The sequence below is a fragment of the Phaseolus vulgaris genome, chromosome 1, assembly GCF_000499845.2.
Source record: "Phaseolus vulgaris cultivar G19833 chromosome 1, P. vulgaris v2.0, whole genome shotgun sequence".
Classification (NCBI taxonomy): Eukaryota; Viridiplantae; Streptophyta; class Magnoliopsida; order Fabales; family Fabaceae; genus Phaseolus; species Phaseolus vulgaris.
Window position 1 is genome coordinate 41,100,485 of NC_023759.2, and position 70,863 is coordinate 41,171,347.

Consider the following 70,863-nt stretch of genomic DNA (forward strand, 5'->3'; position numbering starts at 1 on the left):
GTGCCTCCGATCGCTAACAAACGATGAGGACTTTAGCTTTAACTGGTGCCTCCAATCGCCGAAAGACGATGAGGACTTAAAACTTTTTTAGAAAGCGTACAATATATCTTTACTTGCCTTAAATCACGTATAAGTGACAAGGTCTTTCTTCAAAACTTTTTGGAAAAAAGCAAGCATGCAATCTGAAAACGCCTTATACTTCGAAAACTCTTCTTTTATTGGGTGGCCTCATTAAAAACCCTCCTTAGGGAAAAAAGAGTGCCCCCTTCAAACTGTTTCATCAGAGACATTGTAATATAACTTTTGTGTTTGTCTTTACTTACAAAGCACTTAACTATAGTACAACTTCAGGTGCGTGGCGTTCCAGGTGCGAGGAATCGCCCCTCCTTCCAGCGTCTCTAAGCGGTAGGCGCCGTTCCCGAGCGTCTCGGTTATTCTGAACGGTTCAGTCCACTTGGGCGACAGTTTATTCTCCATCTCGTACTGGTGGGCCTTCCTCATCACCAGGTCGCCTTCTCTAAACTGCCTTGGCATCACCTTCGAGTTATATCTTCGTTCAATCCTCCTCTTCACCGCCTCAGCCTTCAATCTCGCTTCCTCTCTGACCTCATCCAGTAGATCCAGGTTCAGCCTTCTCTCTTCATTCGAGTCTTCCTCTACGAAGTTCTGGAATCTCGGCGAGCTCTCCTGAATTTCTACTGGAATCATTGCGTCACACCCATAGACCAAGTTGAACGGGGTCTCATGGGTTCCTGACTGCTCGGTGGTATGGTATGCCCAGACTATACGGGGCACCTCCTCAGCCCAGCTTCCCTTGGCTTTTTCTAGCCTTCTCTTCAAACCTCTCAGCAAAACCCGATTAGCTGACTCCACCTGGCCATTTGTCTGAGGGTGCTCGACGGATGCAAACACTTGTTGAATTCCCACCCCTTCGCAAAGCTTCTTCAACAGGTGGCTTGCAAACTGAGTCTCATTGTCCGACACCAGGCGTTTAGGCACTCCAAACCGGCACACGATGTTTTTCCACACGAAACCTTCGATCTTGTGTGCGGTGATCTGGGCCACTGGTTCTGCTTCGATCCACTTGGTGAAATATTCGATCGCCACCACCAAGTACTTCATCTGCCGGATCGCCAACGGGAAAGGTCCCAGGATGTCGATTCCCCAGGTATGAAACGGCCAAGGGCTATAGATCGACTTCAACTCCTCGGGAGGCGCCTTATGCCAATCGGCGTGCTGTTGGCATTGTTTGCAACATTGGGCATACTTCTTGCAATCTTCTCTCATCGATGGCCAGTAGTAACCTGCACGGAGAGTCCTCGCGGCCAGAGCTCGACCCCCGACGTGGCTTCCGCATATACCTTCGTGGAGCTCTGCCATGATTCTCGTGCACTTCTCGCCATGTACACATTCCAGGAGTGAGTGAGTGAACCCAAACCTGTACAGATCGCCATCGATCAACGTGTATGATCCTGCCGGCAACTCGAACGTGGACGAATCGCTTCGTAGCACTCTCTGCCCTGTCTACGCGACTGCGTCTTCTACAGAATCACCCTCCGAACCTTCTCTCAGATGTCTTCAAATGTGACCTGCAAAACACACAGACGGCGCCTCTAGCGGTCGTTTGCACTCCGACGATCAAGTTAGTCCAACAGAACCACCAGAAACTGGAAACTAGTAATGTGTGTGTGAAAGACTCTTGCTCTCTGTTTTTCTCGTCCCCCCCACTCTCACCCTGATTCTCTCTTTTATCTCTCTCTCTCTGCTTCTGGGCATAACAAAATTCTGTTATGCTTTTCTGACATGAGTCAGAACCCTGTTATGCTTTTCAGAGAAAGTGTACCTTCAGAATCAGCAGTGGGGAAGCGTGAGAGTCTGTGCATGTCTGCGCTTGGCTGCGCCTGTCTGTACCGTTAGTGGTACGGAGTGCTCTTTTGTCTGGACCGCACCCCTCTCAGATGATGACACGTGGAGGCCTGCAACTCACATCTAACCACACACGTATCACTTACTGGAAGGGCTCTAGCGCCTCTCTTTGTGTGCCTAAGTTACGCCCTTGCGGAGTAACTTAAGATGTTTCTCTTATCTGGGTAAATCGCATACTCTTAGGAGAACGTCGGGTGTGGCTGGTCTAGGCACACTCACCAAACGTTACTCTCTGCGTAGGCGACTTACCCTTCGCGATGCCACGCACGTAATGGGTTGAGGGAATTACCAATCACCGACTGGCTTACTAGTTCCCTCAGGCCACTCTCGTGCATGATTCCTTGAGGTGTGCTCATGCGAGGTCCATGCGTAACGCTCTCGCTAGGAACCTCAGTCCCAGTTTAACTGCGTGTAACACGAGACCCCGATGACAATACACCCGATGACTGATCAGTGTTTATTCGCTTATCGCGCTCTGCCTCTAGGCGCGAGTCTGGGAACTGGTCTGCTGGTGGTCACTTGGCTGCTGACCACCGATCACCATTCTGGGTGATCTATCCCCCGACCTCTCTGCCGCCTGATCTGTCGGTGGTAACTTGGTTACTGACCACCGATCACCTCTCTTGGCGATCGTCCCCCCGACCTCTCTGCCACCTGGTCCACGTGTCACCCTTCGAGTGGTCCACGTGGTTCTCTGATGCTGACGTCATCGACTACCGATGACCGATCGGATCAGTGTACTTGCTAGAATTTTTCTTTACCTTCCTAGCTTCTGTCAGATCCAGTGGGAGAAGGCCATCTGCCAGGCATCGCTTGTACTGTGTTATCCAAGTATCTGGCTCCTGGATGGCACATACCTGCGTCATGCTCACCTTCTCTCCTCGACATGCTCTAATTCTCGGCGATCTGAGAGTTTCTTGCGTCAGGGACTTATGGCTTCTCGCTGCTTTCTCCGTCGACTTGCTTATCTGAAGGACCAGGTGATCTGCCACAAATGCTCTCGGCGTCTTCAGAGTTTCTTGAATCACTGTCCTCTGTCTACCCCCCTTGCCTGAACTGGCGAGCTTAGCTAGCAAGTTAGCTCGGGCATTCTGCTCTCTGGGCACATGCACTACTTCAAAGGAGGCAAAGGAACTCTTCAATTCCTGCACATACGCCAAGTAAGCCGCCATTTGTGGATCTTTAGCCTGGAACTCGCCTGTTACTTGCCCCGTGACTAGCAGCGAGTCACTCTTAGCCATCAGCACCCTGGCTCCCATCTCCTTGGCCAGCAAAATCCCGGCGATCAGCGCTTCGTATTCTGCTTCATTGTTACTGGCTTTGAAGGCAAATCTCAAAGATTGTTCGATCAGCACGCCGTTGGGTCCTTCCAAAATGACTCCAGCACCGCTACCCTGCTGGTTCGACGATCCATCCACCGAGAGTACCCAACGGAAATCGTCCCCTTCAACTCGCGTTGCCTCAGATGAGAGCTCGACCACGAAATCTGCAAAGATTTGCCCTTTGATCGGGCCTCGGGGCTCATATTTAATATCAAACTCTGACAATTCTACTGCCCACTTCACCATCCTTCCCGCAACGTCAGGCTTCTTCAGGACCTTCTGGATGGGCAGGTCAGTCATCACCAGTATTGCGAAGCTATGGAAGTAGTGGCGCAACCTCCTCGCCGCAAATACCACAGCCAGCGCAGCCTTTTCTAGGGCCTGGTATCTCGTCTCGGGGCCCTGCAACACCTTACTCACAAAATAAATAGGCTTCTGAGCCTGATCTTGATTCTGGGCGAGCACCGCACTCACCGCCCTCTCAGTTACAGCAAAATACAACCTGAGAGGGGTTCCCACCAGCGGTTTGCACAGAACCGGCGGGCTCGCCAGATACTCCTTCAGTTTTACGAAAGCTTCCTCGCACTCTTTCGTCCAAACAAATTTTATATTGCGCCGCAGACACTGAAAATAGGGATGGCCCTTTTCTCCGCTAGCTGACACGAAGCGAGACTGGGCTGCCATCCGACCTGTTAGCTGCTGGACTTCTTTCACCGTAGCTGAGCTCCTCATCGCCAAGATGGCGGCACACTTATCAGGGTTGGCCTCTATGCCTCTTTCAGTCAAGAGGAAACCCAAAAACTTTCCCGCCTCCACGCCGAAAATGCATTTCTCCGGATTGAGCTTTAATCTGAACTTGGCGATCGTCGTGAACAATTCTTCCAAGTCCGCAACGTGCTTGCTCTTTTCCGGCGAGGTCACGACCATGTCATCGACGTACGCTTGCACGTTCCTTCCCAGCATTGGTGCAAGTACTCGATCCATCAGCCTCTGGCACGTGGCCCCCGCGTTCTTCAGCCCAAACGACATCACCTTATAACAATAGCACGATCTCTCCGTCATGAAGGCTGTCTTCTCTTCATCCATGGGATGCATCTTGATCTGATTATATCCCGAGAAGGCATCCAGGAAGCTCAGTAACTTACACCCTGCAGCACTATCGACCAGGGCATCTATGCTTAGTAAAGGATACGAATCCTTTGGGCAAGCTTTGTTCAGGTCGGTGAAATCGACGCACATGCGCCATTTCCCGTTACTCTTCTTCACCAGTACGACATTTGCCAGCCATTCAGGGTACTGGACTTCCCTGATGTGGCCTGCAGCGAGGAGTTTCTGTGTTTCGTCCCTGATCGCCTGCCTCCTCTCCTCGTTGAACTTTCTTCTTCTTTGTCGCACTGGTCTCACCAAGTTGTCCATCGCCAGATGATGGCACAAGAAGTCGGGATCAATCCCGGGCATGTCCGAAGCGGACCATGCAAACGCGTCCAGATGTCGCTCAATCACCTTGGCGATCTGGTCCTGGAGCTCGACCTCCAGAGATCTTCCCAGCTTGAAGATCTTTCCCCCGATCTTTTTCTCGAGCCACTGCTCGACAGGTTTTGGCCTGGATTCTCTGGCGATCACCGCCCTGGCGATTCCCTGCTCTCTCGCTTCCTCAGGGCGATTCTGCGCCTCTTCCTCCTCCAGACCAGTGTTCCCCTCCCTCAGCTCAGCGTCCACCATCTCCACGTCCCTTCCGGCGGTCTCTTCTGTTGTCGTCGATCTGGGCTTCACACCGGGAGGTGGGGTGGTTGTTACATAACTCACTGATCTCTTGTTTTTCAGGCTATTCTCATAGCACTTTTTTGCTTCTTTCTGATCAGACTTGATCGTGATCACCACCCCTTCCATAGACGGCAACTTCACCTTCATGTGCCGAGTCGACGGTATAGCGCCTATCCTGTTAAGCGTGGGCCTTCCCAACAGGATGTTGTATGCTGAAGGAGCGTTTACAATGAGGTACTTGATTTTCTCCGTCCTCGAACCAGCCTCATCTGTAAACGTGGTTCTCAACTCAATGTACCCCCTGACCTCCACCTGGTCACCAGCGAACCCATACAGGCACCCCCCATAGGGCCTTAGCTGGTCAAGGGGCAACTCCAGCTACGTGAAAGTCGGCCAGAACATCACGTCTGCCGAGCTTCCCTGGTCCACCAGAACTCTGTGGACCTTCCTTCCCGCCGTAATCAACGAAATGACTATGGGATCATTGTCATGGGGCACAACGTCCCGAAGATCCTGCTTGGTGAACGTAATGTCTACCTCCGGCGAGTGATCTTCAAACATATCCACTGACATCACCGACCGCGCGTACCTCTTCCTCTGCGATGTGGTGCATCCACCACCTGAGAAGCCTCCTGCAATGGTGTGGATTTCCCCGTGGATAGGCATCTCGTGTTGCTGGGCTTCTGATAAGTGTCTAATTTCAGTAATATTTCATATTAAAATATAGGCACTTATGAGAATTTATTGCTAATTTACATATAAAATAATCCCTAATTTATGAATTTATACCTTTTTACATTTTTTATGATCTTTATTTGAATAAGAGTATTTTATTCCCAAATTTGGTGTTAATTGCAGATTTCTAAGGAAGATTGGAGATTTGGATTAAAGATGAATGATTTGAGCTAAAAAGATAAAGATAGAAGGTCCCAGAATGGAAAATATGCAAAGAAAGATTGGGCCTTTTTTTATGTTTTATCATTTAGCCCATTAGCGCGACACAATAAATAACCTAACCCTAGAAAACTAGGATAAATAGAGGGCTAGAGGCTCAACCTTAGTGTGCCATATTGAGAGGAAAACACCATAGAGTGAATTGTAACCCAATTGGAAGAATGGAAGGTGATAGAAGTATGCGTGGCTAATTCTACCCTTTGGGATTGGGAGTAATCTGCTCAAACTCTTATGTATTGAGGTGATATTTTATATATTAATATTCAGTTCTTGATTGATTATTGGTATTGTTGTTTTACTTTTAATTCTCCGTGACAAATTGAGAATCTTAAATCTGACCGGGAGGTATTTTTAGGGTTCGGACCTAAACAACAATACTTAACATATTTGAGTGCTAGGAATAGACTTGAAATGTTAATTGCTATTAAACGTCTGAGCTTCGTTCTAAGTTGTTCTTATAAGTATGCGAGGGATCAATAGTTAGGGAACATTCTTAAGGATTTTATATGCGAGGAATCGATATAAATGATTTTTATACGGGCATCAATTTCAATTAAAGATCATAAAAAATGTAAAAAGGTATAAATTCATAAATTAGGGATTATTTTATATGTAAATTAGCAATAAATCCTCATAAGTGCCTATATTTTAATATGAAATATTACTGAAATTAGACACTTATCAGCTTCTCCACCCACTGGCTGGGAACTCGACGCTCCCCCCGTCCTCCTGTCCAGCAGGTAGTCATTTAGGAACCCGCTCTTAACCAGATCATCGAGCTGATACCCTAAGGACAAACACGAGTCCAAAGTGTGGCCAAAGCCCTGGTGAAACTCGCACCAGGCGTCTGGCTTTGGTCCCAGCACCTTGTCGCCCACCTTCTCAGGCCCTTTCAACCTAGCAGATATATTGGGAATGTCGATCAGATCCGCCAATCCCATAACAAACTTGTGCTTAGGCGGGCGATTGTATTCCCGGCGTGCTGGTTGCTGGCGTCCGTGGCCCCTCCCCTTGTTCCTCCTATCATAAGGATGGCGAGTCCTCTGGTCCTTCCTGGCCGCCGCCGCTGTCTCCAGCACCCTTTGCGGCTGGATCCTGGTCTGGGCGCGTGGCCTAGCGGGAGCCACGCTCCCTCTCTTCTCGGCGACCTCACTCTCGTCGGCGATGTGAGCCACCGCAAGTCGCCTAACCTCAGCAAACGTGGCGGGGTGTGCCCTGATCAACGCCTCGCAGAATGGTCCCGGCAGCACGCCCTTCTTGAATGCATAGACCAGCATTTCTTCATCTTTGGCCGGCGATCTGACCATCTGCGCCCCAAAGTGATTCAGGTAGTCTCTGAGGGACTCTCCCTGATATTGCCTTATATCGAACAAATCATAAGACACCCTGGGCGGTGCCTTATTCACGATGTACTGCTCGACGAAAATCTTCGAGAACTGTTGAAAACTGGTTACGTGACCGTTAGGCAGGCTCACAAACCATTCCAGCGCCGTTCCCTGGAGCGTGCTAACGAACATGTTACAGTACACGGCGTCCGATCCCCCTGACAGCATCATCTGCGTATGGAACGTGGTGAGATGAGCTTCAGGATCCTCCACGCCGGCGAAAACAGCCTTAACAGGAACCACACTCGCGGGAATAGGCGTGTCAGTAATCGCCTGAACAAAAGGCATGGGAAAAACACGAGGTGGCGACGACGGCGCAACCTCTTCAGCAGAAGAACACCCCTGCTGCTCCTGAAGGGCTTGACGCAACTCCTCAGTCACCTTGCTGAGCTCCTCATTCCTGGCGCGAGAGGCGACCAGGTCCTCGTGCATTCGCGCCTGTTCTATGCGCGAGGCTTCCACAGTTGCCTGCAACGAACGCATCATATCTGCCATCTGCGCCATGGTCATGGCGGCGACGCCTTCAGCAGCGACGGGCGCAACTGGACTTGAACGATTGCTTCTCATTTTTCTCATGAAACTCAGCGAATCACAGAATGCAGCGAACGACACTTACTTCAACTACGATCGACTCAGCGATCAATCGGAAAAACTGTGCGAAACTCCGCAAGAAAACTCAAAAACACCGCAAACCTTCCAACAAACTTACAATTCCACCAGAAACCACCGCTTTTCTCGCGGATAACCAGACGATCGAAAGAACTCAACTCCACCGAACAAATCACGCGTAAACAGAAGGAAAACCTCACTTCACCGATCGAAAACCCAAACGAACGGTATAAAACGCGAATTCACCGAACAAATCTCAAACAAACAGCGAACGATGGTTGCACCAGCACACAACCACGCAGAAACTTCGAAAACCTCCAAGAACTCACGCTGTGGATGGGAGCAAGTTTTACACGGCCCCACGGTGGGCGCCTGATGATCCTGCCTGTTGACCAGAACGCTGGAAACTGCCTCGTCAAAGGATCGACGTGTGCACCGCTTCAAGCTTCCGTTCCTCTTCGAGATCCACCTCAAGAACCTGCAAAAGAACAGAGCGGCGCCGCTGCGGCCGATCGCACTCCAACGCCCAAGTCAGTGACAGCACCACCAAATACTACGAGCAAGAACACTCAAGAAATCTCAAGGAACCGTGCAATGTTCTCTCTCACAGTAAGCTCTAGAACTCGCAAGCGTAAAGAGTGTAATCTGAACGTGCGTCCCCCAGAAAGTTCGTTGAGGACTCTTATATACCTGGTCACTTTCTCTCTCCTGGCAGTTACAGACTTGGACACGTGGCTTGCATCCAACTGTACACGTGCCATCATCTGGAGGCTCCTTGACTTGGGCGCTGCTTCTGACTCTCCTTTTGGCTAAGTTACTTATGCATGGTTCTGCCCAGTGCATAGCTATCTTAAGAGTGCGATCTTTACTGGAACGGGCGAGTTAGGGTGCTCTCGTACACCTTCCCTGTGGTCTCGCCGGCCGCCTTCATAATCTGCACCACCTTCATCTCTGGCGATGTGCTTGCTCTGGCGATCTCCAATCACTAGGTCGCCTGAGTCTACATCTGGCGACTTCATCTTCAACTAGGCGATCGCCTGGTTAATATCTCCAACTTAATAACTGGCGATTACACGAACCACCCGACTTCCTTCCCTTCTGCCACTCTGGCACCTTATCCACACGCCTACTCTGTAGCTTGTTGCTACGTCATCACTTCCGACTTCCAGAGCGGTACATAATATAATTTGTTTTTTTTTTATTTATAATTTTTTTGAATTAAAGTTGTAAACTAAAATTTATAATCAAGCATTTTTTTTAATATTTCACTCAATTTTATTTAATTTAATCACCCATTTGCGATATAATTGATGTCAAATTAAGCAAATTTACTTTTCACTAATATAATAACTGTAAATATTATTAAGATTTTTAATTATTTATTAATACACTTTACCTTCTAGTTCCTATCTTTAAAAATTATTTATTTTAATTCTTGTACATAGTTTTATATTTACTGTCAGAAAATAATTAAATAATAATTAATTTAAAGATAAAAAATAATTAATTATTATATTAATTAAGTTAAATGTTTATGTGGTTATGCTGGTTTAGTAGTTTTTATTTTTTGGGATTTGTAATGTCTGACCCATTGTATAATTGTGCGCGAGGTTAGGTTTGGAATTGAAAGGTGTTGTGTAACCGTATTTGTTCTTTGTTTATGGCTTATTTAAGGGGTTTTGAGCATCTTGTATATGAGTTATAACACTCCTGAAATGTTCTATTTTATTTTATTTATTCATTGTTGAGAAAAAAAAAATTAGTATTCAAAGTATTACGAAGTGGACTTTAAGCCTAACTCAACCCCATAAAATCGACTCATAGGATTGAGGTTTGCACCCACTTATATACAATGAAAGGCTCTAATCTCTAGTCGATGTGGGATCTCCAACACACCCCCTCACGCCGAGACTGCCAACTCGTGTGTGGGACTATATATTATGGGTGGTCCGATAGCGGGTGGCACGATAGGCCCAACACAAACAATCGCTAGGATAGGCTCGAAATGGCTCTGATACCATATTACGAAGTGGACTTTAAGCCTAACTCAACCCCATAAAACCGGCTCATAGGATTGAGGTTTGCACCCACTTATATACAATGAAAGGCTCTAATCTCTAGTCGATGTGGGATCTCCAACACAAAGTAATTTCTATTATTAATAAAAATTTATAAACTAGATTCTAAATTGACTTGTTTTTTGCTTTCTTCATCTTCCTCTCCTAGTGATCAGATTTTTGTTCTTGATCGGGTGTGTATCTGTAAAATGTTTCCCAACTTTCTAAGTGAGTATTTATATTCGAGTGCAATTAATATTGTAATAATGAAGTTCATTTCGTCTTGGTTTTTATTTATCGAAAAGAAAAAATAGATAAATGTGAATCACTTCAGGAATAGTTCAACTCTTATACACCTTGGACTAAAAGCCTCCAAAATTCCAAACAAAAACAACAGCCCCTCAGAAACCGCAAAAAAAAAACATCTACCCAACCAAAACACAAATCACTTATTTTTAATTGAAAACATGCAAACCAAATGATCAAGACACCAATCTGAAAAGGAAAAACAAGCAGAAGAAACTTTTGAAGTAATCCAAGACCAGACTTTCAACTGAGCCAAGAAGAAAATTTCAAAATGATCAATCACTCATCCCTTAAAAATATGCTTATTTCGATGACGCCAAATCTCACTCACCAAAGCAATCCAGATATTTCCAAAAGTTAAATTAACGGCAGTGGGAACACCGAACAAGTTAAAATGCAAGAAATGTGAGGTAGGTCAAGATGATCTGCCGCTTTCAACCCTACCCAATCTAACAATGGCTCCGCACAAGCCAAGTTATTCTGCATTCAAAGAACAAATGACTTGTAGTATCCTCTTTCTCTCCACAAAAATAGCAAAGCAATTTATCCACCACAACCTCACGTCTTGACAAAGATTGACCTTAGTAACAATCTTATTTTCTCTAATGGACTATCTATTACTGTTGGACCTATACTAAGATGGTATGTATCGCAATTAACATTCATATTAACTAATTTCCATAAAATTTTATGACTGTTAATACACATTTTAATTAATTAATATGTTGAAGTTCATGTTAGAGATCGACATGTTGATAGTACGTTTTGAAAATTAATTTGAATATAAATTACTTGATATAATTAATGTGTTCTCATTGTTGATCGTAGTAGTGATATAACTCGGGGAAAAAATGCAAAATATATATTGTTAATATATTTAATTTTCTATTTTAAATTATTGGGCTTTGTTTGTTTGACCCAACTTTCCTTTTCTGTTTCAGCTAGGCCTTAATCTTTTTCTTATATATACACCATGTATTTTACTCTCTAATATACAAGTGAATAAAAGTTTCTTTTATATTTATTTTTCTCTACAATTAGGGTTCATCAAAACCTCTCTTTCTTCATTACGATTACGTGCGATTACGTACGCTACATTAAAGCATCACATCGGACAAGGAATATTCATCTTCATTTACTGTAATATTGTATCAGAGCTCTTCGAATGAAGAGTTCTGCTGCGCTTCTCTCTGATTTTTATTTCCCTCTTTGCTGTTCTTGGTTATTTTTTTTCTGTTCTCTTTCAAAATCTTAATTGGTTTTAAAAATCTTTTAGGCAATGTTTAATGAAAACTCTAGTCTTCATAGTCTTAATAGTAGTCACACTATTACATGCAATTTTTGTGGTAAATATGGTCATACTGAGGCTGTTTGTTTTCGCAAAGTGGGTTTTCCTTCTGGTAATGTTAAAACCTCAAAGTTTTCTTTTACTAGAAAAGTTTGTACTCTTTGTAATCGTCTTGGCCACACTGTTGACACCTGTTATAAAAAGCATGGGTTCCCTCCTGGCTACAAATTCACCAATTGGACATCCCAAGCCAATAATATGATTACTACTGACACTTTTTCTGAGCTTTTTCCTAAAGAACAGGATGTAAAGGGGATTCAACTTACATCACAACAGTGTCAATTCCTTACCAACATTTTGCGTCAGCAAAACCTTGAGGATCATGCCCCTCCCACTCAAATTAATCAAATCGGCACCATCTCTACGGATGAAATCCCCAATACTGAGCATTCTTCAACAGGTAAGTTTCTCTCTTCACTATCTTCTATAAAAGAATCTTGGATTATTGATTCTGGTGCCACTGATCATGTTTGTCACAATTTGAACGTTTTTACTACTTATACTAAAATTAAACCTGTCTTAATTAGTCTTCCAAATGGCCAAACTGTTTATGCCACATATTCTGGTTTAGTACGTTTTTATGATCAGTTTTATTTGTCTGATGTGTTATACGTGCCTCATTTTCAATTAAACTTAATATCTGTTTCTAAACTCACACACCAACTTAAATGCACTTTAACTTTCACTTCAACCCACTGCATTATACAAGACAATCTCACTCAAGAGAGGATTGGTACAGTTAAAGCCACCGCTGGCTTGTACCTTGTCACTACCTTGCCTGCTTCTAGTCATTCTAAACTGCATTGTTTTGCTCCTTTTATTAATTGTAATATCACAGACAAAACACTATGGCATTATAGACTAGGACACCCTTCACATGAAAGATTATATGTCTTAAGCAAACAATACTCTTTTATTACTGTTGATACTCATCATGTATGTGACACTTGTAGTCGTGCAAAACAGAGAAAACTTCCTTTCACTTTAAGTAATATTGTTACCTTTGCTATTTTTGATCTTGTACACTTTGATATTTGGGGACCATGTTCCATAATTTCTATGCAAGGTTTTCGTTATTTCTTGACTATTGTTGATGATTACTCGCGTTATACTTGGGTTATTCTGCTGCATAACAAATCTGAAGTGCGTCAACACATCATTAACTTCACTGTTTTCGTTCAAAATCATTTCAAAACTAATATCAAAACGATTCGTACTGACAATGCTGTTGAGTTTGCTATGTCAAATTTTTATGCTTCAAAGGGAATTATACATCAAAAATCTTGTGTTGAAACACCACAACAAAATGGCATTGTAGAACGTAAACATCAACACATACTAAATGTAACCCGGGCTTTACTTTTTCAAGCAAATCTTCCTCCTATTTTTTGGGAATTTGCTGTAAATCATGTTGTTTTCTTAATAAATGCTATCCCTGCTCCATTACTTGATAACATCACTCCTCATGAAAAGTTGTTTGGAAAACCATATGACATTTCCTTTCTAAAAGTGTTTGGTTGTCTCTGTTATGCTAGTACCATTACTGCACATAGGAAAAAATTAGATGATAGATCTATCAAAGGTATTTTTCTTGGCTTCCCGCAAAATACAAAAGGTTATATTATCTTAAATTTAAAGTTTCATAGCATAGAGATATCAAGACATGTAATCTTTCATGAAAACCACTTTCTATATAAATTGGACAGTGGCTTGCCTAAGGACCCTAACACTTTATCTCTCCCTATTTCTAATGCATATAATTCTGCTTTTGATTTTTTTTTCTGATACTGCACCTCCTGTCGAGCCATGTGCCTCTACTCCTGCACCCAATACTGTTCCTCCACCAGCCTCATTATCCTATGATCTTCCAACAAATAGTGTCTCTGCTCCTGCATCCAACATTGCACCTCCATCAGAATTATCACCGCCTGCATCTCCAGGAAGCATCTCGCCCCAATTTCCAAGAAGATCAGCTCGTCCTCACCGACAACCTGCCTATCTTGCAGATTTCCACACTGCAACCAACACTGTAAGTAGTAGATATCCTATTCATAATTACTTGTCTTACAATTCCTTATCTTCCAATTTTAGAAATGTTATTTCCTCTATCAATTCTCATCCTGAACCTCGGACATATAACGAAGCCTCCAAACATGATGAGCTTCAAGCTCTTGCTGCTAACAATACTTGGCAACTTACCCCTCTCCCTCCAGGAAAGAAAACTATTGGTTGTAAATGGGTATATAAAATCAAATACCATTCTGATGGCACTGTTGAGCGCCACAAAGCTAGAGTTGTTGCCAAAGGGTTTACCCAACTTGAAGGACTTGATTTCTTAGACACTTTTGCACCTGTTGCTAAACTCACTACCCTCCGCCTTCTGCTTGCTATTGCCACTACCAAAAATTGGATTTTAAAACAACTTGATGTCAATAATGCATTTCTTCATGGTGATCTCCATGAAGAGATATACATGACCCCCCCCCCCCCCACCTGGCCTCTCTCTTCCTTCTCCCCAGCATCTCTCTTCCTTCTCCCCAGCATGTTTGCAAGCTTCAACGGTCTTTGTATGGCCTTCGTCAAGCTGGTCGCCAATGGTACGCCAAACTTTCTACTTTTCTTTTATCAAATAATTACTCTATTTTTGTTGTTGATCACTCTCTTTTTCTTAAATATAATAATGATAAACTCACTGTTATTCTTGTTTATGTTGATGACACGGAGGAAATCAATACAATTACTGCATTCCTTCACCATCACTTCAAGATAAAAAATTTAGGTAATCTCACTTACTTTTTGGGACTGGAAATTGCTCGCAACAGTACTGGTCTTCATTTAAGTCAACGCAAGTATACTCTTGATCTCCTTCAAGAAACTGGCATGCTTGACTCTGCACCTGTGGCCACTCCTATGACTCACACCTCCCGTCTCTCTCCCGACCAAGGCTCACCTCTCGATGCTGATGCCACTTCTCAATACAGAAGACTCCTTGGACGTCTAATTTACTTAACCAACACGCGACCAGACATCGCCTTCGCTGTCCACAATTTAAGCCAATTCATATCTGCACCCACAACTCATCATCAGCAAGTTGTCTCACGTCTTTTGTGTTACCTCAAGGGCACCCCTGGTGAAGGACTATATTTTTCTCACACTAGTTCACTTCACCTTTGTGGTTTTAGTGACTCTGACTGGGCAACATGTCCTACCACACGCAAATCTGTCACTGGATATTCCATCTACTTAGGAGACTCCCTAATATCATGGAAATCAAAGAAGCAGTCAACTATCTCCCGCAGCTCCTCTGAAGTCGAGTATAGAGCCCTTGCCACCACCACATGTGAGTTACAATGGTTGTCTTACCTCCTTCAGAATTTACATCTTCCTCTCTCCCAGCCTGCAACCCTGTACTGTGACAACAAATCTGCCCTTCAAATAGCTTCCAATCAAGTTTTTCATGAACGAACCAAGCATATCGAAATTGATTGCCACCTAGTTCGTCAAAAACTTAACTCTGGTCTCCTCAAACTACTACCCATTACTTCTGCAATGCAAGTTGCTGACATATTCACCAAGCCCCTTGCTTCCGCACAATTCTCTACTCTCAAATCCAAGCTGGGTCTGACAAATATCTACTCCCCAGCTTGAGGGGTGTTAATATATTTAATTTTGTATTTTAAATTATTGGGCTTTGTTTGTTTGACCCAACTTTCCTTTTTTGTTTCAGCTAGGTCTTAATCTTTTTCTTATATATACACCATGTATTTTACTCTTTAATATATAAGTGAATAAAAGTTTCTTTTATATTTATTTTTCTCTACAATTAGGATTCATCAAAACCTCTCTTTCTTCATTACGAAATATTGTATTAATAATTAAGCAAAACTGAAACACGAAACAACGTTAAACACTCCTAAGCTCTGGCTTGTAACCTTGAGAAGATCATGCGTTCACACGGAGAAGTCATTGTGGAAGGTTAATCTATGGTTTGAGGGGAAACTACAAAATAAATTGAATTTAAAGATACGCAGTTAGATGTGCATTTTGCTCCAACACGAAAGATAAAATTTATGTTTGAATTCAAAGATAAATTTGTGCCTAAATAGAAACAGAATATAGAAAATGAATGCGCGACAACATTTGAAGCTGGCTTACAAGACGTGAATGGGAGATCCACGTGACGGTGGCGCAGGGCTATTTGGAAGCGACTGCAAAACAAGTCCGTGTTCAGTCCACAACTGACGATGTAACAGTAATGGCCTGCTGCAAGCTACTCCAGAATCGGGAGAAGCAACGAAAATGGTGATCATGATAAGCACAAGTTGCAGAACTGTGAAAAGGAGCCTTCTGACAGAAAAACCAGTCATGTATACTAATTCTCTCCAAGAAAATGAGAGACAAAACGAAGACGCTCTTTCGTACTTGGAAGGAGTTCAATTCTTCGGTAGAACTAAAATGTCATTGAGTTTGTAAAAACCACAAGATATATAATAAAGTGTTGCGGGGGAAACTGCAATGCAAGCTTCGTACAAAACATGTTTCAAGTAGATCTTATTCACGTTTTTGTTGTTTTTAACATGGTTTGAAACTTGCTTCGAGTTGACCGTGAATGGTTTCAGCATTATTACAACCGCAAACCTCGCACCCTTTCGCCTTCCATACGGAGCCTGTATTTTTAGAACAATTAATTTGGTCTACAGAATAAAACTAGGTTAAATATTATACTAATTGATTGAACTATATTACTTATTACTTTTTTACTCAATATCTTCATTTTTAATCTTTTTTAATTAAATTTTAGTTACTTTTACATCAAAACCATGGGTGTAGAGGATAATAAGAATGTTTAACTAAATCCCATTAGCTTACTCATATCTGGGTGATGATGACATGAAGTCAAAATCCAACTCAATATTTATAAAGAAAATGAAAATATGATAATCATATGCTCAACATCAATTGGTGTGTTTTCACCTTACGCGTCAATTTTCCTTGCTGACACGAGGTTCACAATTAATGAATACGGTCAAAGAGTTCCTATTATCTAGAACGGTAGAATATTTGTAGACTATAAAGGTTGGATACCCTATGTATGAATATAAATTTCATCTTACATATTCATTTTATAAAATTAAATTAAATTTAAAAATTATTTTTTAACTTAGTATGAGAGTTATATAAAATTTATTTTAATAAAAATTTATTAAAAATATCAACTTAAAAAGATATATTGAAGATTATAATATATATAAAGATAATTTTTTCATAATATATAAATAAATGATAAGTTAATAGACTTCTTGCATATATTATTGCTTATAAATGTTTTTTTTCTTTCCTTTTTTCCGGTTCTAAACACAGGAACAATTATCGTTGAATTCCGCTACCAATGCAATTGTTGAACTCTTTTTTTTATAAAAAGATTTCAGGTTAGCATTACTTGATATCTCAACTAGGTTGACACCTCAAGTAACAACAATCATTTGTCATCACATGAAAAAATTATTATTAAAAAAATACAAAAATATAGAAAATTAGACAAAAATTATATGTTAACAAAAATGATACTATTATACCAGTTAATAAAGAATTCTAATAACATATTAGATGAAAACCTATTATATACCAATAAAAGAATTCTCTATAAATAAATCTTAAACTAGTAAACTTATGAGCAAAATTGTTGAACTTTTACATGTTCTTAGTTTCTCTCAAATTATAATTCTTTCATTCATACTTGAATGTAAGGAGAAAAGGAAAAAAAAGAGACGTAGAAGAAAAAAAAGTGAGAAAATGAATATCCTTGTACCGGTTCAATTTTTATACTATCAATTTAATTAGTTGCAAATATGAACATTTATTTATTGTAATAGTTTTTTTTATCAGCTATTTACTTATTGTGATAGTGTTATATATGGAATAGCTAGTGAGGTGGGGAATCACTAACATATGTTTATACGAAAATATTCATTTATAAATATAAATATTTGTTCTAAAAAATAATTTTCATCAACTAAAAATACTTTTAATAAGAATTTCCTATTTGTTCAGGATTATTTTTTTATCAGCAAATAATGAATTAAATTAATGAGATACTTTAGAGGTATTCAATTAAATTAAATGTTTTTTTTTCAGGATTTGTGGGACAATAAACAACAAATATTCATTGTAACATTTACTCCCGTGTGAGTTGAATGAAAAAGTATATGTATATATGTGGGGAAATATAATTATAGTAGTAAAAAGAATGAGAATAATAGATTGTGGTGTGTTATGGGATTTAATGAAAAAGTAGATATGTGGAAAAATATAATTAGTAGTAGAAAGAACGAGGATAAGAGGGTGAGGTGTGTTTTTATTTTATTGATAAAGAATAAAATAAATTAAAAAAATGTGATGTGTTTTTTTTATCGATAAAGAATAAAATAAATTAAAAAAAACACTTTAGATATCTTAATCCTTATAAAAAATCACATTTTGCAAACAAGTGATAGGAACTAAAAGAAAGAAAAATGGTAGAGGGATACACAAGATGGTGTCAGGTTGTTGCCAATTATACAACTAAAACCTTCACAAACATAAAATATAACAGCCACAAGATAATCATGTGTTTAACACTTTTAGGTCCCTGGATAAGGTTTTTCCCTGGAGAAGGTTTTTCCTGGTATAACACCACCACTAAAAGTAGCTATCTAGTCTAATTGCTTCTGCTTCCTTTGCATAACACCTTAAGAGCTTCAATTTCCAGCTGCCACCTTGGTTGCACTAACGCCAAATCTGCACCAACCAACAAGAGCTCCAGCAGCATCCTGGGCTATGTTTAAGGCTTCCAAGAACCCAAATCATTCCTATTCAGATTCCCCTAATAGAGGGAGCTCCCCTGCACACATGATCGTTTTGATTCCTACATTCAAATCAACCATCATGCTAGGACTACTGGTGCCGATTATGGTAGTGTTAATCCTCAATTAGTTCACAAACTTAGAGAGAAGAGTTTCATTCTTTGCCCATGTGACATGATTCACCTTCCACTAAGAACAGATAATATTTTTTGTTTAAGAAAATTATTTATGAATATATGAAGTATTAATATAATGCAGAAAAGTAAATGCAGATTCCTTTTAAAAACTAAACATTGAGAAAGATACAAAACTTTAAATGCATAATATATTTATGTAATATTATAACTAACAATTAATCTCCTTAAATGTGGAATGTGAAGACATTTTATTAATTTTTATAATAATCATGTCAAAAATCATACATAATTTCTTATTTATGAATAATATAATAACTCATATTGGCAGGATATATGTATTAAACTCATGGAATGTTCTATGTTAAAATAAATAATAGAATGTATCAGTCAATTATTTTATTTTATTTTGTAAAATATTGTAGCTTCATTTATTGAATCATTTTAATGTAAAATGATACAATGGAGGAAGGTTTCTGATAATTTAGCATGGCTTTACCCAAATTTGGATGTTTGTAATATTTTATGTTTAAAGAAATAATAGAAATAATTCAAGAGAACCTTTTTAAAGTGTATTTTCTATAATTTAGGCCAATTATATGAGAATAGTTAACTTATATATATTACACCATTACATTTCCATTGCCTTCTTTTGTAAATGTTAGGTGGATATGACACTTTAGTTGCCTAGGTGTCCCCCCCAAAGTATAAAATCAAAGCAACATTTTGCAAGTTACATCCATTTCTTTATTGACAAACATATATTTCAGTACTTACAACACTAGTAATAGTTCATACTATGCCTCACATGTATCCAAATTTAGATGGAATCAACCAATATAAAATCAATATACCCTTGATCAAGACATGCTAAATACAGACATATACAAGTTACCAGCTCGGAAGCTGGTGGATCAAATTATGTGAAGCAGAAGAGATTTAGCAGTGATCCTTATACTATACAAATATGTTGGACGCAGCATGATTCATAGACAAATTGAGCTCAATACAGCACTATTAATATCTATTGGATAATTGAAAGGTGATTTGGAAACTAGCGATCTCCATGTCTTATTTTTTGGGTCATAGATTTGAATGAACAGGGTTCCTGCCCTCTTTTGCTGCCTGGACCTACGCGTTTCTGAAAAATCCACTACGCATAAATGTGTAAGTACATACAGCTCCCCCGCTAATGCTACAAAACCAAATGACGAATTGTAAGGAGCTTTTCTTGGCACACGAGACTCGTATAGCCAACGATTGGAAGACAGGTCATATCTGCAAAGTGTATTCATCGTGAGAAAAGGTCAATAACAGATTTACAGCTTCAGAAGTTTTGGATTTTTAATTTACAAATAAACAAGCAGAGCCATCAAGAATGTTTCATGATCAATACTAAAGTGGGTTGCAATCAATTCAAGGACTTGCAATGAGGGAAACTTTTTGAAGGCACAAGACTCAATTAGGATGTGTTTTAATGAATATTGGCCTATTTGTTCAGAAGCAAAAGGTCATTTGCTGCAAGCAAACTTGATTAAAACAGCTGAGCAAGTCATTCGTTTGAATAAATGTTGAGCTGAAAAAAAATCAATTCTAGTAAAATTGATTTTGAGAAAATTACACAAACTTGATTCTAAAGGTGTGACAAATCAAACATTTAAAAGCACGCATACACGTACACTTCAAAAGTGATTTTAATTCTTCAAAACTCCACTCTTCAAAAATATTCTCAAACACCAATAATTTTCTTCCAATATCAATTCTTTCAAAAGGCCTGGCAGAAGGCAGGAACACTCCACAATGCATAATCATTGATCAGTTAAGACAAGCTTTTCATTATGCCAGCCTCATTTGTCAAGATCCATCAAAGAAAGTAAAAAGCATAGTTTTTCAGGTTCAAAAATTACGAAACATAGTTTACCCGTGTAAAAGTTACTGTGATTAGAAGCATCATGCACAAATTTCTATTATCCTATATACCATGTCCTCATAATTATGATTTCACAAGTTCCATGTGTTCAAATCACACCAAACTTCAAGAGATAAGAATTTCAGCTCCACATCAGAATAATTGATAATTTGTTCAGAGTTTACACTACACTCAACAGCATTCATTTAACTGCAGATATTTTCAACACGGAATTTAATTGAATAACTAAATCATGCGATTGACAGAACAAGGCACTGCTACTGCAACAGACAAAAAAAATTCCCTAATAACACATACTCCATGCAACAAAACCGCAATTTTATTATAGTTTACAGAGCCTAAATTTCAAGCAGTGGCAGTATGAAAGAAAATATAACCTGTGATATCCTCATAGGTGTGTGTGTATAGTGAAATTAAACAAAAACTCAATATAAAACAAAATTGTAATATTTCAATCTTGAGTACCAAAGGTATATTACAATTCTTAATAATATATATTTTTTAATGTGCTAACTAAATCTAAAAGACTAATACTCCTTAGGAGAACTTGAGGTAAAGGTAGTAAACATAATTGTAAGATATTTAAGCTTTGACCATGATACTCATTGCTTCTCTTCATGCCCTGTATTTTAAACTATTGAGACAAAAGGTCTCAGAGACTGTCCTAGAGACTGTCCTAGGGACACAATCATACATTTCATGCATAAACATTTATAACATAACATACTCAACAACATATTATCATATAGAAATCACATATAAAAATCATGACATAAAAAATAATTCACATTTGTATAACTTTACAATCTTTCTTGCCATTTATAGATAAACCATCACATTACTCTAGCTTTTCTTGTGTCCTATTCCTAGATTTGAGCTCAAAATCTTAAGAACCATACCCTGTCTAGAATATTTCCAGCTTTTGAAGGATGCAAAGCATACCAAAATCATATCACCAACATTACATCATTCAAATCATAAACTTACAATGTTTAAATCATCAATGTACAAAATTCAGAATATTAGCATACCAAAATCATATCACCAACATTACATCATTCAAATCATAAACTTACAATGTTTAAATCATCAATGTACAAAATTCAGAATATTAGCATACAATATTCAGATCATTAACATACAATTATATAAGAAAAAGATTATAATTAATAATCATGATAGTACACCGCTTTCATAACCATTCAAACACTTCAATTGTAAAAAAGGACAAATATATCTTTTAACCAATCACAATTATAAAATATTCATACAAAATCACTCGTTCTGCATGAATTTATTTAAACCCAAATCTGCATCTGCCCAATCACGGGTACATATCAAGTGAGATAACTATATTCAACATACCTGGGTGATCATGATTAAATTGAAGTAAAACCAATATTAACCATCAATTTAAGATAAAAGGTCAGCATTAAGTCATTTTCACTTGATATGTCCCCTATATATACTATAGAATTTAATATACATACACTATTAGTGCAAAAATTGTTTACACAAACATCCAATAGGAAGGAATTTACCCTACCGCCACATCATCCTATTCTTTAATATCATGTATCAGCAAGGTGAATTCTTATTGGATGTCTATGTAACAAACTTTTAAATTATATTAACTTATAAAATAACACAAATAAGGAATCAGCTTCATTAAACTAGACCCAATTATTGACTCAGTGGGGGAATTAGTCTCTAGTATGTTACAAGTTGAACCAGAAACAAGCAGACACACACATTCTGATTTAAAAGATAATAATGCAAGTACGTAGACACATTTTTTAACATGTTCAAAACGCAAATAAACAGCCTAAATGTACAATAATAGATCACAACTGCAACTATAAATTTATAGTACCCCCAAGGAGTCGGATTTGGGCTCTTTCCCATCAAATCAAATAAATCTGAATATTGGCTTTTTCCTAGAGTCATTCAATCATTTTGCTCACGGACATCTAAAGATGTGTATAAGCCTTACAATACAACAAAGGCCTCTAACAGTACAACCTACCAGAGACAAGCCTTCAATCAAAAGAATGCTTCTAGGTTCTAACTAGTAAAGACAAACCAAATGCCAACAAGAAATGACATGGGGCCAAAACCTACAACCAGGAAAACTAACACTCAGTTAAATCCAAGCCGGGCAAACCAGGAAACCCAACAAAGAATGCGTGAACAACAAAACACACAAACCACAATTAGGAGATGTAAAAAACCACAATATTGGGCCTAGTAGAAGTTCCACATCCCAAAAACTCTGAACTAAAGTTGCGTCATCACCTGTCTCACTTACAGTACATTGCTGAGCAGAAGTGACACAGCAACGTAGTCTAGCCAAGCACAGGGAGATGATTTTGAAGAAAAAAGTAAAATCTGGTTTAAGTACACTGAACTGAATGCTTTAGTGGGCTGAAAGGGTATATTTTGTTGTGCCCAAACCACAACATGCATTTCGTTGAAAATTGAGAATAGCAAGAACTGAAGATTCATTAAGCTATTACAAGTAAAAACATGATTCATCTCCAATTCCAGAAAATTGTGTCCTCACCTTTGAACAGAATCACAGAATCTGACACAACATTTAAATGTACAATTCTACAACCTGGAGGGGATTTTGACTACCAGACACCAAACAAGGGCCTCAACAATTTCTCAAAAGAAAATCAACAACTACCACATTATTGACAGATCAAGCTTCACAATAAAGAGAAAACGCTCCAATTCCAAGCAAAAACTTGTCCGGCAATAGCAAAATCATTATTCTTGAATAAAACTTGAAATGAGCATAAGGAACTAGCTTAACTCACAAGCCAAAATGATTACGCCCCTCATCAAACCATTTTGTCTTAGAAAAAAAGGGTATTCCAACATCATCATAAAAGGTACAGCCTAAACAGTTAACACATTGTTCCAATGCCGCTTAGCAAAACCATAATGCAAAATAGCAGAAAGAATTATCACCCAATAGTATCTCAACCAGCCTTTCTTTACACTAGACCAACGTTCAACAGTAGTAACAAACAGAATAATCCATCCACACCATATAAACATTCCATCCCTGATCCCGAAAGTAATATAAAAAAACATGCATAATCCCATTTCCCAACACCACAACACTAACAAGACAGTTCACATTCAATGAAACACCAAACCAAAAACAACCAAAACCACATAATACCAATGTAACTCACGAGCATAAGCTGGAAAGTACCTCAAAATCTCGTTTCCATCAAGCATGAAAAGCGTGGGACATCCATCATCATCCACCACCACAATCTTCCCAACCCTCACTCTCTCCCCATCCGCCCAAACATCCCCAACCTCCCGCCACGCCCCACCCTCAACTCCCATCACCACTGCATCCCGGTAATACTCATCCACCGGAAAAACCCCAGATATGGTCCGCGACGTGCCGTACCCTCCCACCACCCAGAACTCCCTCCCCTCGCCGCCAACAAACCCTACACACCCGGCCCGAAACCCGGGAAGCGGATCCATCGCCACCCACCGGTCCCTCCCCACCTCGTACTGCTCAACCGACCGAATCCTAGTCCCGGCAGCCCCAAACATCGTATGCCGCGACCCCCCGCCGGCGACGAGAATTCGCCCCTTGACGACCGCGCAGGCGAAACTGCCCCGCGGCGTGAGCATGGGGGCGCGTGGCTCCCAGGAGAAGTCGTGGAAGTTGAAGCGGAAAGTGGCGGAGGAGGGCGAGGGGCGGTCGATGGGGAAGGAGCGCGTATCGAAGAGGGAGCCCCCGAGGACATAGAGGTGGGGCCCGAGAGGCACCGCGGCGAAGTTGCAGAGGCCGTACACTTGGGGGTTGCAGGGCATGGGAGGGAGCGGGCACCAGGCGAGCGCGTTCGGGTCGAAGAGGAACGGCGACGCGATCGATGGGTCCTGCGGGAAGATGCACAGAAGATGGTTCCTCTTATTCAAAGAGTTTAAGAACGATCTTGAAGACAAAAGCAGTTTCCATGATTTGCACGTGCTTTTCAGTCTCGCGTGGTGCGAATATGGCACCTTGGAGAGGATCCACGCCGCGACGTCGTTTGGGAGACCTGGGATTACGGTGGCGCCACCATCACAGTCGGAATTCATCTTGATTCGATCTTTGGGTCTTTCTTGTGTTGTGTTGTGGTGTGTCAACGCTCCCTCGCTGCGTTTGCATTGCCCTGCTAGTTTATCTGTTTCTACTATTTCGTCACTAGTCTATGTTGAGGGGCAAAAAGATAATACACTCTCTTTTTCTTTCTTTTTGAGCAACACTTGGACACTTTGTATCTTCCATGTAAGGTTCTCATATACTTATCAAATTTGTTATTAGACCTATAGTTATTCGTTCAATGTAAAGTTTGAGTACCAACAACTTGGACGAAAGATTATATTTAAAATTAATTTTTATTTTTTTTGAACATTTTTGTATTGGAATTTTTTTTTTTAATTTTGTTCAATAGTATATATGTAAGAATCTCTTCAAGACAATTAAGAAAATGAAAAATCAATGTTATTATAATTTTTTACTTCATTGTTCCATATCTTATTTTAGAGGTTGGTGCGACTACTTAACAAATTTGTGTTTTCATTATTAATCTATTTATCTTTCAAAATCTCATTCCAAAAGTAGATTATTGTTCTCGCTTGATGAGGATAGACAATTCTCGAGGTGATACTTAAAGGATTTTCGTATACGTTGCAGGCCACACTCTTCATCGACTATAAAGATGTGGGGGTTCCATATGTATAAGATTTTTCTATGTTCAAGTAAGTGAGATTATTCCTTGAGCATGGTGGTCTATTTATAGGTCTTCATAAGTTTAGACAATTGATATTGATTTTTGATAGTTTTCATAAGGCATAATTAGATTTAATGGCAATATCATGTAACAATATTATACTATCGTGTAATAAAATCAAAGTATCATCTAATAAAATCAAAGTATGAAGGAATTATATAAATTGTGTGATAATAAGATTGACTGACAGGATATAATTGTGCAAATTAAGGTTATTACGTGGAGATAAATCTACAAGGTTTTTAATAAGAATATTAGATATCTGGGTTAATTTCCAAAGATTATGCTGAGAATTGTGTTCCTTCATGGGCCACACTCAAACATCGTATTGGGTCAAGACAACTCACAGTCTCTCAACCTTGAGTTGAATGGGAGAAAATGCTTTATGATGTACTAACGCGAAGGTTAGTACATGCCGAAACACTGTATTGGGCCAGAACAGCTCACAGGCCCTCAGCCTTGAGCGAATGAGCAAAAAGGTTTGACGATGTACTAACGCGAAGGTTAGGGCATGCCCAAACACTGTGTTGGCCCACAACTCACAGTCCCCCAGTCTTAAACTGAATGGGCGAAAAGACTTGATGATGTACCAACACAAAGGTTAGAACACACCCAAATACCGTATCGGGACAGGACAACTCAATTACCTTTTCAAAATCATCCATGAATTATCACTTCAATACATGCTCGCATAAAAGTTTAAAATAGTCACTATTAGTTTCTTTAATAAACAACGAAGAATCACTATTATATCTTTCAGATAACTATGAACTCCTTTAAAAACATCATTTTTTTTTCACTACTCATGCCACAATATCCACCTCACCAAATCCCAAAGGCACAATTGTTGTAATCTTTTTCCATTAGGATTTTGACACAACATCAATCCCTCCCAACCCATTGTAGCTAACCCCTTATGGAATGCCCTATTCTTTTATGGTATCCAAACATATTCCAACCCTACCCCTTTATCCCATGAGCTTGCCTCTTACACACATAAACCATCACTCCAGTTCACCTTCTTTTTTATACTCCCAAGTTGCAAATAGCATCTTTTGAAGGATTTTAACCCTTGGTTGGCTTTTCAAGCCAAACAATTTTTCCCTTTATCAAGTTCGTATAAATCAATGTTTATTGATAAGTTTCATAACTCATTAATATTTCATGCAAAAAGATAAACACTTACGGACTTTAATTGTTAATAGGCTTATAATTCAACCTCTAAATTAAGAATTTGAACCTTTTTATTGAATTATGAGATGAATAAGAATGATTTATTCACAATTTTGTGCTACTTTTAGGAATTTAAGGAAAAATTGAGAGAAATTACTAAAGGAGAGTGAACAAATTAAAGAAAAGGAGAAAAGAAAAAGTTTGAGCTTTGAAAACTTATTCAAGGCTCATTTAAACGAGTTTACTCCAGTAAAATTGGGTTTCTCATAAAACTTGCTTAAGCAAGATGTCACTAAGTCCAAGCTCAATTAGGTTAAATAGAAGACTTAAGGCAGAGAGAAAAGTGTGACCCAGAGAGGGAACCAAAAGAAGGAAACCCAAAATGAGGCAGTCCTCAAGGAGAAACGCTATGAAACTTCTTTTCTTGATTTACGTGCTTGTAATGGCCACTATGAGTGACTAATTCTTTCCTTTGGTATTCGAAGTGATCTATTCAAACTCTTTTGTATTGAAATGATATTTATTTATAATATTTTGTTTTTTATTGATGATTTGTATTATTATTTATTTTCAAAGCTTGAAACTTTATTCATGCTTTTGATTTTTAGATTTGGCTGAAAAATACTTTTTAGATTTGGTTGACCTAAATGATGATGTTTAACATATTTGAATACTATTAATAGATTTGAAATTGTATTTTTATCCAAAGTTCATTAAATAAAAGAATATTTATTTCTAAAACGAACAATTGATTTATACTATTTTTAACCTGCATCCAATGCTTTATGTGAAGTAATAAAAATGTTTTTTTAGCTTTTAAATAAGAGTGGGGCATTTTTTTATATGATTTTTCAGAATATTTTTTTAAATTTTCATTTTTTTGAACAATTTTCTGGAATTTTCAGGTTTGAATTTTCACAATACATTTTTTTTATTGAGATTTTCAAAACACTTTTTTTTATTTTTATTTTTTGAATTTTTTTTTCAGAATATATTTTCAGATTTTGTTTTTTAAGACTTTATTTTCGAAACGCATAAAATCTATTTCATATTTCATTTCCTAGAGTATATTTTTTAATTTTGGATTTTCAATTTTGAAATGAAGGCTAATTTTGAAATTGATTGGCTGCAGGTTCAAAATTATTAGGTGTAGAAAGCAATTGCCAGTATGACGCCTAGCCTAACTTCGCGGACAAAAGCGAATGATATCACTATTGGACGGTAACAAACTTCTCCTTTCACTCCATTCTTGGAAAAGACTATTTTACCTTTTTTAAAAATGATTTTTGGATTATTTTTTCTGAAATAATTCTGGAACAATAGTTTCCAAAATTCATTAAATATATTTTCAGAAAATATTTTTCAAAACTGGATTTCCAGACTGAATTTTTTAGAATATGTTTCGAAAAAAGCTTTCCAGAATGAGGGCAAATCAAATGAGGTATTTTAGTCATTTCACCTAATTAATGGAGTGTAAGGAGAAATATGACAGAGTGCAAAAAGAAACACTTCTATTAGACCTATGATTAGAGATCCCACCAAACACAAGACCCAAGCAACAATATAGATGAATTATATTTTTAAATTGGAATTTACACTACAAGAAAATCATGAAATAGAAACCAATTTTAAATACCAGTTGTAATAGTAACTAAATTAGAGACCGTTTTAGAAACTAAAAGAAAAATTGGTTTCTAAATTAGTTTCTATTATGGTTAAATAGTTTCTAAATTGGTATCTAATTAGCAACCAAGGTTTTAACTACCAATTATTTAGTTTCTAAATTTGGTCTCTAAAACCTTGGTTGTTAATTAGATACCAATTTAGAAACTATTTAACAATAATAGAAACTAATTTAGAAACCAATTTTTTTTTTTAGTTTCTAAAATGGTCTCTAATTTAGTTACTATTGCAACTAATTATTTTGGTCTCTAAAAATTGGTCTCTATTTCATGATTTTCTTGTAGTGTTATTTTGGCAAATGCTCCCTACACCATATCAATTCCAACATGCACCCAACCTGGTATTAAAAATGACAAAAATGCCCTTCAAAAATGACAAAAATAACCTTAAAAAAGAAGGGTGTAAATAAAAATTACTTTTGGATCCTTTTATTCGAAAATATTTCGGATTTAGATATCCAAAACACATTTTTGAATTATGGAAATATTTATCCGTATTGCATTTTTGATTTTATGTTACTTGAAGTGGGGAACATCTAAAAATAAACTTTGTGGTGGAATGACCTGAAGCAGATCTGGAAGTTGGAAGGTTGGAGAGGGAGTTTTGAAGACTGTTTCAAATGGGAGGTAGGGAATGGAAAAGACATTCTTTTTTGGGAAGATAATTGGTTGGGTTATGGTTCCTTGAAGAATAGATTCCCGAGGCTCTTCTCCATATTTGTAAACAAAGAGGTGTCTCTATCTGAGTGTGGAACTTGGGACAACAATGTTTGGGCATGGAGGCTAAATTGGAGAAAGGGTAATTTTGTGTGGGAGGAGTCCCTTGCTCGTCGACTTATTGAGGTGTTACTTGGCTCAAGTCCCGCTTTGGAGTCTGAGGACATATGAGTTTAGAAGGATAACATCTTTGAAGAGTTTTTTTGTTCAGTCAGCCTATGGTTTTCTGAGAGGAGAGGAAGAAGGGAGAAATTTGCGGTTGTATGACTTCTTTTGGAAGATCAAGGCTTTACCTTCAGCCCAGGTTACTGCTTGGAGGGTGATTGAAAATAAGCTAGCTACTAGGGTCAACTTGGAGAGACATGGAGTTGAGATCAATAGCAACCTTTGTTGTTTGTGTGGGGGTCTAGAGGAGTCGACTAATCATTTGTTCTTTGGATGTAAGATTTATTGGCTAGTTTGGAATCTTTGCTATGCATGGTTGGGAGTGAGCTCGCGGTTGACCCTCTTATGTTTGTCTCACATTTTATACAGTTCATTTTTATTGATGCGCCCTTGCCTGCCAATCTTATTATGGATAATATTTGGATTGCAGTGGTTAGTGAGAACTGGAGACATATGAATAATCATTTGTTTAAGGGCGAAGTGATCGACCATTCTGAAATTTTTTCTTTGGCACAATTAAAGTTTTGGCCTTGGATTTCTTCAAAGTTGCCTTATGGGGTTTTTCCTTTATTTGATTGGTGCTTAAAATCACATGTATGTATGCTCTCGATTAAAAAAAGGTTTTAGAGTGGCAAGATTGTATTTCTTTTGTTTTTTAGGAGAGTTAACTTTTGAGGCCGTTGGAGTTTCATGTAGGGTTTGATGTATTCGAAGAGTGGAGAGTTTGTTTAAATGTTTTGAATAAGGATTGAACCACCTTAAGTAGATCACATTTATTTATTTTTTGATAAAAAAAATCTAACTCGTACACAAGTTGTCCTAAACCATTTGAATTAGACACCTCCTCCCGCAACTCAATTTTAATTTTATTGGCACTTTCTACTCAACTCACTTTTTCAGTTCAGTTTAGACAGAGTTAACAACACCAAATAATCTTCATGGTAGATCCTTTTTGACCATAATATCTAAAGGTCTGATCTAGTTTTATATATTTAATAGGTATAATTTGGGACATATACACCAATTTTTATATGAGAATTTAGTCTTTTTTATTTAAATTTGTAATCTATACCCATCATTTCCGTTGTGTCATCCCATAAATCTCGTCTGCATCACATATTACATTTTTTAATATAACTTTGTTTTTATGATCACAAATTTCTTTCATAAGTGTCTCCCACATTATTTTCCGTATCATATTTTTTTTTTTTGCATTTAAATTTGGAAAAATAAATTGATGAAAAATGTCCTACTACGGACCGTGTTTAATGTGTTTAATATGTAAATGATCTATATATTAGCTTATTCCTCAGTTATTATAATGTATACTGATATTAAAAAGTTATATCAATAAAGGTTGACTCAATATTAAACTGTATTATGTTAAATTATTCATTTCTCTTTTATAGTTGAACAAATCCATCTTTTAATTCTTTACTATTTTTTTTTTAGTTTTTAAACATGTTATTTTTAATTGTTTAATCTTCAGACTAAGAGAAATTAAAAAATGTATAAGAATTAAAATGGTATATATGAATTAAAATAGATGATTTTCAAGCGTAAAGATTTTTTTTTTGAAACTAAATGTATACTTAATGCAAATATTTTATTTTATCGTGAGTAACAAACTCGATGGAAGGGTCTTTATCAAATTTTTTGAAGTATATGTATCGTAAAATCAACTTTCATGCAGGCTACTGTAGTTAGAAATATTGTGATTTGACACTTTGATTAAGTAATCAAATATATACGTAAGTTGACAAGGTAAGGATATCCATAACAATAATTTAAATTAATATTTTATACATTATTAACTTAAGGCAAAATATACATCATTAACTTAAGGTTAAAATATCAGGGAACTTATAAACAAAATTATCCTAATCTTTATCTTCATATAATCACCATTGATGTTGGAATAATTTATTTGGGATATAAGTTTATTATACCAAAAGAAAAACAACGATCTTTCGTATTGCATTTTTAAAATGGTAATGATATCTACTTTCATTTGATAACTAAATATATTATTATTTTATTTTAATTTTTTTATTAGTTTTAAATATAGTATTTTATTATTATTAAATGAAGTTGTGAAATGGACAAGAAAAAGAAAAATGAGAGTGTAAAAGGTTAATTTCTCTTTTAAAAAAATTATCACAATTTCACCTACAAGAAAATAAGCTTTGATGTCTTAATTTCCAGATATCCTCACATTCACGTTGTGAGACTAAATCGCTCTCTCCGCAGCTTTTATGCCTCACTTCTCAGGTGACTTGATACAAATAAAAAAAGAATATCTTAATTAAATATTTAACCTAGAAATTCTAGTTTGTGTAGCATGAAACACACCTTAATTAGCCATTATCATGTGTTTGTTAACTTCAATATTAATTTGAGCATGCCAATACGATGATGATCTATTTGTGATACATATCTTTGACAAAATGTGGTTATAGTTTATCATAGAATAACTTTATTGGCCCTAACCTGAAAAATTTCTTAAACACCCATTTTTCCTTTTATTTTGGAATTTTAAAACTTTTGAACAGATCAACGGCAAAGAATAAAGTTATGTTTCTGTGGTGGGCTAAAATAGCGTAGGTACATCGTGCAGGATCATTGAATAGTATATGTTTTTTAGAAGTCAATTTCTGGTGAAAGGCACTAGATAGAGTGTAATATAGTATAAGCATTATTTGCGAGAGCTTTCCAGGTTAAGGCAAAAGGAAATACCACTTTCACACAGCTTCTCCATTATACTTGCAAAGAAATATCCAAATACAGTAGCTGCAGACGGTGGCAGATGAAGTACGCCTGCTGAGAGAGATCTTCACTTTCTGCCTCAGAGTATATATGAAACTGAGCTTCAACATCAACATATTTATGGATCACTCTACTCACCAGCTTTGAAGTCCTAAGAAGTAAGTCTCTTGTAAGAACTAGCTAGATCCATAACAAAGTCAATTTTTTATAATAATGTGTCGCTATATATACATCTTTCGTTTTTTCTTTACAGGAGACATTTTGGACAGAAGAAGAGCAAGAGTTCCATGGAAGGAAACTATCTGACCAGAAACACGCATAAAGGGGATAGGTTTGGCTTTGAGGAGCTTTCATGGGGAAGTTCATGGCCTGCTAGAAACTATGCTTGTAGCTTTTGTAAGAGAGAGTTCAAGTCTGCTCAAGCCTTGGGTGGCCACATGAATGTTCACAGAAGGGATAGGGCAAGATTGAGATCTTCCTTACCCTCATCATCATGGGTTTCTGAGTGTCCTAAACCTAACCCTAGCATTGTGCCTAATCACACTCATCTTTCACCCTCCCCTCCATCGTCGTGTCTATCTAACAATAACCTTTTGAATTGTGCTCATTGTTCTCCACTTTATAGCCCTTCTTTGACTTTGTCGTTTTCACTGAACCCGCCGGTTTCTCTCAATGGAGACAAGAAACCAAGACTCGCATCTTCTCAGTTTCTTCCTCTTTCGGTTTCTCAGGAAAATGAGGAAATTAAGATTTGTAAGAACAAAGAGATTGGTTTAGAAGTTGAAGAAGAACAGGGTTGTGCAATAGGGGAGGAATGCAAGGGTTGCAAGAGTAGTGAGCATAACATCAAGCTGGAGTTGGGAATAGGGTTTATCAAACAACCAGAGAAGTTAGATTTGGAGCTACGACTGGGGCACTAATAGTAGCTATAGCTATGTAGTTCGGTGCAATTTGTCAAAATATTGGCAGATCTGCAAGTCTGTGACTTCGAATTTGTTTAAATTCTTGCACTAGTAATATTTTTAACCCATATAAGCTGCTATTTGTTCTATTCTGCATCTGAAGGATCTTATATTTGTTAATTGGGATCTTCCAATGTGGTTGCATTTTTTAAGGTTGCAATGGTTCTATTTTGTTGTTTTCTTTTGTGGCGGGAGAGGAGTGTTTCTTTCTAATTTCCAGCCAAGTGATAAAAATTTAAGGCCACAACTGCATATATATCACAAACAAGATTAAACTTGGAGAGATTCTTGATTTTCACATTGTTGTATATGTCTCAAGTGGCACATAAATTTTGCTCTTTCTTTTAAAAATTCTTCACCTCAATCGGCTGATCTGACAGTCAGTGAGTAGAGTTCTTGTTTGTTTGACTGAATATGAATATTTAGTATGAATTCCTACAAACTATAATTAATTTCCTCAGTCTCTCAAGATGACGAACACGTGATCATTCAGATAGATATTAATTCTTTAAATTATACATGCATTTTTTTAGATAGACGCACTTATAGTCTTTATGTATCTTGAGGGCGGTTTCTGTCTTGTTCTTTCTTGGAAACACCTAATATAACCATGGTCAAACAGCAATCAATGAGATAAAAAGAAACATCATGCTTTTATTATAATGTTCTCAGTAAGATTGATATATACATATATAAGTAAACAAGCAAATCAACACAAGAAAGTAACTGAACATCCTCTATATATATATTTATATATATAGTGCAGTTATTCAACCACACCTTATTTTCTTGGACACCATAGCGAGTGTTTTGTTTATTGACATTCATTAATTAGAATATTGACAAATAGGTATGAGCTCTTCAAAACTAAGCAGTCAAATCTTCTCTTAAAATATAACTTTTATAGGGTATATATGTTAGTATAGTTGTGTATATATATGGACATATATAATTAATGTATAGAGTAATATTAATCCTACACTAACTCTGATCTTTATACGTTTCTTTTACGATTAAAAGGAGAAAAAGAGCTTCTGTCTTTATTTGTAGGCACGTATATAGAAGAAAGATGTAATAATAAAAGGATGTTGTATAAACAAATAACGTTATTCATTAATATCATAAGCAGGTATTTAATGCTCTGGGTGATTTTGAAAGCGCCGTGAATGGTATGCGATGATTCAGAAGACCAAAAAATACGAACTAGAAACATGTATGAGATTACGTAAGCGTAATAATACAGGAGTAGAATGAAAAGGAGACGCAGAAAATATGTCAGGAGACTCAGGAGGGACATTCAACCTGTTATGAATTGGATGTCCTTTTCAGATAAACTGTCAAACTGAATGTGGAGATAGAGCGCAGAGAGATGAATTTTCTTAGATAGACACATATGTTGCATAGTGTTATGTAGCTTTGGTAACTCAATTCGTTTTCCTGGTCCAATTTATTCAAAGTGGTAGATTTGGTGTGTGTAATGGGAGCCTTGTGTGTTTTCCAACATAAGATATGTTGCATGTTCCCTATGTGATGTGTGGCTTACATACCATGATGACCTTTCCCTAAAAACAAACGCACAGTTTTTGTCAGTACCATCCGAAACAAGGAATGCTATGCTTTCTCTTTCTCTCTCACTCTCTTGGCCTGTGAAAATCAGTACCAAAGACTGATTAAAGAGATTGATTATAGATGTTTGGGGAAGTTTGAAAAACTATAAGAGAAGTAGTGGAAGGAATGAAGGAGGGGTTAATAAGGGGCCTTAGGCTTAGGTTTGAAGAAATGAACCAAGTGTACGTAGTGCAATGCAATGATGTCACATAAGTATGAATGAGGAATGATGAAAGTGGGGGAAGAGAAAATGGACATTTGGGTGTACAACACAACCTGCCAAAAGTGCAGTTCTAGTGAAAGATGAGGAATGGGTTAAAGTAAGCTAGTCGGCGCACGTCACTTTCCTCTTCCATTCATTCACTCATTCACATCCTCATTTACTTTTCCTCTCCCAAACCACCTTTGTCATCAACCATCACAAACCAACCCAACCTCTTTCCAAACCCAAACACAACACCTTTATTTTCTCTCTTCCTTTAACCAATCCTCCCCTAAACTGTGTTTTTCTCCTCTTGCTGTATTCACTGTAAATTCTTCAATTTTTTATGCAAAATGGTCACTACTGCTCATCACTTTTGATCAATTTTATTACAGTACTGTTAATCTGATTTGCGGAATAGGCCACACAACAAAGTGGAATAGGCCACACAACTATAAGGGTAGGGTACTGCTATTCTTATATCCCAATTTTTGTTGTCAGAGACTTCTTTCATTTGAGTTAGAGATTCATTTTGGTTGATCTGGTAAATTTTTGCATGCCGCGAGGTAGAATAATTCTCCACTACTGTCAAATGGATTTGTAAGGATAATACGGTGACCATAAAAAGTGGTTATAACATCACAGGAATGGGTACATGTGAGGTCTCATACTAATCAATATACCTATAAATAACCATAGCCAAAACATAATTGCTTAACTATACTATTTCATTTTGTTAGCGATGATCTTTCAAATTCCTGCTTTACTCAAGCTTTGAAAAATGTTTCCATGAAGAAATACTTCATCCATCCATTGTAAGAACCATCGTTTCAAATATTGTAGAATTAGCCAAAGTAGACCACTTATGAAATTGAGTATAAATCTCTTTTGTTTGTTTTAGAACCAAATTCTCAATTGATCATTTCTCACAAATAATAAATTAATAAATTCATCTAAAGAATGGTGTATATAAAAATGTTACTAGTGAAATCAATATTAAATATGAGAGGCTCTAAAATTAAATATGAACAAGAACAAATGCTTTTAGGAGATGATGCATATTAATTTCGCTTTCAAAGCTTTATTTTTTTTTCTTTTATAAAAAAAAAACAAATTAAATAAAATTGAACTTGAGGAGTATCACAACTCTTATAAAAAATCAAATAACCTTTCTTCTTAATTAAAGGTCAATACAACATTTACTAACTAAGTGCCACTAATAAAGAAGAACATGAAATGTAAGGTTTCTAGCTACACTCCGACATTCATAACATCACATATTATATATCATCTGCATAAAGAAATACACCAGCAGAACAAGATTTAAATAAAACCACAGATTTGACAAAGTGTTCCTGCATTATTCTACAAGGAGCACTCTGTTAGTAGCAATTCCTCCTCTGCCCTTTTGCCTAGCCCACAAAAACGTTCTACCAGCTAGTCTCTTGCTCTCCCACTCTAAACTCCATTCCTGCTAGGCAATTAGAACTTGTAATGTCTTGTGGTTAACCCATACTGTTGTTTGCACAATCTTTATTTTAAAGACTTTGCATAAAGGTATTGCTGCACTATATTTTCACCTGCAAACCCCCATACCAAAAACCTTTCCATCCAAGCAACAAACATCATATAACACTGGTGCCAATCCAGTTAATATGTACACATGATTATTCACCATAATTATTTTAAGAGGAATGTTATGATTTTTTTGAATTAAAATTGGTGGTGGTCAATGTTTTATATAGAACTTTATTTTCATTAATTTTTTTATACATCATTTGATTCATTAAAATATTGTTAATATTTACTTTATTTTGTTAGGCATTAAATATTCTTTAATTAGAATATTAAAGTTTGATTCAATTTTATTGTTCTTTCTTGCATTTTTATTGTCTATAGACATCAATGACTACAACTAAGTAAATAAATGAAAAACAAAAAAATATAAAAGAAAAAATTGATTTTTTTTCTAAAAGTGGCAGACCAACCACCAACCTGCTATTCCACCCTATGATGGACCAAGTTACTAATTTAAGCTTGTATAACATTGACGAGTTAGTCCACCCCATCTCGTGCTGTTTTTGGTGGGCTAGTAGTGGGTCTTGACCCGTTTTGCCACCCTTACTGCTATGACTAGTTAAAATAACCATATCAATTTTTTTCTTTTAATTTTGACTATTGATAGCTTTTTCTTCTCTCAATAAGAAGTGTTTTTATTTGATACACTTTTTTAACGAGTGTATGGAGACAATGATGTGAATATAGATTTGACTATCTCATCCTCATCTTTGAGGTAAAAACTCATTAACATCCACATCCTCATCCCTATATTTAATGGGTATGAATTTTTCGTTTAATCTTCATCTCCATCGAGAAACGAATGTATTCATACCCACCCGTTTAATATTCCTAATATTAATTAAATAATTTTTTTATAAAAATAAAGAAAACATAACATTATCAAGTATTCAAAATGTCGATAAAAAATCAAGTATTTAATGTCCAAAAGATACACATATTCTTTTCTCTCATGTCAAATATTAAAAAATAAATTACAATTGTATAAATATGAAAGGAGAGTATCAAGTAACAATTGGATAAAACCAAATAATTATAGAAAAGAGTAAAAGTAATCATATGCATTACCTAAAAATAAGTTATGAAACTAAAAATCAAAGAAAAGTTAATATAAAGTTCCTTAGATTATCTAATAAATTAAATGTGTTTTAGTAATTCAAAATGAAGATGTGTATCACGAAAAAATATGTATTGAGACAAGTATGAGACGAGAACGAAAATAGAACAAATATGTATATACTCATTCTTACTCTCATACCCAATTTAAAAAAAAAAAGATATTATTCGTACACATAACCATCTTGAATAAATACAGAAAATTCCTATCAAAATTACTTATTTGAACCATACCTTCCAAGACTAGTTGATTTGCTATCCTAAGTGTGTGAAAGCATGATAACAAGGTTACATTTTACACTAATAGAAACCTAATAAGTTTATAAAGAGTTTGATAAGTGTGAATGAAGGGTGTAAAATTTTGGAGAAAACAAAATAGTGTTCTAATTTTATAAGCACGTACTGAAGTATGGGTGATATGTAGATTACTAAGTATAGTGGAATTATTTTTAATTCAACCCGGTTTGATAATTTCTTTTTAAGATATGTTCCTGCAAAAATTATGCTTCAATCTGAATTGTTGCATAATTATGTATAGTATATGGACAGAACAATCATCTTGATTAATTTTTTTGAATTTTAAATCGTTTTTTAGCTAATTTTTAAGTTGTTTTTTAGCTAATTATAATTATAATAGACTGTCAAATTTTTTTTTGAGGTTTATGTCTTTTTATTTTGTAAACAAGTTTCAACACTCTTAAATGCACCACATTTATTATATTCTTTTTACTAATATAAAAAACATCTTGATTGGTTAACGGGTTGTGAAACTCTTGTAGTCCCTTGTCAAAAACAGCATCCGCACCCGATTCCTATTGCTCTAAGTTGTGTGATTTACATTAATTAAATTTACTCGATTTAACAACAAGCATTGCTAATGAAACTTCATTACTTGTAATTGTAGCGAAAAGACACGAAAACAAGTTTGTTAGAGCTGTAGAATTTGTTTGTTTGTATGACATAAAAATGTAGACATATGAGGTCAAAAGTACAGTACAAATACACGTATATACGCAGTCCAATAAAGAACAAAATTGAGAAGCTTGTCGTCCCAATTCCTAACTAATTTCCTAATTAATGAATTAATCATACATTACAAAGTACAAGGAGAAGCAAAGTAAACTGTGTTGATAAACATTCAAGAAGAAAATGTTAATAAGACGGGACAATTTGGTAGGAAAAACCCATCACACTAACGAAAATGTCTTTCGTTTTCTTGTCGTTGTTCTTGTCATTGTCTTATATCCTATCTTTTCCAGTAATAAATAAATATTTTTGTTACTCAGTCATAAACTAAGGATTTTTTAATAAGAAGGACATTCTTTAAGAAATTAAAATTATATATTTAAAAGTATAGAAAAAAGTATAGAAAAACATATTTTGTTTGTATTCCAATAAAAGTCACTTTTTATTTATTTCTTAACCCATATATTTAGAATACCTGTTAACATTATCTTGAAATTAATATTATTTCTGAATTTAAATATAAAAAATGCTTCTAAAAATAGTAACGTGTTAAATAATAATTTTATATTATTATGATTGTTCATGTTAATTTTTGTAATTCAACCTTAAGAACAAGATAAATAAATTATTTATATTTTAGTACATTTTGAAAAATATATATGTTGATTTTGATTTATGTAAACGGATTTATTGTGTTCAGTGGTACTGAAAATTTAGTAAATTTTCAAAGGTAACAATTTCCACAATTGCTACTAAAATTGAGTTTTGTACACTCTACAATTATGTTAGGTGACAATTTAAGAAACTGTAATATGATTATTATTATTTTTTGCTTAAAATAGTAATATTTTTTAGAGAAAAATATAAAAATTGGAAAAAAAATAAGGACAAACTTAAGAAGTGAAGAAGTGGGTTCTTTTATGTTTGTTAACCGTTCGTGAGTGATATAAATTTATATTGGACTAAATGTTCGACGTAAAAATTTCTATTGGACCAGAAAGTCCAACATAAAGTTTTATTAAAAATAGGTTTAAAATGTCTAAAATTTACTTTAGACCAGGTAATGTTAACGTAAATTTATGTTGATCTTGGTATAGGATAACCTAAATTTATATTGAACATTATTTGGTTTTATGTAAATTTTAGACATTTTTTAAATTATAAAAAAATGCCTTTAAACAAAAATTTGAAATACAGAAAAATTCCTCTATTTTCTTATTTGCATTGGTGAAGAAATTGAGAAATTGATTAGTTGCCCTTGCCCTTTGTTTAACATTTTCCAGGAATCGTGGTTGTGTGAGATGGTGTTCATTTGGCGATGGCGGAAGAAGCAGCGACAACGACAATGGCGTTAAAGAACGAATTGGTAAAGTACCCTAATTTGTGTTGGTTGATTGTAATTTGTGTTGGAAGTGTTAGTGAACTAAAACTATTTAATTAAATGCTCCAAAATAAATTGCAAAAATTGTTGAGGTTGAAGTAATATTTATAATTTGTTGCTATTGTTTAAGTGTTTGCAGTGATTATTTGTTATTCAAAATTGCTATTGAATGCATTTCATTGTTAATGGCTCAACAATTCATTGATATGAGTGCAAAAAGTGTGGGAGACAACTAGTATTATAAAATTAATTAGAATAGGTAGAAAATTATTTTTTATTCATTTATTTTTGTGATAATTGCATTGTATCAACTTTATATAACTTTAAAATTTAAATAATAAGTAGCTAAAATTTTAATAGTTAATTAAATATTAATTTTAAAATAATTTTTAATAATAAAAACTACCAATAATTTTTTTAATCTTTTAATTAATATCTAATTTAATTAATATAATAACTAATTATTATTTTTTTAAAAATAATTTTTTATTTAATAATTTTTCTGTAATAATCCTACTATAAAAATATTCTTATAAAATATTTTAAATTTACTTATATAAGAGGATGAATCCAAAAAATTTGTATTTCGAATCCTAGAGTTTAATCATCTCATGCTTAACTCTTTATTTAGTATAAAAAAACATAAAAAGAACCTTTTTAAATAAAAAATAAAAAATATTTTTTTTCTTAGATAAAATAAAGTATATGTATGGTCGTTTTTTTTTTATCTTAACACTTTATTTGCTTTTGTAGAAAATTAAAAAGAATATAGAGAAGGGACGAAAAACATCACATTTGACGATCCTCTTATGTTTGGAAGTTCATGTAGCACAAATGAATATTTGTGTAAGTCAAGAAAAAAAAAATGTATTGCTTCCAATTTTAGATGGAAAAGATACGGAAGGCAGAGGTTATGTAGGATAAGAATAAAAATAAATCTTAATTATTATTGTTATTATTATTATTATTATTATTATATAACTTTTCTTGTACTTTCTTTTCTTTATATTTGTTTCCTAACTCAATCAAATATATCCTAATGATATATCTCGATAGGAAGATAAAAAAATCACTTGTAGACAGCAAAAGGCTACACAAAACATGTACTCTTAATTATCTACGTGTGATTGACACATTAGTATTGAGTAATTGAAATCAGTAAACAAATCTGCCTAATGATCTTGTTTGTAATGATCATTCCAAGGAATGAATTTGAAGTGTAGGCAAAAAGATGGTAGGGCAGTGTATGTTGACAGTGATGGGATATTGATATGATGAACTGTCACTTCCAATTTTGGTGCCGAGTTTAAACTCAAGGACAAGTATAAGATACAAATAGCATAATGTTCTTCTACACCTTCCTCCACTACGAAGTTTCCACCATCTTTCCTTCCAAATACTATAAATATACTATACTCTACATGCAATGAAACATTTATATATAATCATTTTCTGCTTCTCAACATGTTTTTTGTACATTAATTTCTACATAATATTATCTGGAATGTGTGTCATCACAGGTCCATAGAGATGAAAGTAAGTTAAGTGTCACACGATGAACAGAAGCTTTTGCTGATAAAAAGAAAACCATGAACAGAGGCTTTTGCTGATAAAAAGAAAACCATGAACAGAGGCAACATCTGTTATATATTTTGAATAAATTTGTTGTTTTTTCTATTTTGTTAGTTTTATGTTTTGAATTATTTTTATTGTATAAATTTCAATTTCAATTTGTTTGTTTTTTAGTTTATTTTTCTCAAATAAAAAAACTAGAAAATTAAGTTTGAAATGTGGAAAAAATTTGTGTTTAAATATTAAATAGTGAGATGAATTAGGCAGATGTTAGAAAAGAAAATATGATTGAATCGTTATTCAAATGTAGTTGAAATTGTTATACAAGAAAATTTAACAGGATGATTGATTAGAACAGAGAATGTCAAAACAAAAAGAAATGAGATCAATTAAACCAAGTGAGTGTGTGAACCTTAAACAGTTTTTAGAGTTTTACTGATGAATTGACAGTTCTGTTTGCTTAATTTTTAGTTTTTTGTTTCATCATAAAAGAGCGTGAAGATGATTGAGGCATTTGTGTTAATTAGGAACCCATGGCCAAATATCCAACTTTTATCTTATTAAAATTTCATTTTTTTATATCCCCTATGAGCCAAGAATTTTTGTTATTATTGCACCCTAACCTTTGATAATATATTTTCCTACCCTTTAGCATGTATAAGGAAGGAGAACATAGATGCAATAAATATAGAAGAGAGAATGGTTGGATCTAAATCTTGAAAGTTTAAAAAGTTGAAAATAGGAAGAATTTATTCCTATTGATGAAAAAAAAGAAAAGAAAGAAAATAAAATTCATAGTGAAAATCATGAAAAGGTAGAAAGAAAAATGAGGAAAAATGTGAAGTCAAAAGAAAATGGTGATTAGAGCTATAATTGGATTGTAGGTATGTTCTTCTTTAATATGTGCATTTTGTTATCTGGAAAAAAAAAACCAAAATTTTTTGGAAGCCTAGTCTCGTTACAACCTTGGAAAAGACCTTAAGATTCATGTTTCTAATATGTTTGTGATTTGAAGATGAAATGAAAAGCAACTGTGATTTGTTACAATTCAATGAAAATAGAGAAAAACACTTACTTGTGAGCATATGAGAAGAAATTCCTTGATAAATTGTCATTTATTTGTTTTGATTTGATCCTGGAAGTTGATTGTGTGAATAGTTTTCTATATTTGAATTTGGAAGCATCATAAGTTTTTAAGTTGATTTGTTGTCTAGTGAATTAAGTTGTTTGATATTTAAATTTAAATATATTCATTTACTTTGCTTCAGGACAAACAAGATTCTAAGTTGGGGAGAGTGATAAAAGCCTAATTTCAGTAATATTTCATATTAAAATATAGGAACTTATGAGTATTAATTGTTAAAATACATATAAAATAATCTCTAATTTATGAATTTATACCTTTTTACATATTTTATAATCTTTATTTGAATAAGAACATTTTATTTCCAAATTTGGTATTAATTTTAGGTTTTTAGGGAACAATAGAGATGATTGGGCTAAAGAGGAATAATAACTTAAAAGGCGAAAGCTGGAAGGCCTAGAATGCACAAAAGCACAGAAAGCCCAAATCATCATTAGAGCATCCTTCTCGCTCAAGCGAGCTATATATCGCTTGAGCGAGAGAGCGCCAAAAACATTGGCTTTCTTATGTTTTAATCAACAAGCCCATCAGCGCGACGCAAGAAGTCACCTAACTCTAGAAAATTAGGTTAAATAGGGGACTTGAGGCTCGACCCTAATGTGCAACCATTGAGTGACTTGTAATCCAATTGGGAAAATAGAAGATGTTAGAAGCTATGTGGTTAATTCTACCATTTGGGATTGAGAGTAATTTGTTCAAACTCTTATGTATTAAGGTGATATTTTAACATAATATTATGTTCTGAATTGATTATTGGTATTATTGTTTTGCTTCTAATTCTTGATCTAGAATCTTAAATTTGACTGGAAAGTATTTTAAGTGTTCTGACCTAAACAATAATACTTAACATATTTGAGTGTTAAGAATAGACTTGAAATGTTAAAAGATAAGTTGTTTTTATAAATATTCGAGGAATCGATATTTAGGAAGCATCTTAATAATTTTATACGCGAGGAATCGATATAATTGATTTTTATACAGGCATCAATATCAATCAAAGGGCATAATATTGTCATGCTAATCAAAATACGAAAGAGTGAGAATGATGAAACTCAATCCCTATTTTTCCATTTGAAGCAACAAACTCTTTGATTTGTTTTCTTATTAATTATTGTTATCATAAACAAACTTTTATTATTCTATTTTAGATTTAGTGAATCTTTTACTTCAATATTCAATTGTCCCTTGTGGGCTCGATATCTGTCCTTAGGGACACATTATTATTTCTGACAAATCGGTGCACATGCCGTAGAGAGTCATCAAGGAGGAGGCAACAGAAGTTGAGTAAATGTATTATAGAAGTTGGTTCATTGCTAATCTTCTATATGACACCAATTCAATGGTGGAATCTATGGAGAAAGATAGTCTACATTCTGAAAGCTCGGAAACATCTATAGGAGGTGAGTTGAGAACAATCATGTGGGCAACACAAAGTCGAGGCTTGATGAGATAGTGGCTAAGATTTTGTGTGTAAATTTGTAGCACCAATGGGCATAATGATCCCTATCGATGAAGTTATGTTATTATAGGAAAGACTAGAGCTCATGATAATTAGAGTGAAGTTACCAATTGGCAATAAGGTATGGCTGACAGAGGATATGAAGATAAATGAATGATTATATCACATAACATTGAAAGTGGAGACAACAAAAGTTTATCTGATGTATTATAGAAGATGGTTCAGTGTTAATCTTCTAAAAGCTCATTGGTGAAATCTATGGAGAAAGATAGTCTACACTCTGAAAGCTTAAATACATATCCTATAACAACTAAAACTTTGGTAGCTAATGTTAGATAGCAATTTAGAATTTATTTTATAATTTTTTATTACTAATAGAAAAACTACTTTAGATACCAATAACATTTTAATTTATAAAATAAGAACTATCTTAGTCAATATAATGATTAAGTATTTGTTGTCTCTAAATTAGTTTTTATTTAATGATTTTCTTGTAGACATTAATGGTAATACATGTGGGTTTTGTGCTTTAGTCTTTAATAGGTGGCTTGCATGGTGATGCAAAAAGGCTATAGCAACAAGGATAGGTGTGAAAAATTAGTGAAGCAATAATGATGTTGATGGCAAGATAAATAAATAGAGACTCTTAATGGTGGTGTGATGATGGAAAATTGTCCATTCACTTATCAATACAAACTATAACCTTATGTTGGAATAGTATGGTATCGGTGGAGACATATTAGAACATGTTGTAATTACTAAAGCTATAATGTTACACTACAAGACAATCATTAAATAGAAATTAATTTTAGAGACAAAAATTAATTAGTTACTATATTGACTAAATTAGATATTATTTCATAAACTAAAAAAAAAAATTATTTTTTTATTTACAAAAAGTAAATAAATAAATATGGAACACTTAAGAGGTGCTCCAATCCTATTACAAAGAGACTGTGCAACAAAGAGGACCTCCAACCTAACCTACAAGGCCCAAGATAACTACATACTCTTATGCCCCATGTAAAACATCCAACATCATATGAAAGTGTTCCTCGAAAATCTACTCAGCTAATGTAACTACATAAAAAACCAACTGCTAACAAGACCTATTTTTGACATACTTAGCTGCTTCACAACCTTGTACAACGTATATGTATTTTAGAGAACAAAAAACATATGCTACAAAAAATATAATTTGTTTAGTCCCCTCAAAATACCTCATCTGAAACACTACTTTCACTTAACCCATCCATAAGAAGAATTTCCAAGCACAATTTTGCACACTATTTTGAGATGACCACAGCATAAACACCCACTGAGTTAATCCCTTTTGCATAGAGAACTGCAACACTAAAATTTGCACCAGAAAATTCCACAACAGTATCACCCATTATTTGATACCCTTTTTCTGAGAACATTGTGTATAGTAATCCCTATTGCCTTACACTCCAGTCCAAACCACAAGATCTCGCCTTACTAGCCATGTACATGTTCACCATACCCAATTAGATACAAATTTAGAAACTATTTTATAAAATTTTATTAATAATATAAACTACTTTAGATACCAATAATTTGTTATTCTATAAAATAGTATCTATTTTAGTCAATATAGTAATAATTATTTTTTATCTTTAAAATTAATTTTTACTTAATGATTTTCTAGTAGTGTTAGGTTGTGGATGTAAACATTTACACATATATTGCTTAATTTTTGTCTATGTAAGATATCGAGTACATACTTGTTGTGCAGGATTTAGTTTCACCAACCACTCTGTTTAGAGTCACTATTGTTGAATTATTCAATGTGCAAGCTAATTGTTGGAAATACATGGTTTAGCCTCAACTTTTGGAACACATTTGGAGGCTCTTTTTAGTCAAAAATTTTGTATACAATTATAAAAAGTTGGAGTACCCCAAATAATCTGATTTTGTTATAAATTTATTTGTTGATAAAAGATGAGACCTTCATTGATAAAGAAAAATTCATGTTATAAATAATTCATTGTCTTTGTTGAGTAAAAATAAAAATCAATATTGATAGGTAGTGTGATTTGTAATAGTATGACAAATTTGAAAACATAGAAAATATGTTGTTTTCAAATAAAGAATTATTGATGCTGAGGAAATTTTGCAAATGGCCCAATTAAAATCTTGGTAGTGGTTGAAATGAAAATTAACAAATTTTTCTTTCTCTTTCTTTGATTGGTCCATGTATCAAATTTTATGTTTAAGATCTCTTGAAAGAATCATTGATTTTTGTTGGGAATCCTTCCTTAATTTGGTGGGAGACCATGACCAATGAATCTTGATAATTGATCCATTGAATATATTTAATGATGGTCATTCCAAAGTCTTGAAATTATATCTTTCTTGAAGACTTTGAAGCTCAACCTATAAAGTTGGAGATAATATTTTTCAGGTATCTTGAAAATGTGACAAACATTGATTATTCATTATCTCTTTATGAAGAAGTCTTCCTCTCCTTCTCTATATAAAGGGAACTTGGGAGGAAAAGAAATGCAAGTAAGGGAGATGAGCAACATAAAGAGAAATGAAAGAATAGATATTCACCATAGTGTGAGATTAAAAATCCTAGTGAGATGCTAGAGAGACATTGTATTCAATTCTTGTTGGATCGGATTGAATGTTATCCTCACAGAGTGAGAAAAACAAATATTGTAATCCTACTTTCATAGTGGAGACATTTTTTGGATTAGGTCCCGTGGGTTTTACTTCTCAAGTGGAGAAAGTTTTCCCATGTTAAAAATTATCGGTGTCATTTTCTATTTTACTCTATTTTCTATTATTTGCTTATTGCTTCTACAAGTGCCCATTTTGTATCTACACCAAAGAAGGAGAAATAGTTCTGATTTACCCAACAATTTTATGGATGTATGATTGTTCTATTTTCTGGCTAAGTGTAAAGTATTTTCTTTTAAGCTATAGCCATTTAGCTGGTCGGGGAAGGTAGTTTTTTGTTAGTAATGCAAGATGCAGTACATGGATAGAAAGGCGTGATATGGTGGTCCAGATTAGAGTGTAAGATGTTGATGCTGCAATCATCTTTGCAAAATTGTACAATTCAATCTCGTACACAGAATTGGGCTTGGACTTTATTCTTATGGATGAGCTAAATAGAAGTGGGGCCTTAAAGGAGGTTTTTTAGGAGTTTAAACATTGTAGTGATCTTAATATGATTGAATATTATATACATATTCTTTGTAGTTTGTGTTTTTTGTACTATTAAATATATATGCATTGCATAAGGTTGTGGTGTAAGTAAGTATATTTGAAATAAAACTTCTTAGCAGTTGGTCCTTTATGTAGTTATTAGTGGAACAGAGTTTTGGAAGAACTTTTCTTATGATATTGATTTTGGAACACAAAAGTATGTAGTTCGCTTGGGTAAGTTTAGTTAGAAGTCTTGTATATTAGACGTTCTCTTTGTAATAGGGTTGGAGCATCCCAAGATTTCCATATTTATTTATTTATTATTTATCGATAAAAAAAATAAGTAGTAGAATATTATGTGATTTTAATTTTAAGAGATAAAACTTTTAAGATATTGAACCTAGGTAGTAAGAAATAAAAAAAAAAAACACAAACAGATTGTCAAATTAATAAAGAAATATACTCAAAGATGAAACGTGTAAAAATACTTATTCATATGTGATATAGAAATATAAAGAGAGAGAGAGATCCAAAGGCCGGCTTGTAGTTGTAGAATACTTCTCTTAGCAAATATCTAAGACTTTTCCACAGATATCACACACCACACTCGCATGACTATTAGTTATAGGTAGGTAATGTCGATGTCCTCATTTTGTTTCTTCCTCAAACCACCTCCACCTCTCCTTTCTATAATAATACCCTCTCTAGGACTCTCTCCATGTCTCATAATATACAATTATTAACTCCTATAACAAATTAGTTAAGTCCATATCTCCCCCTTCACCATGGACTTAAACTACCCACAAGACCATGATCTGGTGGGAACTGGGAGATCCTACGAGTGCATCTTCTGCAAGAGAGGCTTCACCACAGCACAAGCCTTAGGTGGACACATGAACATACACAGAAAAGAAAGGGCCAACAAGACCAAACCCACTTTCCCTCCTCCTCCTTCAACTTCTAACAAACCTGATGGAATCACCAACTATGCAGATCTCGTCTTCCATTCACAAATTCCAACCCACTCCCCTTCTCCTGATGCTAATAGCTTCCGTGATGTTTGTTTTTCAGCCACTGCACTGAGTGTTAGACCTTCCCATGGTGAGGTTTTGTGTGCAGAAAAAAATCAACTGGGACACGTGTTTGTGCAGGATTGGAGGACCAGAAATTTTAGCTTCTACACTAATCCTTTGTGTTTTCATGAAATGAACAAGTTTGAAGACACTGAAGAGAATGGCCTGGATTTGGAGCTGAGGTTGGGTCATCATCCATAGCATGCATATATATATATATATATGCTATGCATCCATCAAGCATGTATAGATATAAAGATATATATTAGATGGGAGGACGTAGTGATCACGAGAGAGAAACTAATTTTGAGCATATAATCGTAATGGGTTATATGATCAAATTAGTTAATTCTCTCACACTTCCATTTTGATATATAGATATAGCATGTATATATGCTGTTTGGGCCCTATATTATGGACATTAGGAAGAGATGGCTTGAACCAGCATGAAGTCAAAGCTTTGGGATTGTTCTAAGTGAGAAACTGAGGTGCCCAGAATTCTTATGAGGAAGGTACTGCTGAAATAAATTTTCTCTTTAAATAATGTCTAGCACTAAATCTCAGTATACAGGGTTCTACACCAGAAGTAGTACTCCTGCAGTTCCTAATTACGTGAATGTTCCTTTTGGTGATGATTTTAAACTTTGTTCAGCTTTGGTACACAAACCTTGCTTGTTACAATAAAAATGAATTAGGTAAGTTCTATTATGCATTGTACTTTTTTAAGAAATCTCTTGGCATATAATCCAAAAACTGTCTGCATAAAAAAATATAAAACAATTTTCTTTGCATTGTTAGAAGACAGGTGATGAATAACGTAACTGCTCCGGCAGGATGAGTATTAGCTCACTAAATCCATATAGAAGAAAACATTATGGTTCAGTTATGTTATGTTATTATAATTCCTAGATATATTGCTGACTAAAACATCATAAGGGGAGTGGATTGTACATCATGAAATTAAATTTCTTTGTTTTACGTGGTATCCAAGCAATAACCAAATGATTTACAAAGTTATGATTCATCTTTACTGTTTCTTTCTTTGCTCAGAAAAAAAATGATTCGTCTCGAGTCGTCTACCTGCAGTGTAATTACAGCATGAAAAAAGTGTCGGTGATTTGTAAATAAGAAAAAACAAAATTTGCTGCAATTCCGTAAATATTTTTAAGTTACTAATCAGAAGTAAAAAATTTATTTCTGCAATTTATGTTGACATTTAATGTATGCTTTTATTATTGAATATTATCAAGATAAAATATATATAATTCCGACCCAAAAGTAATACTCAATATGAAATTGCATCTAATTATTTGTTCAATAAAAAATTACAGTAGTAATACACGGAACAACCCTTTATATCAAGACAAACAAATTGATTGTCATGTTACATATACGTAGTAAAATTTACTATAAATTCTTTCTTGATGTCTTTTCTTCTTCTTTTAAAATTTCTCAATCTTATTTTTGTGTATCTAAGTTATTTCCATTGTTTCAGATTTCAGATTTTTTACTATAAAAATTATTAAATAACAATTAATTTAGAAACAAAAAATATTTAGTTCTTCTATTAATTTAATTAAATGTTCTTTTATAAATTAAAAAATTATTGATATGTAAATTAATTTCTATTATTAATGAAAATTTATAAAATAGTTTCTAAATGGATATCTAATATTAGCTACAAAGATTTTAGCTACTAATTACTTTAGATTTCAATTTAGTCTTTAATTAAATTAGTCACTAATTTATAATATAAAGTAGTTAGTAGTTAAACTCTTGGTCATTAATATTAGATATCAATTTAGAAATTACTTTATAAACTTTTTTTTTTTATAAAAGTTCTCATGTTAGGCATCACTATGCAACTTGACATCTCAGCAAGGCTGACACCTCAAGTAACAACAATCATCTTCCATCACATGAAAAAAGTATTATTAAAAAAAAGAAAAAGAAAGAAAATACAAAAATATGGGGGGACTAGACCAAAACTCACATGTTAACAAAAACGATACATACGTAGACTATACATATTCATAAAGAATTCTAAGAACAGACTAGATGGAAGTCTATTATACCAATGAAATGATTCTCTATGAATGAACCCTAAATTAGCCAACTTATCAGCACATGCATTCCCCTCCCGAAAAATATGAGTAACCCTAAACCTGATTGTCCCACAGTAATTAAGACAAGAATTTCATCGATTACGAAGCATCCACGGAACATTAGTCCTAGCAGTAAACGCAGCACAAACCAAGACTGAATCACATTCAAGCCAAACATTAGTAAGTCCCATCTTTTGAGCTTCCTCCATAGCATGTATAACTCCATAAAACTCAGCAACCAAAGCAGTCTGAACTTCAAGAAACCCTGAAAAAGCACCAATAAATTCTCCCATACTCCCACAAAAAATACCTCCACAAGTAGCAAGACCAGGATACCCCCTAGCAACCCCATCCGTGTTACTTTATAAACTTTTATTATTAATAGAAATTACTTTAAATAATAATATTTTTTTAGTTTATAAAACAATATTTAACATAGTCAAGACTGAACGTGAGTTGCGTCGGTCAAGACTGGACGTGAGTTACATCGGTCAAGATTGGACGTGAGTTGCGTCGGCCAAACCTACGCAAATCCAACACAACAAAGATGTTATGTGGGTCAATCGATGCATGGAGGACGCGAAAAAAAAAGGAAATAATAATAATAATAATAATAATTTTGTGTCGGATAGACCAACACATGGGACAACAAAAATTTGAATTATGCGTCGGCCATGACCGACGCTACACGTCCAAAAAAATGATTATTTGATGCGTCGGTCAGACCAACACATAGATATCACCTTTTTTATTATGTGTATAGATTTATTTGTTTTAAATTTATTGAATTTATAATATTGTAATAAATATATTAGTTTTGAATAATTTATTTTAGAGTGAAATTTAAATTTTGATATAAGTTAATTAAATTAAATTTATTTAGTTCATTAAAGTGTTTAATATTAAAAATATTTAAAAAAATTATTTGAAAAAGTTAAGAAATAATTTAAAAAAATAGAAAAATAATAATTGAGAAAAATAGTAAAAGTAATATTTGGAAAGAATTTATAAAAAAAAATTATGTGTAATATTTATTAATTATATTTGTAATGAAATGTTAAGTTAAAAGTTAAATCACAAAATCGTAGATTTGTGTTGGTCTAGCCGACATAAATTAGAGTCTAAAAATCTTTAATATATAGCAAAATTTCGCTCTCCCGCGTCACTTTCCCCCAAATTAAAAACCTAAACCTAATTCTTCTCTCTTCTCTCACTTCACTCTCAAGCCCTGGTGCCTTAGCCTCCGCCCCGGCGAGTCCCGTCCCAAGTGCCTTCGCCTTCACCTTCGCCTTTGCCCCCAATGCGTTTGTTGGTCATTCTCGCCCCCGCATTGCCTCCTCTGTTGTAGTCCCGCTGCAGGTCTTCTCTGCATTCTTCTCTTTATTTACTTTTTAAAAAATTTATTGTTAAGTTTTTTTGCAGTTTAAAATTACAACATATTTGTCGACCACGTAGCTTTTGACTCCTATATTACCCAACTTATTTTTATGAAATTTCTCCTTTAACCCCAAAGCAAGCTTAGAATATCTTAGAATGCATTTTATAATCATAACATTTTGAATTTTCTAGTCATAACTTTTACTACATGTTTTTTTTTTATCAGCAAAAAAGAATAAATAAATAAGAATCACTTAAGGGGTGATCCAACCCAATAACCTTGCTAAAACCTACCAACTCACAACCAACGAAGGCACCTAAAAAACAATACCAACAAACCTACCTACACAAACTAAAAACTATTAGAGACTTTTGATCATAAGTAAACAAGGAAACAGATCAAGACATCAATCAGAAAAAGAAAAACAAGCAGAAACAAAATTAGAAGTAATCTAAGACCAAACATTTAATTGAGCCAAAGAAAACATCTCAGAATGATCAATCACTTCGCCTTTAAAAATGTGTTTATTCATATGTCTTCAAATCTCTCTAATGATTGCAACCCAAACACTTCCCCAATCGACGTTTACATAGCCTAGAACATCACACAAATTAAAATGTAAGAAATGTGAACTAAAATCAATATGATCTACTGACGTCACCCCAAGCCAAGCATAACATTGATTCCAAACTAACCAAGCTAATCTACATTCAAGAATAAGTGCCTTGTAGTCTCTTCTTCCCGACACAAACAACAGGAAATACAATCAACTGTAATCCCTCTCCTAACTAGATTTTCCTTAGAAGCAATCGAATTACCCAACACCCTCCAAGTTGTAAAGAGAGCAGAAGTGATTGAGTTGATTTTAGGATTGCACATTTTATTGGTTGCTCTTTGTTTATGATTTTTTATTTAGCAATTATGGTGAGAACCCTAAGAAGATTCTCACTGGACACGAACTTAACCAAGTGGTTAAGTAAGTGTGAAGGTTCACTTTAGAAGGACAAAGAGAAAAGACAATTATAAGGTGACAAATGATGCAGCAGTTAGAGACAAGGAACAATTTAAGAAGAAGAACAAAATTAAAGATTAGAAGAAGACATGTATGGAATGCAAGGAGGCGTAAATAAAAGATAAAAGAGGAAGGGATGAATGGGAAGAAAGGAAGTCACGCCACTTGAGGACTACAAGATGAGTGATACAAGAGCTGTCATTTGAGATATTACTCACCCAAGATAAGACCTAGATAACTTGAGCTGCCACTTGAGATATTACACACCCAAGATAAAACCCAACATGATATTTGGTGGGACCTTGACTTGATTGTTGAGATGACTGCTCATAGTGTGAATTGTCTCTTGAGTCCTTGGTCATCTTCTTGGCTACTTGGATTGTATCATGCTCCCCAAGTTGGAAAAAAATTGACCTCGAATTTAGAACAAATAGCATAGTCATTTTGTTCAAATAAAAAATATTGAGGTGGAGTATGTGAAGTAAACTTATGTTGATGACATTAGGAACTAAATTTCATGTCAATTTTAGACTTAGATGTGCAGTTTCTGATACTTTACTATTATAAAAGGGTTGAAGTACCAAAATACTCCTATTTAATATATTATTTATTGTGGATTAAAAAAGACTAGAGTTAGATGTCTTGATTATTTTTTTCAACTTTTCACAAACTCGGTTGACTTCATTTAAGAATTAATGGATGAGCGGGAATTAAATCTCGCACTTTTCGTGAGACATTTGAAAATTTTCACTATTTTTCCAATGGTGAATATATAGAGAGAGATTGCTTCTCAAGTGAATTTTAATAAGGTCTATAATCTTTTACTTCAATTTTGTATACCTTCTTTTGCCTTTTTTTTTTCTCTTTTCTGTTTCTTTAACAAGTAATTTAGAGAATTCTATTTGTATTTTTTCTCAATTTTTTCTATAATAGATAGACAGACGGACAAAAGGCAGAGAATAGAAAAAAATAAATTAATGTGAGACTGAAAGATAAAGAAGAAGAAAAACTATGATGTAAAAAAATTTAAATTTGTAATTTGATATTTCTATTAAGTCCATGTAAAGGAATGTAATTAAACATAAATATGTCAATCACACTTTACTCAGATGATACCAATACTCTTTTTCACTCATTTACACATAATGATGTAACTTATTTCTTTTCAACCAAGTGTAAATCATCACTACACATAATCTAGACTTTATTCAACTACCACCACCACCAATAATAATAATAATGTCTTTATTTCGGTTTGTAAATACTATGTTTAAGCAATATTTTTAATCATGAACTTGTACCTTTGAACGAATTAGAACTCCAAGGAAAGGTAAATTTTAATCCTCCCGTTACACAATTTTTTTTTAACAATAAATAAATAAAATAAAATAAAATATTTAAGAGGTGTTTCAATTTTTATACAGATCTAAGATCTAGTTACAATGAAGATAATTTTTTTCAAAATTTAAACTGTCACTAAACAAGAAATGACTTTCTTTTGTTACAAATATGAACCATTAAACTTCACACAATTAACTCATGACCTTGAGGGGCAATAAGAACTGATTAGTAGTAATCAAAGTTTTTCCAAGCCGAGTTATCTTCATATTCTATAGCTAGCCAAAAGAATATTCTATTGGACATTTTATTCGAAAACTTAACAGTATATAAACTTTTAGCATAGTGTATTCTTTGATATTTCACTGTGAATATGCAGGTTGCTACACAATCATTATTCTCAATTGCATGTGGTTAGAAAAAGTTTAAAAGAGATGCGTGATATCTGGGAAATGCATGCAATAATACTCATTTGGAACAACATACAAACAATTTGTGAAAATGATGTGTAAAGTAAACCTGTCTGTACGGTCCTTCTTACATTGAGCAGTGTTCCTGATTCCTGATCGATATCATTAGCTTGTGTATTCATTAATTAAATTCTAGACACATGAAAGATGCAAGACAACAAAATAGAAAAGAAAAAGAAAAAGTTGAAAAAACATACACAAGTTATGATCATTGACCACCTTGCTGATTAAAATTGACCACGATGTTTGCATATATTCGAACATGGATGGAGCTTCTGCATGACTTGGCCTTCAGTGCACAGTACTACTTTTTCTCTTATTCTCATTTGTTTCTCACTCAGATACGGGTTGTGCCCCGCAATTGATATTGGTTTATCGTTTATCTTTTGACTTCTTTTCTTTTATGATTCCATTAAGGGGAAAAAAATTCCTCCCATTTTGGTAAGATTTCTTAGAAGATCGTGACTGGAAAATCCCTATAATCGGCAAGAAAATATGTATGGACACTCCTAACTCTAAGGAACGTACACACATGAAAGTGTCACTTCGAGTAGCTACTTTGTTAGACAAATCTATGTATGTCTGTGGCGTGTCCATGCAAAAAGATGTGGTAAACTACATAATATTAGATTACTAGTCATGCAAAATTCTTCAAATTTCAATGGCTAGACGCATGTAATGTACTTCTGCACTAGTATATTAGCGTATTTCAGCTGAAAGAGTTGATTATCGGCATGGTTTTTTTTTTTTTTATCAGCATTATCGGCATGGTTTCATGCTGTTTTTAAATTTACAAGTTTTTTTTATGAGCAAAAATGGAATATATTTGAAATTTAAATTAAGACCATAGTTTGGAACATTACCTAGTTGTGTTGTGTTTTCGAATGAGGTGGAATTTAAAAGAACGATTCGAGTTATTTCTCGGTTTATGGGTCTGCACTTCTTTATTTCCTTTCAAAACGAACTTCTCTACAATAAATATATAAAATAAAACATTTAAATTATCTCTACCTCTCTTTCTCATGAATTTCAGATTCGGATGGTATTTGTAAAAGACACTCCGATGTTCAAATCAGAATTTGGTATTTAACATTCGACGCTATTAATATTGTGTAATGACATCTAATTCTTAAAATTTGTGCATATTTATATAATTATCATAAATTATTTGTTATTAGGCTGAATTAAGAAATTGTTTCATACTTAAAAATTGATTACCTATTGATTAATATCATTAATCTTATTTATAATGTGGATGATACGCGGAATGATGGTCTCGGTTTACCTATGGTACATGTTGAAATATTATCCTGCTACCCGCTGGCGCTACGTGACACTTTGAAAAGGCAAAGAAAACGGACAAAGTGAAATGTCAGTAAACAAAAAGGAGTGATAAGTAAAGAAAGGGTCACTAGTCACTCACTAGTGGAGCCACGACAAAGCAATATTATTCTTACCTGAAAGAATTATGTTTTTTTTTTGTGAAAATAACATTATGTTTTTTAGTCATCATTCAGAAATAAGTGATTCATACTTTTGGAAATTTCCATATGGAATTTTTATTAAAATGAAAACAGTGGTTTCATGTTATATGAAATGCTTATGCCATTTGGGAACCGCAACAAGGCTCCTCCCAGTTGTTTTGTGCTTTATTTATCAGGAAGAACCGAAACATAGGAACAAGATGCAATTGGATAGTTTCATAAGAGTTATCACGTTAGAGGCACATGATGAGAAAGCACAATTCAACTAATTTCATAACCAAAGACATTACACATTTACACATTGAAGACTATAGAAAGCACAATTCAACTAATTTCATAACCAAAGACATTACACAATTACACATGGAAGACTATAGAAAGCACAATTCAACTATATATAATTTCATATACCAAAAACATTACATAAGAGTATAGATTGTTCAGCCATCATGGATGCAAGTCTAATTGGTATCATAAAATATTACAGTGAAGTGCTTTTGAAACTTAAGGACAAAGTCAAGGCAAGACTGATTTTAGATTTCAAATTTAGTACAACCACTACAAGAAAATCATCAAATAGAAATTAATTTTTAGAGACAAAAATAATTAGTTGCAATAGTAACTAAATTAGAGACAAATTTAGAAACTAAAAAAAAATTGGTTTCTAAATTAGTTTCTATTATTATTAAAATATTTTTAAATTGATATTTAATTAGCAATCAAGGTTTTAATTACCAATTATTTAGATTCTAAATTTGTTGGTAGCAAAAACTTTGGTTTCTAATTAGATACCAATTTAGAAACCTTTTAGAAACCAAAAATTTATTTAGTTCCTAAAATGGTCTCTAATTTAGTCACTATAGTAACTAATTATTTTTTGTTTCTAAAATTGGTTTCTATTTAATGATTTTCTTGTACTAAACCCTGGATCAACGGACTTATTTTTTTTAATAGATTGTTTGTTATATCTATTTTTAACAATTATATCATAATTTTTTTATTGACAATGAATAAAATAAATTAATTAGAGTATTTATGAGGTAGGTGTACAAAAAAGAATATACAAATATAAAGATCTCCTATATTTACTATTTCAGGAATTTATGAACACACGTGCTAACAAACACGGTCTAACAGAGATAAAGGTTTTTCCATCTATCCACATCCATAAATGATAACTCTAAATAGTAAGGATGGCAAAGCGGGTCAATCTGCCCCGCACTTAGTCTGCAAAATGTGGACTGAATTGGCCCATCCTGCATAATGAACGTGGGTTGGATTCTCGGTCCCGTCCCACATAAGGGCCAGTTTGCAGGTCAGTCCGCATTTGTTCTTTTTTTTTTTAGAAGTTCAATAAAAATACTTTTTTACTTTTTGTTCTTGAAAAATTGTCAATTGAACCTATATTTGCTACTATCAAACATCATCAATACTTTTTTCTTTTATTTCAAACATAGTCAAACATCAAGAATTCAATTAAGATAAAAATCAAATATCTAATTCTTCCATTTCAAAAACATTAAAAATAGCTAATTCAAAAACATTAAACATAAACACCACTACAATAAACATAGTTAATTCAAAAAATTAATATTCTTCCATTTCTGGATGCAGCCTTAGAAGAACTTTCATCCAATTTTTCATAATTATAATCTTCCTCGTCATCTGCATACATTAAAACAATGACAATGAGTTAATAAATTTTTCATAAAAATAATACAATAAAAATAAAGTGGGTAACGTTGGAATGAATGAATATGAATGGAAAAGGAAAACCTATTTTTTTTTTTTCAATCCAACATGTTAGTGTCAAGTCAATACTTTTTTTTTGCGGGGCCAGTCCGCCCGCCTCGCTGTTGGCTCGCGCGGACTGCGGGTTATGCGGGCTGGCTAGAGCGGGTTATGCGGGCTGGCTAGAGCGGGTCAGCAGGTTGAAAAACTAAGTTCGCCCCGCGTTTTTTACTAGCAAGCCGCGGGCCAACCATTATGGCCCACCTTGCTTTGTCATCTCTACTAAACAGCACAAAAGAGCAAAAGTAGATAGTAGCTTTAAAACTCAACATTCAAAAATTGTAGCAATTAGTTAGTGTCAAAAATCTTCCAAAAGAAGTTTTTTTTTTATCAGAAAAGAATTAAATTAATTAAAAGTGACACTTTAGGGTGTCTCAACCCTTATAAAAAACCTGCCAAAAGAAATGTTGATTATTGTTAAATCAGAATAAATTCTTTGAAATAGGTAATTTTGAAATTGCAATGTTGATTATTGTTAAATCAGAATAAATTCTTTGAAATAGGTAATTTTGAAATTGCAATGTTTCTTGAGTATTTTGGCACAGTTTTTTTTATCAACAGAAAATGAATTAAATTAAAAATGAATACTTGATAAATACTTCAACTCTTATAAAAAAAAAAGTACCTAATAGAATTTGCAAAACCAAACCTACATCCCAAAAGGAGAATAAATATGATGTAACCGATACATAGAGACCAAAAAAATGATTACAAATAACTCCTAATAGTAGTTACCAAAACGAAAATACAACAAACATAGCCCTATGAAAATACTATGAAATGATGAATTGCCTAATAAGTAGTGTAGTAAAGTGCCTTATAAGTTTGTCCTCCATGGTTCTTGTTTGCTTAAGACCTGGCCATTAACACCGTGATTTCCACTGCCTATATGATAACACTGAACCTTCAAACACTACATGTCAATAGCGTTAGTTGCAACTTGATTACAACATTCTCTTCGCACCTGTTTCTACAATAAAGAACAATACCTTTTTCCATCTTTTTTCAAATAATCAATGATAAAGAATTGAAAAAAACCGAACAGGTATAATGAGAATATAAATCACTATGGAAAACTTTCGAGAGACAGATAACATAAACACCTGATACATGGAGCAGACTGACAAGCTTAACCACCTAAAAAATTGTTTTTAACTTATTAACTTGAGACTCAATCTGAATTGAAAAAAAAAATGTTGTCACTTTATATTTCATCCAGAGTCATACTTTCAATTGAGTCAAAGTAAAATAGTTTATCCTTATCCATCTTCTCATCTCTAAGCACAATGTATGCAGATATCAAGAATATGTTCTAAGTTTGAATGAGAAAAAATCTTAGTATAATCAAGAATGTAACTATTAAGACTATTGTGAGAACACTTTCTTTTTTTTTATCAGCAAAAAATAAATAAAATAAAATGAGACACTTTAGAGGTGTCTCAACCCTTATACAAAACTCCAAAACAGGTTTCCTAGAACCCTACCAACTAAGGATCCAACAAACATTGTACTACCTATCAAGCTAAAATCCCATACAAAGGTAAATAAACCCAACAAATACAGTTATATCACCCCACCAGAGAGGTCACACCCTCAAACAAGAACATACATCCAACAACTAAACAAGGTCTTTGCCATCAAGCTGGAGGGCCTTACCCAAGAGACAAACACAACAAACCAATACAATACACACCATTCAACACCTAAGTCATAACTATGAACCGACTAAGTTGTACCAAAAACTCAATTGCTAACAATGACAGACCGATCCTTATAAGAAAGAAACATAGGCCAAAAAGCTTTTGCCACATTCAAACACCGCAAAAAATCCAGCACCAAACCAAAAAGCATACAACAGAAACACTTTATTTACTGTAGCACAGAACAAAGTCATCAATCTGACCCTGTCAAAAAGGAATGACCAAGACACCTGCACATCCACGCAATACCTTCCAAGCCTCAGTCCAACCTTGCCAGATAGGAGTTACCGATGAAACCTGCACAAACCTCATCACGACTACCAAGACTGAAAAAACGTTAGTTAAAACCGCAAAGAATCAGACTTTCAAATACCTCATACAACAAAGAGGTTCCAGACACCAGTCCGAGTAAGAGAAAACAACATATTTTTCTTTTACTGTGACCCAAAACTAAGTCTTCCTTTGTACCACGGTAAAAACCTCCATTGTGAGAACACTTAAAGTATTCCTTTATATGTACTTTTACTTACTAATGAAATAACTCTTAAGTATCAAAGAAGCATTACATTCAAGAAGGAGTGCAAATGATAGTACACGTGGTGTAAAAGAAAGAGAAAAAAAAAGTATGATCAGTTGAATGTAAAAACTAACTGAAGAAATTGATCCTGATAGAGAAAAAATTATGAGTGTTTCTCGAACACTTTTCTATTTAATATTCTAATTTAAACCAAAAAAAACTTTTTATTTTTAAAACTTACAGAAATCTCACTTTATTTTATATTCATACTAAACCTAAATCCAAAACCTCTGTTTTTATATCGAACCAAAACAATAACTTTTGACTCATTACATACTATTTTTAATCCTTAAACATTACATAAAACTATTTTAATTCTTAAACATTACATAAATCAATTTTTATTTAAAATATTTTTATATCCACACTCTCTGTTACAGTAAAATTTGAAATTTATTAAACATTACAAATTAATACTGAGATAATATTACATTTATATAAGGGACTCTAAGAATTCAGTTTATAGCAGAACTAAATGGGTTACCTGATCTTGTACTTGAAGAAAATCTACCAACCATGGAGGTTCATCATCATGTTACCGGTCCAATGTCACCTACAATCTTTCGGCCTGAAAATAAGCAATTTCTTCATGCATCTAACAAATTTGAACATACACCTAAATTTTTTATAAAATAAATATTTTTTTAGTTTTTAAATAAAAGGATAATTCGGCTCAAAATATATTTTGATAACAAAAATTAGAAAACATATTGGAAAAGGGATTTAAGAATATTTTTCTAAATTTCAGAATTCTTTTTTAAAATACTTTTCTGAAATTTATTTTCTAAAATACGTTTTCAGAATTCCTATCCTGAAATATTTTTTGAAATTTAATTTTTTGGAATATCTTTTTATATTCCAAAATTATTTTTCCAGAATAAAATTTTAACTTTTCAATTTAATAAAAAAAATTATTCAGGATTTTCTTTTTTAGAATATATTTTTAATTTTAAATTTCAAAATAAACTATAATTTTAAATTTTCAAAAATTATTGGGTTCAAGTAAAAAAGTAAAAAATTAGATGCAGAAAAAAATTACCTTAAAATAATCGTAGCTTTCTATCTTTCACCCATAATTTCATAAAGTGTAGAAAATGTCAAAAGTATTTTTTGATGCATAGGAAAAATTTCAAATTAAGTGATTATGAAAGTTTTCGAAGTTAAAAATTTTGGTGTTACATTTTAGATAATAAAATTTAGTATTATTTATTTTTAATATTATTTAATATTTAATATTTTAAGATTATATAATTCAAAAATATATTCTAAATAATACATTGGATACCGAAGAACTTCTTGCCGTTTGCTGGACTCATGATTCAAATCATCAACTTCTGACAATAGAGGAGGCATAAAGGTAGATACGCGGTCTTCCCTTACTGTATAGAAGAAAAACATTATTTTATACCACAATTAAAAGATGTCCCATTTTCATTCATGAGTAAATGTTGAGTGTCTATTGGCGCAAGTAATCAAAAGTAGGATTTAATGAAATAATAACCATAAAGATTTTGTTCACACCAATGCTGAAGTTGTTTTAATATAATTCAGACAGTGTGTTCGTGCAGTCCTTTATTTATTCCAAATAAAGCATATGTAGCAGTACTTTCTCCGTTATAAAACACTTCTGAACTAAATTTTCTTTTATAAAAAACAAAATTTTAGATTGAGTGATCCAAAATGAAAAAACTTAATTCTGAATTACACAATTTAGAAACTTTAGAAACTAATAATTTGGTATTATTTTTCAGATTATACAACATATTATTTATTTCTAATGTCATTTAACATTCTACATTATTGATCCGAAATAATCTTAGCATCCGGCAAATAAAAACAATGAATTTTTTTACAAAACGTAATGTCATTTTTTGCCCTAGTGTAAATGCATTTCAATTTTTTAATTATGAACTTACTTCTCAGTCTTTATAACATTATGTTTCTAGATTTGATGTTGGTCCCACAAATGGTTAATGTTGATGTCCAGGACTAGCTAGTCACTCACCACAAACTCAGCGTGAAGGCAAGCAGAGCAGCAGTATTTGAGTATTTGACAGTAGACACTGGTCAATAAGCATGTTTTTAGCTTTTATAAATTTAGTTAATTTTGATTTTAAAATTTATAATTCTTTTTTATAATATTTGAAATATTTTTAGGTTTTAGAAGTGTGAATATTTGTTTTGATTCTTATAAAATATTTTTTTATTCTTTCCAAAAGTTTAATTACTATTTTTAATTTATAATATTTATTATAAATTAAATAATATTTATATTAGAATTTTTAAAATATTGTTTCCAATATATGTGTAAAAAATCAGTATCATATAATACTATAAAGTTCAAAAATGGTAACTTTTAACTTTAGAGGAATAAAACAATTTTTTACAGTAATCAAAATAAAAAAAAAATCATTTATAGATAATAAAAACATAGGTCTATTCATATTTATAATAGTTTTTAAACCCTTAAAAATATGTATATATTAGTTTCCGAAAATATATTGATTTCTTGTAAACTCGGTCTTTAACTAAAAAAATGGAGAGAATCTGAGAGATAGCATCAACGCCTTAATGCATAAACGGTAGTTCGAGTTTGAATTTCGAAAAGAAAACTAGTAACATATTTTTACTAAAGTCGTTAGCAATTAAAACTATACTGCATACAAAATAAAATATAAATATAAATTTTTTGTATGAATAAAACTTTTTTTGCAGTGTGATACAGTTATTGATTTCTTGAAATATATATCCTTAGTTGGGCACCTGGGGTGTACTGACAGTGGCAAATTTTTCAAAGGTAATAAGATCGACCTACGTAAATACTTCCACAATTGGGCCAGACACAAAAAGAAAAGCTTTATTTAGTTGCGTAGGTAGGAAAAAAATATACCGATTGAGATAGCAGTTAAACATCTCGTGCTCTCGTGAACTGATCTATTTCGATCAGTATCAGCATGTGGAAAAACCAATCAACCAGCCAAAATCCTAGTATACGACCGAAATTAATCTAGTCTTAGATGAATTTTTTTACATTAAATATCTTCATTCTCTACATGCTTAAACATGCGTATCCTTTTTTTACTCAAAACATTGCATGATTTAAAAGGAAAGAGAAAATATACCTCAAATCGGATATGGACATTAGTCTTTGCATTCAGTACCTGTTTTATTCAGTACCTGTTTGAAACATCAAACCTTTATACATAACAGTATCTTACAGGGTAGTAGCATTAATTACAGTGATAGAGGAAATAGCTTCCTCTAGAGTAAAGATTGAATGAAAGACCAAATTACTTAGTGAGATAGTATATTATAAGAAAAATCACAACAAAGGATGCTACAAGCGAAAACATTCTCCGGCTGGATTTAGTCTCAAATACCTGAAAATGACACAAAATCACTCGAACGGACATGGATAAAACTCCACTATACTACGCCCTTTCTTTAACCCCAACCAAAAATGAAAGAACGCAGAAGACAACGAATAGAAAAGGAAAGGAAAACTGCAAAGGAACACTCAAAAGCCATATAGGATTAGAAGTCTACATACCATTTTAAATTTGTCCATAGTGCCCGAAAGGACTCCTCTTGATGAATCCATATCATTCCCCTAAATTTATAGCATCTTATCAGTCATCACTAAAGAAAAACAAAAAAGAAAAAACGGTGAGAAATTTCCACAGTTTCAGTAAACACACCATTCGATCCAGCATGCGGTTATGGCTATCCACTTCCTCGTTGATATCACCTGATAACTGTTGCAATCACACCCATAAAAAATAAATTCGTGCAAGTTGTTTTGGACCATCACACAACTGCCTACTACAGCTGCATGGACTACAATTCTAAACACTTTGTAGATGTTTAGACACTCTAGAAGGGGTTTAAAGAGCAAATCTTATAATATTGAACTAAGTTAACAGCACCAGTAAGATAATAAGAGAATAAGATCATAAACACACCTATGGGGTCAACAGTAAAAAATACAAAAGTGAACCAGAATTAAAATAAGTTGGCAAAAAGGGCAGGGAGGCAAGTTTTAATGCGCAAACAAATTTTCCACTTTCAGAGGCCAAAAGGTTAATTTCCTACTAGTACAAATATAAATTGAATTTCACCAACCAATAGATGAAATATTAAAAATCGTCAAATGGTTAAAATACCATTAGCAAAATGATAAAATGAGTACAAGGTACATCACTCATTTTTTACAAATAACTAAATGAGGTCTAGGGTATATCGATACCAATAGTAAACTTACTCTTTTCAGCAGATTGACTCTATCTTGCAGTCCATCCAATGCCTGCTCGTTATCATGTTCATCAATTTCATGAGAAGATGAGTAAACAGATTGTGCTCTGATGCCACCCTCCTCGATACCATCAAAAAGGGAAACTCTATTGTTACGGTTGTCTCTAAAACAATAACAAGCACAAGCCACCAAATGGTCACATTACAAACACAAACAAAATAAATTTCCCTTTTATATTGTTAAACTGATTAAAAGAAAAGAGTCATAGGACATGAGACTCTCCATATTGCATAAAATATCAAGATTTATAAATAAAGTAAATAGAAAAAATTGCCTCACGCTTTATACATAAAAACAGGATGGTATTTTCCAAATACATTTTAATTTACTATACTATAAGGTTTTTTTTTTTGCACTGCCATGATAGGTCATACTGCCCAGAGTCTGAATTGGTCTTTATAAACATAGAGATAATGTATAAATGTTTTGTGCTGTCATACTGATATTGGATCAAAATTATACACTCCCAACCCAAGTATCATAAAACAGACTAAAAAAATCACTAAAAACTGATCAACCAGAGCTTCACTGTGTTTAACACTTGTGATAAAACAGAAACAAGCAATTTTTAACTGCTACAGTTTGACTGCATCTCATGTACAGGAGTTTATTTAAAGCAGCGTATGGTACAATTTTATCATATAGTTAAACAAAAACAAAAAAACTACGGCATAATTCTCAACGTACAGGATAGTAAAGTTCACACCCCACCTGTATAGAAAGATTGCTAGTAGGGGAGAAATCTTATAACTAAGCAAGAAAATAAATACTGGGTGAATTCTAATACATGTCATATTGCATATACTGACAACTAAGACCGAACTGAAGAAGAGAGACATAAACTATAACTTAAACTAGGAAGAGACACTTAATATAAAGTATAGTAATTCTTCTTGTCAAGTTGAAAACGGTCTAGAGCCACTGGGATATAAGGCCAAGAAAGCAGTTCACCAGAATCATTCCTCGTTGTAGACTAAAGATGAATGAGATTATAAAAAAAAGTTTCATAATGCATAAGCAAAAGAGGCATAACAGTTAATATCAACCAATATTTACAAAAGGTATATATTATAGAAAACTATCATTTGTATTATTGGAGCTCATAAAGCATGCTATTCAAAGAGGGGGACAAGGAGGAATCTAATTTCAATTTCACATGCTAGGACAACATTTAACCTAATGTTCAAATCAAACTAATTGACCATACATATAATTAGACTCAACTTTGCTGGATATAGTGAATAAATGTAACATGCTCACATGCTTCATTATGATTGCAATTTGCATGCTCATATTTGACCAAACATTCAAGTCACACTAATTGACAATATTGTGAAAACATGGAATGTAAGTTTCAATTAAGTTCCACTAAAATGACAGGAAACCACTAAGTTTAGATACTGTAATGACAGTAAGTGCTTAAATTCGACAATTAAAATGACTATAAGCGGTTAAATTTAGGAAATAAAATGATATTAAGTAGTTAAGTTCAGGAATCAAAATAACAATGTCTTAGTAGGAAGAATTTATAACAGTGAGACTAAAATGACAGACAAAATTACAATTTTAGGGACTTTTTTTAATTTTAATACTTTCAGAGGGACCTTAGTGACACTGAATTACACTTTCAAGGACTAAAGTGATTGCCTATCCAGAATATTTCCTATGCATTTACGGTGATGTAAAATTTCTTCACCTGTATTTAGGTGGGTCTTGGAAGAAGTTTTACAGATATAAATATCAACTCATTCAATAATGAGTTGTATCATCTCATAACAGTAGTAGCAATCTCATCCAAGAGAGAAAAATGTAGAGTTCTCAAAGTGTTTCTCCGATTATAAAATAGAGTGTAATTATCTCTAGTAGTTCTTAGAGAGAGATGTTTTAATTTTTTCCTCTACTTTAAGAAAATATTTCTCTGTTTTTGTTTGTGCTTTTTACTTACTTTTTGATAGTTTTCGACTATAAAATGTTCTGTTTCAATTCTTAATTTTCTTAACTTGAAATTTGGCATGGAGATATTATTGTCACACTGGTAACTAACACACGTTATTAGATAAATTTAAGAGTTGAAACAAATCAAATAAAAGTATGTTCTCCTTAACACTCCTCGTATCCGATTCAGGAGTGTACATGCCACTGATAAGTGATAAACACAAGTCGCCAGATCAATGCAAGGATCAACGAATTCGGAATTCGAGAAGAATAAGAGGCGCAACTCTATATCTATAACTCACCAGTCCAGCTAATTCCTTCCACGGTTCCACACAATTTCACTCCTATCGAGCAAATAGAACATGTACAGCATAGCTGTACCGTACTAAAAAAATCGCAGCTCCAAAACTGCGATTCACGAATCAATTCACTATAGTCATCATCAGATTTAAATCCAAATCGAATAACCACGCCGTATCCGTGGATCCAGAGAAGAAAACAATAATTGCCTAGCCTAGGAACCACAAACGAATTAAATAACGATCGCAACATATCGAAGCTTATTGAGAGAACAAATTTCAAAGTCTGATTCAAACCAGTGATGGTTACTAACCGTCTAGCATTCATGACTCGCGAGATCGTCCAATTTCTCTGTTTCCAGGAACAAAATTATCTGAATTAGTTAACCGATAATTCTCATAAGGAAACAAAAGAAACGAAGAAAATGCACAAGACAAAAAATCAGATCTGGTGGAATCTCGGAAAGTTGCTAGCTAACCTGAGGATGCGAAGCGGGAAATTTGATGGTGCTCGGCAAATGAGCAGAGGTGAACGCAGAAGAGACGTAAATGAGGAAGATATTGGCGGTGGGGTTTATATACTGTCCGAGGCTGCCTGACCAGCGTTTATCACACTTGTTTAGTAACACCCCTCAACAAACAAAATGTTTACTTGAAAAAATTAAATTAAACAAGGTGTAAGAAATATATTATTAATATATTTTTAAAATTTAATTAAAAAATATGCAATAATACAAAAATATGTTTACTTCATTGGGAAGCTTACCGCATAAAGTGCACAATTCTCAACTATATATCAATGAATGATTAATATTATAACCATTCATTTAAATTATCATGCTAATTTATATTTTAAAAAATCCATTTATGTTAATTTCCATACTTGATCTCATCCACTTATTTTATTTAGTTTTCTTATGTTGACAAGCATGGATGAATCATACAACGATAGAGAATTAGATATAGTTGTTCTCAATCAAACAATAACAGTAGTTGAATCTCAAACAAAATAAGGATTGGTGCTTAATGAAGATAACATATTCATGCGATAAGGATATTTTTTCTTTTTCTTACCACTTGACATCCTTATTTGAGGTATATATAGTGTATTTACTATGATTTGTAGTAAGACAACAAAATTTAAGTTTAACTCAATTATATAAAATTATAAAGTTTTACTTTTAATTATTGTGAAATTTTCAACACACTCTCTTATGTTTAGGAAATTGTGTGTTTATGTAAAAAATATAAAACATGAAAAGTGAGAAAGATCCAATAGTAGGTGAGACAATAAATTCAAATAACGATTAGGATAGACTACTTTAATACTATATTAAAGTAATAAAATTTAAGTTTGACACCATCCTATCAAACCAACTCAATACGGTCACTTTTATTATTACTTAAATATTGTAAATTGATTTTATATATAATCGACTTGAAATCTCTAACACTTTATAAAGAGAAAAATCATTTTAGATTTGACGTAATTTACACTTTTAAATATATATATATATATATATATAAATAAAAAGATGTTTCACTAACAACAACTTGTATTTTTTTAAGATTAAATTATATTTATAAAATACTTTTAACCTATTTTAATTTCTTTACATAATAATTTATGAAATGTCTCATTATTTATATAAAAATAAGTTTATTTTCTCACTTTAAAATCAAATTATACATTGGTGTATTAGAGTATATAATAAGTATTTATTTAATAAAACACCAACTAAGATAGGCATATAAACGAAATTTTGATGTTCATATTATAATTTTTTCATAGATTATGTAAAAGTAATTAACTCTAAAATACTTATAAAGAAGGAAGAGAAGAGGATCATTAGACAACATTTTTCATTACTCATTGATAACCAAGAAAATAAGTACTATATACAACAAATATCAAAAACAAAAAAAAGGGAACAACTAGTCTATTGTTAACAAACCACTAAGTCACTAATATACAAGAGAGAGAAACAAATGTATCCTAACACCCTCCATTACAAGACACTCCAAACTTGGAAACAATATTGGTAAAAAGAGTTTAATCCAAAAGTTTGGTGAAAATATTTGTAGGTTAGTGACCAGATTATATGGATAAGAGGTAAAGAACTTTAACTTAAATATTGACACAAATCACATGACAATTAATATCAGTGTTTGTTTTTTTTTTCTTTAATGAAAGTTAGAGTTAGTAATTATGTGTTTATCAGCTTGGTTATCATAGTAAATGATGGTTAGAGAATGAGTGGAAAGATGAAAATCACGAATGACACAAGTCAGCCATTGTAGTTCGTAAGTGGTTATGGTCAACGCAAGATATTCAACCTCTGATTATGATTTGGATACATGATTTTTAGTGTCGTTCTTGAAATTATTCCAAGCTTTCTCTAAAATTTATAAAGCACAAACTATGTTGATTCTCATAGAGTGTATTCAATCTTTAATATTATTCTTGTACAAATTAAATTAAGAGTTTAGAGATTGAAAAACGTGAAACAGAAACTAAATCAAATTGAAAACAAAGATGAAGATGTAAAAGGAGAAATGTTAATTCTAAGATTCAAGAACCAAATAATTTTTCTTATTATATTTTTCTAAAGATTCAGATCCAAGTTTGAACAATTAACTAATTCAATTAATCATTTAAACCATTTATACGAATCAAATCAAAATATTATTCAATCTAATTCATATTTAATTATCAAATCATGATTTAATTGATTCCTAATTTGATTTCTAAAATCATAAACACAAATAAATATCATAAAGTGAAAATCCAAAATTAGGGAAAATAAAAACAAACTTGGAGTGTTAAATCATCGGTGTAAAACTCATTTCAGATTGTTTGATCTTGATTTCGTAAATTGATTCCAAACATGAGAGAAGAAGAGAACGAGTCAATTATGAAAATTAAGAATGTGGGTGAAATGTTTTTTCTATGATAAAATTATTAATAGTATGCTTGTTTCTTTATTTGTGCCAAGATGGGAAACCATGTTTAGAATACCATTCATCTTTGATATAAATCATCCTTAACCCCCTGTTTGCTTCCATGAATATACTGTTCAAGAGGAAGGATGTGAGTGGATATCCATGGTTTGGATAAAGGGATGTGCAGGGAAGTGAAGGAGAGGATATACCTGTGAACAGTAAATATCCTCTCCCCTCAAAATGAAGAGATGTAGAGGGAAAGCCATGTCAGCATCCCTTATTTCCAAATTTACTCTCATTTGAATGTATCACAATGCTTCATTTGAATGTATTAGTATTTTAAAAAATTTATTGTACAATGTTTAAAATATATATATATATATATATATATTTAAAATGAAGAAACAAATCATAATAAATTTTAAAGAAGTTTTAAGTTTGTTTATTATTTTATAAAATATTATAAATCAGTGTAAAAAAAATATAGTTAAATAAAATCTTCCATTTATATATTAGTTATTAGAGTAGATCAGGTGATACCTATTTTTCAAGTTCTAATAAGATATTTTATTAAATGTGGTTGGATTTAGTTTTTTTTAAGAAAAAAATATACTATATCTAATTAAAATTGAAAATATTACCTGGGTTGGATCATGATCATCACCAAAAGATTATACTAAACATTTTTCATTTTTTTATACTAAATATTTAATTTATTTAATAAAAAAAATCCCTAAAAACAATCCATCACTTAAAATAATTTTATTCTAACATAAATTATTCATTAGAAACTGAAAATATAATTAATATATTTTCACGTATTTTTACATAATTTATTAATAAAAACTACACTTTATTATAAATATTAGTTATTAAATAAATTTAACTAACACAAATATTTAATAAACCAAAATAATAATAATTAATTATTGAATTATATCGGATTATACTACTAATACGTTTTTATCCTTATATTTTATTATAATTTTTTATGGAATCCTTTTCTATGGTTAATTAAGTTATATTTTTGTTACTATGGTACTTTTTAGATTGCTTTATTGTGAGGTTTTTTAATATTAAAAAATAGTAATATTTTATTTATATAAAATGTGATTTATTTTTTAATTGTATAGTATATGTTTAATATTTAAAGAAATTATTTGAAATTCTGTTTTTATTTTTTATTTTTGTTATGTTTATATTAATATATTTCTATATATAGTTATTATGTTTATGAGTTATAATTTATTTTATTATAATTTTTTATGAAATTTTTTTCTATTGTTAATTACGTTATATTTTTGTTGTTGTGATATTTTTTATTTTTCATTTCTAGAGGGTTTTTAATATTAAAAAATAATATCTTTTTATTTATATAAGATTTGATTTA

At 33.5% G+C, this 70,863-nt stretch overlaps 4 protein-coding genes across 5 annotated transcripts; 2 read left to right on the plus strand and 2 right to left on the minus strand.

Moving 5' to 3' along the window:
* Window positions 1–19,371: 19,371 nt before the first annotated feature.
* Window positions 19,372–24,898, minus strand: LOC137814275 (F-box/kelch-repeat protein OR23). Its single transcript, XM_068616908.1, has 2 exons — window positions 23,804–24,898; window positions 19,372–19,925 (listed from the first exon to the last, which is right to left on the minus strand). The coding sequence occupies exons 1-2, from the start codon at window positions 24,691–24,693 to the stop codon at window positions 19,634–19,636; spliced, it is 1,182 nt and encodes a 393-aa protein (XP_068473009.1). The 5' UTR covers window positions 24,694–24,898; the 3' UTR covers window positions 19,372–19,633.
* A 6,829-nt stretch (window positions 24,899–31,727) lies between these two features.
* Window positions 31,728–32,973, plus strand: LOC137816190 (transcriptional regulator SUPERMAN-like). Its single transcript, XM_068619272.1, has 2 exons — window positions 31,728–32,049; window positions 32,145–32,973. The coding sequence occupies exon 2, from the start codon at window positions 32,179–32,181 to the stop codon at window positions 32,809–32,811; it is 633 nt and encodes a 210-aa protein (XP_068475373.1). The 5' UTR covers window positions 31,728–32,049; window positions 32,145–32,178; the 3' UTR covers window positions 32,812–32,973.
* Window positions 32,974–47,637: 14,664 nt separating this feature from the next.
* On the plus strand, window positions 47,638–48,837 carry LOC137814276 (probable transcriptional regulator RABBIT EARS). Its single transcript, XM_068616909.1, has one exon. It carries the CDS (start codon window positions 47,842–47,844, stop codon window positions 48,328–48,330), a length of 489 nt encoding a protein of 162 aa, XP_068473010.1. The 5' UTR covers window positions 47,638–47,841; the 3' UTR covers window positions 48,331–48,837.
* A 14,266-nt stretch (window positions 48,838–63,103) lies between these two features.
* LOC137814282 (bet1-like SNARE 1-1) lies at window positions 63,104–67,183 on the minus strand. 2 transcript variants are annotated; one of them, XM_068616915.1, is made up of 6 exons: window positions 67,010–67,183; window positions 66,845–66,882; window positions 64,246–64,399; window positions 63,683–63,739; window positions 63,535–63,594; window positions 63,104–63,161 (listed from the first exon to the last, which is right to left on the minus strand). In XM_068616915.1, the coding sequence occupies exons 2-6, from the start codon at window positions 66,856–66,858 to the stop codon at window positions 63,126–63,128; spliced, it is 321 nt and encodes a 106-aa protein (XP_068473016.1). In that variant the 5' UTR covers window positions 66,859–66,882; window positions 67,010–67,183; the 3' UTR covers window positions 63,104–63,125. The 2 variants fall into 2 exon arrangements, with proteins under 2 accessions (XP_068473016.1, XP_068473015.1); XM_068616914.1 differs by having other exon boundaries at window positions 63,104–63,364.
* Window positions 67,184–70,863: the final 3,680 nt, after the last annotated feature.

Excerpts from the sequence above, each read along its gene's own strand:
- LOC137814275 (XM_068616908.1), bottom strand. The coding sequence starts at position 24,693 with ATGAATTCCGACTGTGATGGTGGCGCCACCGTAATCCCAGGTCTCCCA. Across the intron at positions 19,926-23,803 it reads GATGGAAACGAGATTTTGAG|ATATGACCTGTCTTCCAATC; the intron begins GTACTTTCCAGC and ends TACACTTTGCAG.
- LOC137816190 (XM_068619272.1), top strand. The coding sequence starts at position 32,179 with ATGGAAGGAAACTATCTGACCAGAAACACGCATAAAGGGGATAGGTTT.
- LOC137814276 (XM_068616909.1), top strand. The coding sequence starts at position 47,842 with ATGGACTTAAACTACCCACAAGACCATGATCTGGTGGGAACTGGGAGA.
- LOC137814282 (XM_068616914.1), bottom strand. Across the intron at positions 63,740-64,245 it reads GAGTCAATCTGCTGAAAAGA|TTATCAGGTGATATCAACGA; the intron begins GTAAGTTTACTA and ends TGATTGCAACAG. Across the intron at positions 63,365-63,534 it reads CTATGGACAAATTTAAAATG|GTATTTGAGACTAAATCCAG; the intron begins GTATGTAGACTT and ends TGTCATTTTCAG.